Raw genomic sequence first — 71,138 nt, 5'->3', positions numbered from 1 at the left:
CTGTGAGAACTGTAAAAAGCTACTGAAGTTGCTGAAGATGACATGAGCTTTAATTTTCTATTGCTACTATATTAAAGTAGGAAATTATATAAATATATGAAATATATATATAAAAATGCAGTTATCTAAAAATGGGAAACTAGGGCTTGGAGGTCTGTGATAAGCCTTCCTGATGATCTGCAGGAAAGATGCATGAACTTAATTACAATGGAAACCTTTAAACATGTATTAGACTAAGCTGGAGATGTCCATGGGTCCATATGCAATTGGAAAGAATGATGGAGCATGTAGATGCCTGCATTAATGTTCAGGTGAAATGTGCATCTGTCAGTCTTGTTCCTGAAGAAACTACTCCACAAAAATTTCTATACCTTTTTTCTTTCTTTTGTGTCAAAGTATTTCTTTAATTTCCCATGCAAATTTTTGTCCAGCAGTTCCACTTTCAGACAGCTCTTTTCAAACCTACATTTATATTTCAGCAATTTGGCTTTAATTGAACAAAACTTAAAATATTTCTAAACAGACTTTTCAGTTCTGTCTACCCAGAGACATTAGGGACCAGATCTCTTGATTTTACTAGGAATCATGTAACGGTTTTTCCCATCTCTTTGGCTAATACCAGATCTTGCAATAAAATTATAAACTTTTATTCAAGTAAAGAAATGAGCTGAAAATGCTAGAGAAGATGATGCTAGTGTGAATTAAAGGTTCACAGCTTTAATTCCACAAGGAAAATTAGTCCAGATACACATTTAAACCAGAAGGAAAATGAGTCCAGGTAAATAAAACCTTGAAGGACTCTAGAATTGCCTAAACTAATCTTCAGGTTTACCTCTTTGTGAGGTGTGACTTGTAGTTTATGAAACTCCAAGTTTAACCCTCAGCTGCTCAAGCTTTTGTTCCCTCTCCATAGTTCTTAGTTACTGTAAGCACTAGAGTACTGTAATAAAATCCCCTTTTGGTGGTCTGCCTTTGGTGGGTCTTCTGATTTTCTTCTGGTTTGACTCATAAGATCCCAACATGGAAGCTGACACCTGTGATACAGAGAGGGGCTGCTTTATTGCATTGTAGATGGGAAGACAGATTAAGCTGGGGCTTTGGCCATTGCAGGAATCTCAAGCTGCAGCTGGCAGTGTGTAATATCACAACCGTTCACCTTTGGGCAGTGTGGCAACCATGGCTAGTTTGCAGACCACAAAGCTGCTGACTCATTGTGCCTTTCATGGGATGGAAAAGAGGCAGTGACACTTCTTCACTGTGTATCAAGTATGGGTGTAGCTCTGGAGATGAAGAAGTGGAGGTATTTCTTTGACTTTACACACCTTTGGCTTGTAGAACTTGCCAGACATTTGTTGGACCTTTGAACAGTTGCTCTCATGATTCATACAACTATCCCTAATGCAATTAAACCATTCAGTTCATACAGCTGAAGAAATAAGGTCTATTCAGCGAGGCCTGTTGCATTTGTTCCAGGAAACAAAGGTAAAACTTTCAAACTGTAATTGCTAGTTATAATACAATTCTTAATCACCGGAGTCCAGGGCACATTTCACCTTGCCAGGAGGTTAAGTAAAGTACAGCGTTTGATGTTCCCTGGTCTACAGCAGTGCTGCTGGGTTTAATGAGATTTACCCACTTTCATTAAAAGTGCAGCCATTTAATCCTTAAACCCTTTCAGAGCATTAAGTGTCTTCTTGTAGCTATTTATTTTATCAGTTTGTTTCATCAACTGCTCCTTTCATCACTCAGCCTCTGACTTGTCTATCCAGACTTTCCAAAGCTGTCCTTCATGCTGCTCTAGGGCGCTTGCTGATTCAGAAAGTACCTTGTTTATTTTGTTGTTCTTGATCTCTGTAAGAGCTTTGATGTTGCTCTCATCATGCAATGGACCATGCCTTGTTCCTGCACTGTTCTGTGACAGTATCCTCAGCAGCTTTCTAAAAGCCTCGGTACCCTGACTGTTCAAACCACCATGGTCTTGTGATACACTAAGGGGCATCTAAAAAGCAGCCTATTATGAAAGGAAACATTGAGACTGCTTGGCCTTTCCATCCTTTTTCAGGTTGTATCCCCAGGGCTATCTGAGTTCACTGGCAGACATTTCACGGTACAGTGTGTTTGAGACCAGCTCTACTCCTCCCCAGAAGTTCTGTGCCCCTGACAGGATGCCATTCTTTTCTATCTTGCCCTGCTTTGTGTTGCCACATCACCAGCAGGGAATTCAAAGAATCACAGACCAGCTGACTTTGAAAGTGGCTTTGGAGATTGTCCAGCTCAATCCTCCTCAAGCAGCTTCATGTACATCAAGTTGTCCAGGACCTTGTTCAGTTGAGTTTTGAGTATTTCTAGTGATAGAGACTCCACAAACTCTTTGGGCAAACTGTCTCAGTGTTTGCCCACCCTCACAGTAAGGAAGTTTTTTCTTCAGATAGAATTTGATCCCTTTGTCTCTTGTCCTCATGTGCCATCACTAAGAACAGTCTGGCTCCATCTTCTTCCCGTCTTCCACTATTTATACACAGTGATCAGACACCCCAAGCTGGGCTGTCCTTTAACCATCTTCATGGTGTTGGGTTCTACTTTCTTCATTAAGTCTATTCCTCTCTTGTATGGGGGAGCCAGAGCACAGCAGATATGTTTTCACCAGTTCTGCAACAGGAGGTGCTTTTTTCTTTTGTTATCCCATTAAGAAAGGCACTTAGACTTCATAAAGTATAATTTAAAACACTATTTATTAGAGCTATTGCTATAGAGAAATTACAGGTAATCTTAAGTCCCTTCAGATGCTGGGAACCACAAGTTACACAGCATCAAATGGATTTCCATCCATAGAAATGGTTGCCCCATTTTGGTCATTAGAGTTACTATAGGATTTTCTTGAAAGAAGAGAACTCTATTCAGCATTTCCATGATCAAACAAAAGGGATGTTTGCACAAGAATTTCTTGTTGTACTTTCAGATAAAGGAAAGGCCAGGCAGGTGGTGTAATCACCAGTGCCAAGTGGAAGCTGCCTGCAGGCTTCTCTGTTTGCCTGAGCCGGCTGACCTCATCCTGAGGCCAAGGGGTTTGTGGAGCATGACGTGATCAGAAGGGCTGCATGTGGAGCAGAGGGGAGCATAGACCTGTCTTCTCAGGCAAACAGATATGTGGATCACTCACTCCTCCCTGTTCAGAGCTCTCCTGGTCAGGATCCCTACACCAGTGATGAGTAGAGAGGAAGGATGAGCTCCATGCACTCTCATGGTGCTCTCACATAAAAGGCACCTCCTCCTCATGTCCCTGGACTGTCCTTGCTAAAGAGTCTGGGTTCTCCTTTTGCAGCACTTCAGTTGTGTGAGCTATCCCATGTCTCCGTGATATCAATAAGACTATACCCCAGTAACTGTACACAGACTTCTAATTCCTCCTTCTGTGCCTTGTGGTGTGTTCATTGGTATACTGGCATATCAGAGGTACCCTGGCATGCTGGTTTCCCAGAAAAGGTATGGGAGCTTTCTGCATAATGCTGTTCCATAAACATTTCCTTATTTATCTGCGTATGCCTGAAGTGACCCCACTTCAGCCCTGTTTTGTTGGTTACCAGATCCCTTCTGTTCACATCCCAGACTCTTTGCTTGCTAACCCTATCCACCACTTCACTTGATTGCTGGTCACTCTCTCCCTCCTTCATCATTCTTATTTTAAAGCTCTTCTCATCAGGTTGGACAGTCTGTTGGCAAAGATATTTTTCCCCACTTGGTCACGCAGATCTTGTCCTTTCCAAGTTATCATCAGTCTTCAGGAGAGCATCCCCTGGTCATAGAAGTTAGAACCTTGTTGCCAACACCAGCTGTGCAAACAGTTGTTGACCTGCAGGATCCATTTACTCCCCCTCAAGCCCTTCCATCTCACTGGCAGGATCAAGGGAGACAAGACCTGGGCCCAGATGACCTTGATCCTTTCCCTCAGAGCCATGTAGTCACACTTGATAAGCTTCAGGTCTCCCTCAGCATCATCAGATGGCAAGGGGCTTAATAGCCTTGGCAGCCCCTCTATGATAAGCAGGGTTTTAGCTCCTTCTCAGGAACTCCTCTTACTTCTTGAATGTTGTTATTTCTCAGTCCTTTGGGTTATTTAACTTGATGTGCAGAGTAGTCTTTGTGTTCTCTAGTCAATGAAATAATTGTTCAAGTCCACAGAAAACCTGCTTCTGGGAGTAATATCCTGTTATATTTGTGCTGCCTCTCTGATATTCCACACTCAACACACTTGCACAGGTAATATAATATCAATATTATGCTGACCTGGCATGCGTCTAGCTGCAGGTGCTTCTATGTGTTTACACATTCTTGGTCAATTGAGACAGTGGTAGTGTACAAATTTCTTGCTTTTCATGTTCAAAGTACCATACTATGTAGAATGCTAACTAAATGTCACACGCATAATAAATATTTGCTTATTAAGGAGAACTATGCTAATCTACATTTAGATCGAATAATGACTTCACTTGCTTCCTAGTATGTTTTCAGTAAAAATGCAGCAGTTCTGGTAAAGGGCCTGGCTTACCTTTGTTTAGCTCCTTTAATCATCATATCTGTATCCCCAGTATTGCAAGAGGTCTCTTAAATGCTGCAATTGAAGGACCAGACAAGCTCTGTATCAAAAATAGGTCCTTTGACCCGCACTCCTGGAAGTCTGTTCCAGAACTTCATAGCTCTGATTGTTACAAACTTCTCCCAAATTTTTAGCCTACATCCTTCTTTGGGGAGTATAAATAAACAGACCATATGCTCTTCTGCCAATATTGTCTTTTAGCTTAGAAGTTCCTTCTCCTTTGTATTTTCTCTCCTGGGAAAATAAAGAAGCAATCATATTCGATTTTCAACTTCATTTTTTTTTTAGGCTAAATAAATAAAGGAAGAATTTTTTTGAAGTTTCTTTTCATATGATCGCCTTCCTGGATCATCCTACTTGTGTTTGCATCTGTTGCAGTTACAATGTATCCTCCTCAAACACTGGGATTAGATTGATATACACACTGTTGCAAAGGAAGACTCATCAATACCTAGTGGAAAGTAACTTGCATTTTACTCGTTGCTGGAAATACCTTTCTTGATGTATGTTCAGACTTTTGTAACGGCTTTCATAGTCTTGCCTTATTGATATCTTGAAATCATCCTGTAATTAAGCAGTATGTGGGGTCTTTATCTTAATTCTTTTCCTGTCCATGAACACATAGGAGAGAGGACAAATTCTCATTGATCTCTAAATATATGCTGCTATATCTAATTTATTTAATTTCATTTCTATAATTCTAGTCCTCCACACAATTTTTCTATCAATTTCCAAATCTTTCTGAAGAAGCCTGTTTAATGAACTAATGTTGTGGCTCTTTATTATCATAGCCAAACAAGCAGTCCTTCTATAAGTGACAGTTTCTGCTTTCAACTCCAGATTTTTTTTAGCAATGAGAAAAAAAACGCAGCATAAAGCAACCAGATCCCTTTGTCCTCGTCACCTAAAGAAACAAAGTTTTACCCAAGACATTGTCTGTAAAAAAGCTGAAAAGGAACGTTAAGTGCTTAAAGAAGAAAAAGGGCAGGAAAAGGTTTGACTTTGTTTGAAATGGGAATATTGGGCGGTCATCAGCTTTGAAAATAAGTTTATGAGGCAGGAAAGTGAGAGAATGTACAAATCTACCTGTGCCAGTTTTGGAATATAAGGAGACTTTGTTTCCACTAGGTTGAATGAAATGCCTATTGAGTCAACAGGCAAGGACATCACAATTGATTGTTGATAGGCCTGAGAAACTTTAGAAGGAATTATTGATTTCTGCAATATTCATTTTTACCTATGTAAACACTTGAGCCTGCAGCATTCCTGTCAGTCAGTCCTGTGCCAGTGTAGCTAGAGTTTCTTGAGGGATAGAAGGTTGACCTTTGTAGAAGAAATAGCAAGAAAGCTGCCTTATTATTTTCCAAGGAACCATGCTTTCACAGGAAAATATTGGCTTTGAAAATACAGCACCTGATGGCATACTGCTTTCAGAAAACTTCTGCAAAAACACGAGCAGAAGTTGGCCTCAATTCTACCCAGTCCCAAGGCTTGGGGTTCTGTCAGTGCTACAGCCCATGGCTCTAGGGCAAATTTTGCAGCCTATCTTAAAGGAAAAGATGGAGGGTTTGCTCATTACTTACTGGCAACTATCCACAGCTTGACCCCTAGAAGGTTTTGGATCAGTTCTTCATGGTACCAAAAATCTGTGCTGTGTTCGAGGATGTGAGGCACTTCAGAGATGGCTAAAGCTCAGGATTCACTGAAATATTTAATTTAAAAATTAAAAATTCCACACAAAACATCAACATTTCCCAGATGGAGGATTTTGGGTTGTGAAAAACTGCAGTGAAGAAATCTGCTCCCTAGAGACTTCACTTAGCATATCCTTTAAAAAGCTCTCCCTTATTTCTTCCATTATTGACACAACTTCCATTATTGGTGCCACTGCCACCCACTCCTCCTTGCTGCAGAGTCAGCTAACACTGCCACTGGAGGGAAATGGTAAAGATCTGTGTCCTCTCAGATGGATACTGCACAGCTGAGTGACCATCCTTGAGCCAGCTCTCAGTGGTGAAAGATCCCACGGAAAAGAAGGTAAATCCAATCCTTAGCACTAACAGGTACCACAAGTAGGCATAGAGTGACGTGTCAAGTTGCCAAAAGCGACATAAATGTTAGGAGGTCACTGTAAGTTAAAGTGAATGTCAGGCAACAGTTCAGACAGGTTGGCCAAGTGCAGGTGAAGTTAACACAAAGCAAAACACTTAAATATTTGCAAGACTTAAGGAAACATTCAGATAACTAAGGCCTTGATGCTTTGCATCTGTGGCAGTTTTGCATTGCCTGAACTCTTGGGTAACCTGCAGATTTGTCTTTTTCTTCCTTGAATGGTTCCCTTGTGTTCTTGGCAGCTTTAAGGTTGATATTATCAGCTATATAAAACAATGCAAATAAAAACCCTTCAAAAGGCAGTTCTCAGGTTGCACATTCTGTCTATGATCCACAACATCTTTGGCTGATGATGTGTGTTAGCAGAACAACAGAAAATACGTATTTCATTGCATCAAAATATTCTGCAGGCCCATAATCACAACCTGTTTGGTTAGAAGTTCTAGTAGTTCCTAATGAACACAGTTAGCTCACAAGGTTGACACAAGGTTGCCTGAAGTTTTGTAGCTGTGCCCTTACTAGGGAAGGTTGAGCACCTTTTCAGCTGGTGGGAGGGAGAGACATATATGAAAGCCAGGTTTACAGCACAGCCAACAGACAAGCTGCTTCGAAAGATGGCAAGAAGAAGTCATCATCTGAGTTCAGATCAGCTTTAACACTTTCACGTATGGTGATGATGTGCCACAGGGCACTTTCCCTAGCAGGTGATGGAGCAGCTGCTCCTGCCAGGGCAGACGCTTTTACCGAGATGGAGGTTTGGATGGTGAATGCAGCCCTGCAAGTCCTAGGCTGCCGGGAGTGCCTGCAGCTTTTCTGAGACTGGAAGAGATAGCCTTCAGTACTGCAGGAGGTGTTGCTGTTGTTGAAGAGCTGCGTCACCGAGTGGAGGAGGGATAGGAGGAAATCAGCAGGTTGTGAGGCATCAGGAAGGATGACAGAGAGAAAGAGAGATAACAAGGAGCATGGGGGTACGGCATGTCAACAAGTTGCAGGGCTGGAGTCAGCGACAGGGTTTTGTTTGGCCCACGAGACCCTGTTTGAGGATCAACATCTACTCAGAAAAGACAGGATCCACCCCACTAAGTGGGACAAGGGCTGAGTTGGAAAGAAAGTCTTAAATTAGGAATTATGTGGGAGGGATGGTTAACAGCAGCCCTGTGAGAGAGGGATGATGAGCAAAGGGGCTGGGGTGATGCGTGCAAAATGGAATGCAGAATACACAGATCAAAGTTTAAGTGAGGTCACCTCCATCATTTGCATGTAAACAAGGAAGTTTCCACAGGCACTACTGAAGCAGGGAGTAAGGGAAACAGACCATTCTGGGGGAAATGACATGCTGGGGTGCCCCTGTGAAGTGCCTGTGTACCCATAGAATAGACAAGATGGGATAGGGATGTGTGTGCATCAGGAGTCTTTGGTACTTTTACAGGTCAGCAACTAGGATGCAGTGTGCAGATACCTTTCAGTATGCAAGTAAGTCATGGCCTTAGCAGGGATGAAAAGCATCTTTAAAAATCAAGTTTAAAATGAGTAAGGCAGCTACTCTGCAGGTTTATGGGACTAAGACAAATGATATTGATATACATTTTGGTGCTAACAACACACAGAAATGGCTGGTGACTATGCTTAGGCTAGAAGTGTCATAGAATCATAGAATTGTTTTGGTTGGAAAAATACAAGATAGTCGAGTACAGCTGTTAACCTAGCTACCAAGTAGCCAAGTCTACCATGAAGACTACATGACCATTCTCATGTGCTTCCATGGTTTCTAGCACATCAATCGAGCACATCAATCACCCTTGCATGCATCTTTGCTGCTGCATGGGTCTCCATCCCCTCCCTCCACTGAAATGGCAGATCAAGGGGCCTCGCTAGCGCATCATCCCTCAAACATTGGAATCCCTCCCCTAGGCTTATTTCTAGTGAGTTGGTTTTATCCCTTTCTCCCTTCAAGTAATTCAAAGCTCTTTCGATGAGCCTTGCTAACTCCAGTGCAAAGATCCTTTTCCCCCTTTAAGACTCCCTGTTATCAGCAGGCCTGCTGTTGTGTAAACTGATCCATGGTCAACCCCCCTCAAATTCTGCCAGTGACACCAGTGTCAGAGCCAGGTATTGATCTCCTGAATCTTACTGTTTCTTTCCTCATCATTCCCTTCAACTGAAAGGGTAGAGGAGAACACTGCTTGTATTCTGAATCTCAAGGACCTGAAGTCTCTATTGATTGTCCTAAGACTTCTTGTGAGAACTTTATCACTGCCTACCTGAAGAACAAATACTGGGTAATAATCTGAGGGCTGTATCAGGGTAGGAAGATTTTTCTTCACATCTTTAACAATGGGAGGTTGTTAAAGATGTAAACTCCCAGCTAGGAGGCAGAGTTCCTTAAGAAATGCATATCAGGCGTTCTGTTCCCCTCAGAAGAGTCTTCTATGACAATGGCCCATCTTGTTATCTTTACAGAACCACTTTCTATGCAGGGTAAACATAACCTCCTAGCTAGGTGAACCATCTCCTGGTCATTGTTTGGTTCCACTTGCAGAGCTTCATATTTATTGTGCAAGGGCACCTGCGAAGGTGGGGTATTCAGAGAGGAGACACACCTGGTGCTCTGCAGCTTGTCACTCTTCCACCCAATTCACCTTGGCAACTGACCACACACACCAATGTTATTTATTAACATACTATCAGGCAAACTTGACTGTGGGTGGCTTTGTTGCTGTCTTCACATTCAGCTGAAATCACGATACACTTTCCTTTCTGGTCTTGTTAGAAGACATCTATCCTTCTGGTTGTGAAGGCTCAACAAGGAAACGGCTAGTTTTGTGCAGTCTAACTTTACAGTGTAAATACTTACATTCCCCGCTCATAAATGTGCAAAGCCTTTTCTCCTGAGAGTATTGCCAGCATTATATGGAGTTCAAAAAAAAATGTATCAGTTCTGATAATATTTCTCACTGAGGACTATAAAATTACAGTACAAGTAAAACAGCATGTTTACCTTAAGGGCCAAGAACAGCTGATAGGATTTTATTTGGTCTGAATGGGATGTTAAGGGGTAGACAGCAAACTACATGTGGATATTTGCTTTCTCTTTTATGAACAGTGGTCAGGAAATTTTGTCTATTTGGGGGGTTTAATTTTTATTTACAAACCCTAGCATGTTGTCTTCAGGCAGAAGTTTGTGTATTTTAGACATTTGCAGTAGCAGAGGGTCTTAATGTAGATTTGAAACTAGAGAAGATATTACTGATTTTAGATTTCTGTCTAGGTATGCTGCTGGGCGTAGCTCTAGTCTAAATCTTGTTTGAGAAGTAAGAAGTTCTAAGCCTTCAATTTCCCATTTGTAATGATGACCCCTGTATCTTCTCTAATGTGATGTAAGGAAAAACATTTTCACCATAAGTGTGGTTCAATGCTGGCAAAGCTCCGAGAGGCAGCAAAATCTCCATCGTTGGAGAGTTTCAAAACTAAGTAAGTTTTGAGAGAGCTGATCCAAATTTGAAGCTACAGCCTAGGAAACTGGCCTAGGTGGCCTTCAGAAGTCCTTCCTCATCTTAATTCCCACAGTAGTACTAAGCAATTTTATTGTATAACCTTTGCTTCTTGCTTAGGCCTCTCCCTTGACTGTGCTGTGACCTGCCCTGTAAAGTGTGCTCTTACAGGAAGGAAAGGACCTTCAGAAGTCCTTCCTTATCTTAATTCCCACAGAAATACCAAGTGATTTTATTTTATAATCACTGCTTCTTGCTTAGGCCTCTCACTTGACTGTTGTGATCTGCCCTGTAAGGCGTGCTCTTACAGGAAGGAAGGGTACAACCCTGATTACTTGCTTCCTTTGAAAATGCTTAATTTGAATCAAACCACTGTGATGCACTGAGTGATTTTGTGGTTACTGTGACTACCAAGGAGATAAGTACCAGACAATGGAATCTACCTCTGTGTCTGCAGTGGATGGTAGTCACTCAGAGCTGATAACAGTTTAAACAGAGCCTAAAGATACTTCTAGACCACAATTTAGACAGCTTTTGCATGTTTTCAGTGTACAGTTGTGAGGCAGCCTGATGGTTGAACAAGTGAGGGCAGAAGTGGTACAGGCTTTAAACTGGAGTATGGTCTAATACAGCTCTTCACTGATGCTGGAAGAGGAGAGAAAACCGGCTCTGTGAACGCATTTTTTGTCATAGACTTTCCAGTGGAGGCTGCTACCAGATGACAAAGCACCTCTGCCATGTGCAACGCGCTTCTTTAAGAGAGGCAGCACAGCGGAGTTAAAAGTGAAGCGTCTAAAGAACTGAAACGGGGGGAAAAAGATCAAAGCTTCCCGTACCGGCTGTGCCACCCCGAGGCCAGGCCAGGCACTGCGCTCTGCGATCCGCTGCGGGGCTCGCCCGCCCTCCTTTTCATTCTCTTTTCTCCCTAGCTGTCTGTGCTCCTGTTTAATCACTTCAAACCCCTCCTGGGACCGCTCTACCTCGGCTGCTGTTTATCTTCAGGTTTCTGAGGGATCAGCTGTGTATTAGAAGTGCTCCGTGTTGAAGTGCTTTTTTGTCCCTGTGGTTCAGTGAACCTGGCTGAGCATGCAGACAAATCTTAGTTCCAGCACTGTAGGTACCAAAGAGATACACTTACTCCAGAAATTCTAACTGAACTTCACAACTTATTGATGGTAGGGTTGCTTTCATTGTTTTCTTTTTCCATGCAGAAGTGCCTTTTTTTTTCTTTTCTATTTTCCATGAATTTGTGTGTTTGCTTATTTTTGTTTCGGTTTGTTTTTAACTTTTTCAAATCCCACTTGGAGAATTTTAAAATAAAAGTGTTTTTTTTTTTCTTTTATTTATTCCCCCCCCCCCCCCCCCCCCTTAAAGAATCCTTTAGGTGAAAAAATAAGCTGAGTACCACATAAAAATTAAATTATTAAATTGCCCAAGTGTTATCCGTGTGCTTCAGGAATCATTCCTACAGCTTTGAAATCAGTGCCTGTCTGTCTCTGTGTGTAGGGATTTCATCCAGTCTTCCCAAAGCCTTAGGTCTTTTCAGGTTGAGAAATGCAACTCCTGCTCATTCCTTGTAAGTACTTTTTGGAAATGATGCAGGAAATCTATATAATTCATCAGAAAAAAAAAGTTCTGGTTTCCAAATAGTTGAGTTCTATCTCCTTCACCCCTAGTTCTGTCTATATTCACCCACTGAGTAAAGCCAGGGACATGCAGTGAAATAGGCAGGCAGGGATTTAGCCCCATATGTGTCTCTCTGGCTTTCAAAAACATAATCAGAGTAAGCACTTACACAAACTCATAGCAAGCTTAAAATGTGGCCATCCAGCAGGAGAACACTTTGCTGAATTTCTTAAATACAGATCAAAATGCAGGCTCTGTGTGTTGCTTTTCATGCTTGCTGGCCACTAGTCTGATCACTACAAACTCTACATTTTATTAAGGAACACATATGCAAACACCCCACTACACACATCAGGAGCAATATGAGCATTGGGATTGACCAAATCTTACTTCCTATGCCTGCATTCAAGGATTAATTGTATAAGGTTTCTTCTATGTTAATAAATGCTGAGATTTTTCCCTCAGAAGGGAAATTTTTAGGTTTTCTCTCCTGTGTGGAAAATGTGGAAACTTGCTATATCAGAGATTTATGGTGGTGACAGTGATGGCTGCTAGAGAGACAAGGTGAGCCATGTGGTCAGAGAGAAATCAGGTGGTACTTGAATAAACACAGTTCCTGGACATTTTAATCACAGCTCCTGCTCTGAGGCCATGGTTTATGACCTGTTTGTAGACATGCTGACATGAGAGCCACCAGGAAGTGAGCTAATGAGTTTCTAAGGCTGATTTTGTTCAGATGCTTTTCAGCATCTTTTGGAAGCCTCTTGCGTCCTGTGTAGTGGTATCAGCTTATGGGGAGTCATTCTCATCTCACAGATACGAAAAGTTTTTGGAGCTTGGCTGTAAGTGTTTGGTGTCTCTAGATTCTAAATAACGTCATGAATCCTCCTATTAAGTTTGGGAGAGTGGTATAAAAATGTCAATGTAGACAGGCTCAATTATTGTAAAACACAGTTCATGCTGACATAAGGTATGCCAGATTGAAAGTTGAACCTATCTTCTCCTAAAGCTATGCTATTTAGAATAAAGTTGAACCTATCTTCTCCTAAAGCTATGCTATTTAGAATAAACTTTAAGTATCTGTGGCTTCTTGGATCATCTTCACTTCAGTCTTGATGCACAATTTCCAGGATTACCACGTTTCAGTTACCAAATAAATCAGAAGGCCTCTCAGTCGAGTATGTTACTTTGTGTAGAAGGCCATAAACATATCTGTGCATTAAATTATAGTTTTCGAACAACTTTGGAAGCCAACATAAAAACCCTTCACGTTGCATTACCAGATTATTGTCAAAATAGCCAAAAGTTGAGGAACAGGTAATCAGATAACAGATAATATGTCTGAAATGGATTTTTCTTCCATCCCAAGTAAGAAATCGAGCTCCATAACGATAGTGCTTAGACTGAAGCTATGAGTCTGCAAACATGCACTTGTATAGTTCCCTTCTTGTAGGTGGGAAGAGCTCCAGGCTTTTGTGGAGTAAAACTTAGTAATAGAGCTCATATTATAAATCTTTGGCCTTAAGGTTTTCTGCCTTGGTTAGGAAAGATCCTTCAGGGTTGGCAGCTGGCACAAAAAGGTTGATTTGATCTCATGATCAAACTTTTTATTTTTGATATAAATGTTAGGAGCAAAACTTGGCTGGTCGTGCACTTATCAGCAGACAACTTTCAACATCGGAGTATAACAGACCTCAGCTGCATAGGATTTAAATCTGAATGACTGGTTTGTACAGAAACAATATCTGCCACTGTTTGTACAGCAGTGGAGAATAATATAGACTGTATGTTGCTTAGGACAATTGGGCAATGTTTTTACATGGGCTTGATGTACCTACTCACTCTTTTCACAGATGTCATAGAACAGTACACCTAGTCTAACATGTTTAATGATGGTGGGTATGACACTTCATCTAGTTCTTCCTGTATTAAGCCTAGGAATTTACTGAACCATGAATATAATTTAGACTTTCATGAGCTGATAGATTGGTTAAACCACAACCTCGTTAATTTCAACAAAGACAAATGTGAAGCTTAGGATGGAATGTCCCCATGTGCCTGTACAAGCTGTGCACTGACTGCCAAGCAGCTCTGCAGGGAAAAGTCTGTGATTCTTACTGGACACCAAGTTGAATGTGAGTTAGCAGTGCCAGGCCTTCCCATGCAAGAGAGGTATTGACTAACTGTAGTGAGTCCAATGAAGAGCAATTAAAATGGTTGGGGGATGGAGAACATGATGAGATGCTGACGGTGCTGGGCTTGTTCAGCCTGAAGTAGGGAAGGTTTGTGGAAGATCTAGTTGTGGTTCTCTACCAAATGGAAAGGAAGGGACTTACAGAGAAGACAGATCCAGGTTCTGCAGACATACACAGTGAAAGGAAAAGAAGCATTGGGCATAAGCTGCAGTAAAGGAAATTCTTACCAGACAGAAGGACCCTCCTTCTACCTGTCTGTCTTTCCCAGAAGTTGTGCAGCGCTGGAACAGGTACACTGGTACAAGGGATCCCATAGCCCAGAGATGCTGTGGGATCCTCTGCCCTAGCTTTGAAATTGATCCTGCTATTAGTAGTGTGTTGCAATAAAGACTGACTTCTAGAAGTCCTTTCCAACCTAAATCTTTCTAGGACATCTGAGTCTTTAGGAAGTTACTAAGAACTTGGAAGAGGATAGTGTCATTACGGAAACAGCTCAGAGTACTAACACTTGTGGAATCACAGTGTCCCAGCAGAACTCTGGTAGAGGCTGTGACTGCCAGGGCACGAGGAAACAGTTTTTAGGACACTGCCACGCAGCACAATATATTCCCCTTTGAGGTGGCCATAAAAGCTTACCAGTACAAAATAGCTGTGCATTTCCTAACCTCTCTAACGTTACTTGATTTGATCAACCCCATGAAGTCCTATGTACAAAGCAGGTTGCCTTCTACAAGATGGACTGATGGAGCAGATGGAACAGAAAATTGAAGAAAAATATCAAACTATGGATAGAAAAGAACCAAGAACGCCTTTGTAATTAATGGCACATTATTCACATGACTACATGGAAGGGGAAAAGATGTAGGTATGTCCTACGTGAGAGGATGGGACTTTATGGCTCCATTAGCAGTGACCAGTACAATGCATCACGTGAGTCCTGCTTGAACAGTACAAGTCTATTCCCTTCTCTCCTATTCAGTCTGTTCCTGGCAGTGATCTCCAGGACTGTGACAATGTCAGCCAGGCTATCTCCACTTAGATATAATCATCACACTAAAGAACACTGAGAAAGAACAAGTCCATTCATGTGAAGGACAGGATATAAATGCAGATTTTTCTTTTGCAGTGGAACTACTAAATCATGTCTTCCCAGCCTGAACACTCAGTTGTTTGCACAGGAAATTGGAGAGAAGAAGGTATTTACTCTACCTGATCCCTTTGGCTCCCTACTTAAAAAATGAAGAGCTTTGATCTGAAATGAATGAAAGAGACGCATAATCTGTTTTACACAGATGCACCCAGGAGGCTTTTCAAATAGCACTTTTTTTTTACTTGTTTTTTTCTTTTTTCTTTTTTTCTTTTTTTTATTGAAGGCAAGGAAATTTAGGAAAAAGAGGACCTTTTTGCAAGCTGACATGCACAGCAATTTTTCTGACTCTTTAACAGAGACTGAATGAGGAAATATCAGTCCCTTGACTCCAGAATTTATTCTTGTCCACGTGGATTTGGTTCCCCATCTTACTAGCCAACACTAGGGACAGTCATGGTTTTTCCTGTCTGAATCTTCAAGACCTTTGAAGGTGGAGTTTCTGTGACACAGTAGCCCTTGAAAATTATACTCTGTCATTTGTGTTAACTTGTCATCCCACAATAGGTAGCATGAAGTCGCTTTGCAGGAATCCACAACTAAAGAAGAGAATGTGCCTAGAGCTGCAGAAATAAAGATTAATTGGTTCGTGGCTTTTAGAATAAATTAGCATATTATAGTTGAATAGTTTAAGCCAGATCTATATTTGGCACCTATACTTCTAGACAAGATTAAAAGGCTTTTATTCCACTGATCCTTCGGATAATCAGGCCTCAAACTGGAGATCAGGACATGCAGATGGGTTATGGGAGTTAATTGTTTCAGAAACTGAGTGGCCCAGATCTTTTTCCTGTCTTTTGAAAGCCCTAAAACCTGATTAGTTTGCCTGAAAATGTGAATATCCCACTATGGATGCATTGCTTTAAGGAAAAGCCTCATTTTCTTTGCCTCTCATTGTGTCCTTTGTGCTTCCAGGTGATTGTTTTAGGAAGCCTTGGAAGCCAGGGAGCCATATACTGTTCTTTATTAGTTTCCATATATTTGTACAAAACAGAAAACTGTTCATTACAGCACGGGCCTCTAAGCAGCTTCCATTTTATGTCATGATCCAGGGTCATAGCTTAGCCATCACAGAATGATTTGAGTTCGGAAGGATTTCTAGATGTCAGTAGAACAACCTGCTGTTCAAAGCAGGACTATGAAGTCAGACCAGGTTGAGCAGAACCCTAAGCTGGGTCTTGAAAACTTTTAAAGGCATAGACTGCACAATTTCTCTGGGCAACCTGTTGGTATATTTTGTTATATTGCTGTGCATTTTTTCTCCACCCTTACATCTAGTAAGAACCTCTCTTGCTTCAGTTTATGACCATTATCTGTTATTCTCTGTTAAGGGGAACCTAAGACCCTGTCTCCTTATTCTCAGTAACAGCCTGTCACGAATTGGAAGGTGGTTTTAAGGTATCTCCAAAGCTTTATCATTCTCCTTCAGTATAATCAAACTCCATTCCCTCAGTTTCTCCTCACAAGACAAATTCTCTAGCCCCTGGACAGTCTTGCTGCCCCACCACTGAACTCATTCCAGTTTGTCAATATCTATCTTTCTTGTAGGATCCAAACCTGGAAACAAATGAGGTCTCATGAGTATCTGTTAAAGGAAATAATGAGTTTCCTCTATCTACTGACTATGCTTCTATTAATACAGCATAGGCAGTATATCATTATCCTTCCCCATGGTTATGGTGTACTGCTGATTCCTGCTTAGTCTGTTGTTCACTAGGACCTCCAGTGAAGGTCCCAGTGACAGGTCTTGGGATGAAAAGGACAATCAGAAACAGGTAAATCTCATGGGCTGAGATAAGAACAGTTTAATCATTGAAGTAAATACTAATAGTAATAATAATGATAATTGTAATGAAAGGAAAAAGAGGGAGAGAGGAATAAATCCCAATAAATACAAGAGATGCACAATACAATTGCTCACCACCACCGCTGACTGATACCCAGCCTGACCCGAGCACTGATGGGTCACTTCTGGGGAACTACCCCCAGTTTCTATACTGGGCATGACATACTGTGGTATGGGATACCCCTTTGGCTAGTTTGGGTCAGGTGTATTGTCTTCTCCCTCCCAGCTTCCTGTGCCCCTCCTCACTGGCAGAGCATGAGACTGAAAAGTCCTTGATGGGGGTGCTACTTAGCAACAACTAAAACATCAGTGTGTTATCACCATTGTTCTCATACTAAAGCTAAAACACAGCACTGAACCAGCTACTAGGAAGAAAGTAACTCTATCCCAGTTGAAACCAGGACGGTCTAGTCAGAGAATTTTGGAGAGGGCAGCTCCTCACAGAGATGTCCTACCTGTCCTGTTTCCGATTCTGAAGAGCAGCTCAACCTGGGGAGTTTCAGATTGATTACACAGGACAAATCCATGTTGTGGACTTCAGTCTCTTGGTACTGTGAGCCTGGCATAATACCTGTTAGCAAAAATACAGTCTGTGTAGCAGGATGATCCTATCTACGCTGCAGCAGAACAACACATCTTCTGGGCAATTGATAAAAAATACATCCACGGGTACTGTTTCCTGATGAACATTAATCTATTTTTAAAAGATTCCCTGAAATAACTGTTTATGCTTTAGGAGTTCTTTACGTTTCATCTAAAAGGATGGATAATCATGGCTAAAACATTTTGACTGGATTTCCTATAGGCCTATATTGAAATATACGAGCACAGCATCTATTTCACAATTCCTTGACATTCTGTCTGGGTCATCTTTTTATTTTTTGTGTCTCCCCCCATGACACCCAGGAGTCGTATTCTGTTTCCATGGTGAAAACACAGGGGCTTTGCCTTGGCATTCAATAAAGCTCCCCCAAGATATGTTCTTTAAGATTTTGTCCTACTCCTGGTGCTTGTGTTATTAACTAAGCAAAACAGTAACGAAGTGCTGCTTAGAAATGCACATCTGTGTTTTGTCAGGTACAAAAACAACCTGGATATCTCTATATGCGTCTTATCATCATGGTAAGTGTTAAACAAGTCATTTACATTAATAATGCAACTGAATTAGCTTTCCTGTCAATTCAACAGAGCACATTATGTATAAAATCCAAATTTCTCCCACACACACCACTACAAAAGAATGTTCCTTCCCTTCTCAGGCTTGGTCAAGAAAATTACTTCAGGAATAGAAATGAATTATATAAGGCTGCACCCTGGCCATCTGACAATCTTACATCTTCCCAGCAGGCACAGTACTAACTTTATCCCAGCACAGCGCTTGGGCTAATATGAGTCATCTGATAACCTCCTCATTGTGCGTTGACCTCAACCTTGGACCAAAATAAACATAAATTAAATTACAAACCTATACTTGGTGCTCTCACACTCTCTTTAGTGTCTCTGAAGCTCCGAGAAGTGTGGCAGACTTGGAGGCTTCGCTTTCTTTCCATCCGGCTATGGTGAAATGGGAGCCGAATCTCAAAATATATTATTGCCTTTGTCCTCTAAAGAGCCTGTGGGCCTGATCCTGTTTTCAGTGTGTTCAGCACTTATCCTACTCTGATTATTGCAGGTGAATTACTTCTGACTGATGCTGGTATAAATGCGAGTAGGTGTCATCTGTCAGACAAGAAAAACATCTTTCTCTGGCTTGAAGGCAGGACCTTGCTTCTAATAGCTGATTTCTTGCCTTTCCCTCAGCTTGTATTAATGGATGGGAAAGATTTCTTAGTTTTATAGTATTTTATCCTTCTCCCTGCCTGAAAGACACATGCAAATTTGAGATCTCCAGAAAGAGGACAGGACATCTGGGATGGTGGTGAGAGTATCTGGGATAGTCTTTTTGGGATAAGCTCTTCTCTGAAACAAAACCAGTTTGAAGATACAGATCTCTATCCGCCTCCAACCCTCTAGCTAGAGGTCCCTGGGCTGAATGCATCCAAGAATGGCCAGCTGAGATGTGCTTTATGTGACAACACAGTGATGGCACATCGCCACACATGTATATAGGTTTATTAGAGCATTGGACTGAGGCAAAGATAACCTCGGCTCTAGGGCTCACTCTGCCACTGATGAGCTTTGTGTCCTTGGGCCCTCCCTCAGCTTGCTAGGTCTTTCCCCAATCTAAAAAAGGGGCCCATCACTAAGGTCGGCCTGTTCCAAAGCCGTATGCTTTTTAAGGAAACATCTGGGGTTTGGTAGTTTAATTGGAGAAGGTTCCAATGGGGCTAACTTATGGAGAGTGATGAGTTTCCCCGCACCAAAAATACGACTGCTCGTCTTCTAAAGCCTAGAATTAAACCTTTGTGAACTGTTTTCTGTGAGTAAATTATGGAATAAATATACCATTCGCTCCTTATTTCTCTTGAAATAAATACTTGAAACGTTGCAGTGGAAAGCAGATGTGAAGTCATGTTATTCTACAGTTATTTTGAACTGCTTACTTTAAGGTAACCCTTCACTGTTCTTGCTATGGATTGGTCATTTACTCTTCCAATGTTTGAAACCACTAAAGCAGGAAAGTGATCACTTTCCTGAAGAAAGACTGAAGAGTGCACAGTGAATGCAACACTAAGAAAGCAACATGCATTCTTAGATACATTGTGCAAAACCTCCCTAAACTAAACTATAAAAAAAAAACAAAACATTTTCATGCATACATTTACAAGGGTACGTATTTCTACAACCAGTGATTAGCTCTGTAAATGAGCACAGCCCTGCAACCAAACATATGCATGTAAACACAGAATCATAGAATAGTTAGGGTTGGAAAGGACCTTAAGATCATCAAGTTCCAAACCCCTGCCATGGGCAGGAACCTCACACTAAACCATATCACCCAAGGCCTCGTCCAACCTGGTCTTGAACACTGCCAGGGATGGAGCATTCACAGCTTCCGTGGGCAACCCATTCCGGTGCCTCACCACCCTAACAGGAAAGAATTTCCTCCTTATATCCAATCTAAACTTCCCCTGTTTAAGTTTGAACCCGTTACCCCTTGTCCTGTCACTACAGTCTCTAATGAAGGGTCCCTCCCCAGCATCCCTATTGGCCCCCTGCAGATACTGGAAGGCTGCTATGAGGTCTCCACGCAGCCTTCTCTTCTCCAGGCTGAACAGCCCCAACTTTCTCAGCCTGTCTTCATACGGGAGGTGCTCCAGTCCCCCATGCCCACATACACCTAAAGACTGTACAGACCCTACAGTTATTTGACTTTAGTAACTACCTATGTGTCTGGACAGAGCAAAGGTGAATCCAACAGCAATTCTAAAGGTGAGTTAATGAGTTTGTGTGGAAGACATTACTGAAACATGGAATAATTATTTCTGAAAAGTCCCTTTAAAAATAGGGACTTGCTGACAGTTCCAGAAAACTTTCAATAGAGAATCTGACCTGACTGAATATAACAGAGAGAGAGAAGACAGTTATGTTCTGAGAAAGAGCCTACTCACTTAATTTGTACCTGAGTTACCCCAGAATGAAATAATTCTTTCATCCGATGCATTCAGACTCAATGCATCTTTTGTTTTACATGAAGCCTGAGGTATTAACCTCCTGTCACTTTACAGATACAGTGTTTTATCCCCTTTATAACTTGATCAGAAGATTTTTGTGCTTGGCAGAATGTTCCCTTTAATGCCAGTCAGGTTGGGATGATTTGTGCATCTCATTTTTTTTTTTAAGAAAGGACTAATGATTCAGAAATGCATTTATTTTGAATGTCTAATTTCAAGTAACTTGACAAGTGCTAAGAACCTGTCTTGAAAATCAGACTTCCTTTCTTTCGCATGTACCAAGAACACATAAATGCAAGAGTTGCTTGTGGAAATGTACTAATGGGCTCATGCATAAGTTCAGTCTTCTCTGGAAGCAATATTCTTTGTGTCTGGGGTAACGAATTTGGACTTGAGACCAAGTGTAGTGCCTGTGTAATAAGCATAGAAGGAAAAAAGTAAGTGTCTGCTTTAGCTGTTCTTTTTCTCTTCCCCCTTTCCCCTGTGGAGACATCAGTATGCTTCCTAAGAAATCAATAAGATGTTTTGGCAATCTGTGGTGCTCAGAAATCCTTATGGAATTCCCTGGTGTGTTTCTGCTTTTGCAGTTAATGGTGATTGCTTGAGAACAGCAGAGAAAGAAATCCATTTCATGATGATCCCTACTTCTTGTTCCTTATCCATTTATCTGAACTGCGATACTGGTCTGTGCCTCCGATTTTATGTGCAGTACACCTGCCGCTATGATTTTGGTGCACACAAATGCTGACTCTTAGAAGTCTTAAAGTTTTCAGTGACCTTACCTCAAATTCTACAATACCCTTGAAAAGAAGATCTATGATGGCTGGGCTCTAGAAAAAGCCCTCTGCCAGGCTCTAAATAAATACCTAGTTTATATTTCTAATTTAAATCTGAGTCTGATAGAAGGTCCTAGTCCATTCATTTTCACTTCTGATCTAGGGTCAAATACTGCATACGGTTATCATCGAGGGACTGTGTGCAGTCTTCTCCAGTGCTCTGTGGGTCTCTTGGACCTCAGTTACACTAATGTTGACTTGCAGTAATCCTGATGGCTGCAGTCAGATTTCTGCATATTTACCCAGGGATAAATGATAACACTCTGGGCTCAGAAAATGAGCAATTTTTTACTCCTTCACTTGTGTTCCTGTGAGCTAAAAAATGGGGATCAGACATTCTTTCTTTCAAACAATGAAGATGGTAGCCCCTAAACAAGGATTTGGAAATGACATTTTAACAACAGCTGACAGGGAATCTTCTGTGAGAACTATTTTCCAATGGAAAATGCGGGTTATCGGACACCAAGATTTTAGAGGGAGAAAACTTTTATTTTCCCATCTCTCCCCTAGGATGATTGGAGGCAGGGATCCTTGGTTGTCTGCTCATAAGGTTCCAGCTGCAGAGGAACAGGGAAACTCCGGAGCAGTTCTCAAGCGGGGATGCACAGCAACCACCTCCCTGCCTGCCCCACTCAGCGGCACCCCTGTCAGTCAGGCACCAGGAAAGGGAAGAAACAGAAAGGCACAGGACTTGGTCGCTCAGCCTTATAGCTCCTATAAAGAAGTACTCTGAAACTGTCTTTCTCCATAGAAGCATCCAGCGAAAATAGGGGAAAACCTAAGTGTATAGATAAGGCACTGAATGACTTCATTTCATGCATCTAGTAAGTTAGATTTTCCACTAGTGTATTTCTAATGCAGAGAACTAAGAAAAAGTGGAAGACAGGCACAGAGTGTTCCTTCAGGTTATCATCTATTTGGGTGTAAGAGGTCAGGTGAATTCATCTGACATGAGGCAAAATCAGTCCGTGCAGCTTGATACTGCTTTGTTGCTACAGTGTTCTGTCTCAGATGCATCTGCAATTTTCCACATAACTCAGATATGAACAGCAGATGAGACATCTCTTCATAGCAATATATAGCATGGCCACTGGTATCTCTGAATCTGACTGTGTAAGCTGGATAAGCTTACATGTAATTGAAGGAACGCTGGAAGCAAATCTATTTAATAGGTTTTCGGTAGCACTGATGTCTTCCTAATAAAACAGGCAGAGGAATGAATCTCAGGTCACTGTTGTCCATAAAATATGTCAAGGGGACTGGAGGAAGATCAGTTCTGCTTCAGAGCATATACTTGCATTACCTTGCAGACACATCTGCCAAGGAGGCCCACTGGAGTGGAAAGCAATATGATCCTTAGAATATCCACGTGTTGTGGGTACTCCTGCTTGGGAGAGAGCACTGGTAGAGAGCACAAATCTGTGCAACAGCCCTCCTCAGGGCTCTTTTCTTCTTTAACCTTCTTTTTTAACCTTCTTTAACCTTTTCTTCTTTAACCTTTTTTAACCTTTTAACCTTTTTAACCTTTTTAACCTTTTAACCTTTAACTTTTCTAACCTTCTTTAACCTTTTCTTCTTTAGCCTTCTATTTTTCTTCTTTAACCTTCCTTGCACATTGTTTGGGTAGCACACACTGAGCATTTCTACTGGGCTACAATGGTACCTACAGCCTGTGCATCAGGTGTTGCAAACACCTCAGCATTTGCAGAACTACCACAGCAATTGCAGAATTATTGGCCACTTTGGGCTCACAAAAATAGATTGGATCCTTAAGGCTTCATTCCAATAGCTGGCTCTGATGACAGCTCAAAATGAAATACAGTTAGTGCTATTTCTGTCCTGAGCTAATCTAGGGGAGTTTTTTTTATTATTCTTAAATATTAATAGCAACATCTCTATAAACGGTCTAAAGTCCAACATTCCACATTTACTGAGTATTTAATAATAATCAAACCATTCTTCATGTTAATGCTATATATGCTAAAGGAACATTTCTCAACTGGGTAAAAACCTGTAGGACTGGAATCACTATCATTCTGTGAAACGTTTCCCTGGGGAAAAATCTTAGAGAATCTGCTCCTGAGAACCTATTGGATAAGAAAGGGGGTATGTTTGTTTTTAAAAGCCTAGAATACTTCATTTATTTTTAGATGTCTGGCAATGAATCTGGCTGCTTTAGGGATGCTTAAGTTATTATAATCAAGTGACGTTGCTTATTTTTTATCCAACGTCAAGATGTCAATGATAGTTTCAATTACGTAGACCTGTCAGTTTGGTTATGTTTTCATAATCGACAGTGATAGTCTAATGAAGTCTTATTTGCAAATGCTTCTCAGGGTTTGGCTGGCTTATTCCACTGACAGGATACAATGGAAAAGAGTTAGAAGTTCATATTTTTGTAAAGAAAGCTTTCTTCCTAAAAATCAGAAGCTACTCAATCCAGAGTTCTAGAAAGGGTCAGTATACTGTGATGTGCATGAGCAGAAACTGAAACTTCTGTTTTTTCAGGGCTGTGAAACTGAAACATGACAGTAGCTTAACTGTGCAAGTTCAAAACCAGTTTAGATGATGAATTTAAAGCCCCTCTTAATTTCTTAACAAATAATTCAGCGATTTTCCCACAGAGGGTAATTGACTCCAGTGGGAGCAAAATCAGAAATTCCTTTCTGAACTGCAGCGACCACAGTTTGAAACTTTGCTGAAAAGCTATGGGAGAGGCATTATGCATTTTTCATAGAAAGCAATAAAATATTAATTCCTTTTAGTGACTTAGATGAGCACTATAAAAAAAAAAAAAGTATCAGAACTGGAGAAAAAGAACTGCATTATTTAACCACATCCTCTTCATTACAAGTTATTAAAAAGATGTTCAATATTTTGAGAGGAAAAAGACTTTCATAGTTCTGGTTATTAGAGTAAAAAATTATAATCTACTCAGTTCTGGGAGAGAGAACAGAGGCTCCAAGAACATGTTCTACCTCCTTTCTGTCCCCTGCCTTCTAAAGAAGCAAGCATCAACATTATAATTAAGGCATTTTGTCTGACACCTTTATGAGCACAACCCCTGTGCTGGGACAGCATTTTATGACACTGCTCATCAGAAAAACCCTCAGCAAAGTTAAATCCTATCTCCATGAACACTGACATGCTGGGCTTCCTGTGCGTGATCCCAAAGAGGTTAGCAGGGTACCATTAGCTAAGGAAAGTTGCTCTTATGCCTGTGCCTACAGTTGTACCTAAGTTACTATATAAGGCTTCTCACGAGTACAGGATTGTAATATTTGTTTGTGACAATCATAATGCATTGGGTGTTGACATCTTCACAGCAAGCCTTGACCCAGCAAGGATATACAAGGTTAACTGTATCTCTATCTCATTAAACTCTGATGGGTTATTCAGGAAGGTCCCTGTTTTATTTTGCAGGCAGCTTCTGCTGTGTTCAGTGGTTTTTAAAAGAAGAGTGGTGCTGCTATTATTTCTCCTCACAAGAGCTGAGGCTTGGTTTGGCAGTCATTAGAAAACTGTTGGATATAAGTGGATGAGACAGCTCTAATAGCAGAGATGTCATGGAAAGAGTGTGATTCATTGCTTTGAGCTGTGCACAGAGCTCAAATACTTGGTTTAATTTGGTGTGAGGTGCCAAACTACATATCTATAGTTTGACACCAGGACTAGGAGAGATTGCTTTTTTCCTTTGCTCTTGCTGATCCTGAAACTCTTCCTCCCCTTTTGAGGAGCCTTTTCTGAATGTCTCCATTTAATCACATTCCAGTTAGATAAATAGATATCAGTGTTGTAGACATGTTCCGCAAGGAGCAGCTGGAGCTTGGAGAATATACCCTTTCCTTGGAACTCCTTACTCTCCAGGAAGTTTTATAAAAAAGTTATCTGAGATCTGATTCCCAGATGAAGGCTTTAAACTGCATCTAATGCTTAAAGTTGTGATTCTGCCAAGCTCCAAGTATTGAAAAATCCTGAAGTAAGACGACTCATATAGACAGATCTGCAGTATAGGTCTCTATTTCATTGCTGTTTAACACATTTTTCAGGATTCACTAAACTGTAGCAGAGTGGTGGTATATATAGCAAGGAAAGGGTAATGGCTATTGTTTCCTATACCATGTGCATCTTAGGCACAAAGGAATACTGCATTGCTGATAAAACAAGGTGGGCATCATCCACTGCTTTCTCCTCCTACAGTGAACCAGGTTTTTTCATCATAAAAAGAAATAAAGTTGGTAGACATGATTTGCCTTTGATAAATTCATGCTGGTTTCTCCCAGTCACCTTCTCATCCTTCATGTGGCTGGAAATGACTTCAAGCAGGATTTGCTCTGGAACCTTTGCAAGTGAAGCTGCCTGAATCCCCCTTCTTGGAAATGGAGTTTGTATTTGCCTTTCAGAAAACAGGAACCACTCCCAGGTCACCATGACTTTTGAACATAATAGAAACTGGCCTTTGAATGACATTGGCAGGCTCCATCAGCACCATGAAAAGCATCCTGACTGATCCCATGGAATTGTGTATATCCAGTTGGCTTAAGCGCTCCCTAACTTCATCTTCCTCTGCTGTGGATAATGCTTCACTCCTACAGACTCTGCTATTAGGGTCAGTGTCCTCAGAGGCCTGAAGTCCGCCTTCACTGGTAATAACTAATGCAAAAAACCCGAAGCAATGAATACCTCAGTCTTTTTTTTGTCCTTTGCTCCCACCTCCCCTGCCTCACTGAGTGATGGGATCATTTATCTATTAGCCTTCCGTTTTCTGCTTCTTCGCTTGTGGAGCCCATTCCCATTGCCCTGAAATCTGATTCAGACTGAAAGCTTGTGGTACTCTAGTGATGTCCAGAAAGCCCAGAAGTGAACAGAGATGGTTTTGCATGGGTAATTCCTACCAGACATCTCATCCTCTCGTTATCAGTGGTCCTTACAGTTTTGATTCAGTTTCTCTGCAATGCCCCACTGATTTTCAGCAGTTTTCATCCAGGGGAAGAGACAGCTCATCTTACAAGGCTGATGCCTACATCTGTTTCTTATTGTTTCGTATTCAAAGATCATCTTATTGCTCCAGTGGTCAAGAAGAGAAGAATTTATTTCTGTTCTTTATAGCAATTAAGATGGAAGGAGTGTGTGAATGGAATTAGTCTGTGTACTGGTTACTGGTTTTTGCACATCAGGTTCTTCTGCTGGGTTTTAATTGAGTTTTGTGTCTACTTGGTGTATACTTAGTGAAAGCAATCCCAAAATACTGTCACTAAGCACAACGATCATACTACTGCTATTTTAGAAGCATCTGGTAAAGCCCTCTCCACCCCAGCTAGAAGGTTTCTTGTTGATTTTAAGACTGTTCAAATGACATTTTTTCATGTTGGTTATCTACCTCAGGGTAAATTTGCTTGTTTGTTTAGATTTTGAAAGCTGCTGCTAAAACAGAAAAAGGAAAAAAGATACTTGGCTTCCTCTGAAATGAAGTCGGTGGAAAATGTTTTGCTTTGCCTGTCAAAAATTATTACACTCAGTTTGCTGCAAAGCTCTACTACTTTTTGAGCAGAGACAGAAAATTTGGCAGGGAGGCTGTTCTGATGTCATGATGTGCTTTTTGCCATCCTTGAAGAAATTTGCTAAATTCGTTTCTTTAACATATATTTCCTTAGAGGCTTGTCAGAGATTTACTACCAAAATCCTCGAGGATTTCTTCACATCAAGAAGACCAGATGTTTCCATGTTAGTGGGAGGGATTGTACTCAGTAATCAAGACCTTGCTGCTCCTCTCTGTGCAAGGATGGGATAACGGGCAGCAGACATGAGAGCTGCTACTCCAGTGCTTTCCATGCCAGCAGGCAAGACAACGGGAAGTGGGAAAGTGTTTGTGCGTGAGGTATAGATGTGGGTGGAGTGGGATGAAAGGAGAGGCAGCCTGAGCTGAGAGAAGGAATGCAATGCTGCCAGCTTCATGGGTAGTGTCATGACCCCTTTCTGGCCAGATGAGCTCTGGAAGTCTCATCATTTCCATTACAGGGTTGAACAGAAATCCTTGTGAAAAGGCAGTTAGAAGTTACAGAAAGGCCACATTCTTTCCCTCCTCTCTGCAGGTGGGATTTGGATGGACAGGGTGAGCAAGCAGAAAGAGCTGTATGGCTCCAGGGAGCACTGTTCCCTTCTGTTTTCCCTCTTGTGTGCAACTGTCAGGTTTTCCTCAGGTGTGCAACAATCTACTGCCTCCACTCACCCTAACAATGCCTAGCGAGAAAAATGGGAAGACAACCTTTATGCAGACTCTCAATCAAAGACAGGATAGTGAAGATGCCTTACAAGTCAGGGCAGATGTGGGGCTCAGAGACATGGCATTTACATGTACAGAAGGATTATCAGTCAATAGGATGAGGACAGACAGACATGCTACTTGGGGACAAACGGGTTGCATGGAACCATATTTGGGGGGAAGACCTTTGTGCAGAGAGGATTTTCCTTACAGCCCTATGTATGTGTATCTGTGTGTGTGGGATATGGTATGGAGGCATACCTTAGGGATAGTGAGCTCACATCAGAACTATACAAATCTCACTAAAACCTTTCTTTATCATTCTCACTCCTTAGTGACGTACAGTGGTGGCATAAAATAAAGGAGGTGACATTACAATACAGGCAACATCTATTGACCTGTTACAACTTACAAGAAGTAACAAATTCCAACATAACAAGTTGCCACAGGTTTTTTTGGGCGCTGTTTCTGGGTTTTTTTTTGGTTGGCTGTTTTTTTAAAATAATGTTTAAACTGGCAGCATGTACATGTGTCCGTAGAGATGACCTCAGAGGAAGTTCCATTTGCTGACCCCAGGCTTTCAGGGATAGGTGTTAAGGGAACCTATAGAATCACAGAATCATAGAATGGTTTGGGTTGGAAAGGACCATGTATTTCCAATGCCCCTGCCATGGGCAGGGATACCACACACTAGACCATGTTGCACAAAGCTCAGTCCAGCCTGGTCTCGAACACTGCCAGGGAGTTTTTGCCAGGGACCATTTGCCAGGGAGCATTTACCACTTCTTTGGGCAATCCATTCCAGTGCCTCACCGCCCTCACAGTAAAGAACTTCCTTATATCTAACCTGAACTTCCCCTGTTCAAGTTTAAACCAGTTACCTCTTGTCATATCACTACAATCACTGTAAGTGGCCACCATCTACAGCAGCTCAAAGGGGTCCAGCTCAGTGCTTGCCAACAAGCAGACATTCATCTCACAGGAACACCACAATTATGGGACTCCCTCCAAACACCAGCAGGGCCCCTGTGTGCACCTAATCCCCTGCCCAGCCCCAGGGCCTCGTACTCCCTGGCTAGTGCAGCTTGGAGCTGCACATGCTCAGCCTGTGCAGCCCAGGCTAGGGAAGACCCGAGTGCTCTCCCACCACCACCTGGCACACAGGCTGTCACCCCTGGTCCTGCTCCAGATGCTAAGCCTCCTACTCATCACTCATCACTTATCACTCATCTCTTCCTTCCTCTTTTGCCCTGGTCCCCCCAGCAGCCGGACACACAGACATGGGTCCTGACCCAGGCACTGGGCTGAGTTCCTCACCCACCTCAATGCCTAGCACCACATGGGAGTCCTGAACCTCTCCAGCTCCAGAGCTGACTCCACATCCCCTCACAGGGTGCCCCTGGGTGCTGGCAGTTCATCCTTACAGCACTGACACACATGGGGCAGGGAGAGAGTGAAGGAAGGGTTTAATAAGAAGCCAGGACAGACTGCAGTGATCAGTACAGGACTGTGTTAGACAAGGGCTTGCATGCCATCAGCAACTGCTCACACATGATGCACACCTTGCTATACCCTCTCCTCTCTCTTCACCTCCCTTCTCCTGGGTACAATGCTGGAGGTGGATTATTAACTGGACCACTTAGGAGAGTTACAGGATCCCTTACAAGGTCATGTAACCTAGTTCTCTTTTCCAACATACAGCTACATATTCTCACTTTATTAATGTTAGCTCCATAACGAATAACTGACAGTGGTGGTGTTTTATACAATATTGCTGTCTCAAACCAAAATTGCATTATATGCATGCAAGCATAAATCTATTACAAAACTCTCTGTTGCAATCACCACCAGCTAAAAAAGCGTTAGAGGTGCCACTGGCAGCCTGTGCAATCTGATCTTAGCCAGGACTTCTACCAAGGGCTTTCTGTACCTGAGCTAAAATCATTTTACTCACTATGCATTTGGAAGAACTAGAAGGGCTGTAAATGTCACTTGCACAAAAATGCAATTTTGCCAAATGCCACGTCAGGATTTTAAATAATTGTTTGTCATTTTGGAAATAATGCCCCTTTTTGCAAGGGAAGTGAGCTCTGTTGAAATATTTGGGATTTGAGGAACTGAGCAAAACTTAGATAGAAGGATTAGGAGCAGAAGGGACTGGGAAATGAGGAAGGATAGAACAGTGAACTGAAAGGGCTGGGAGAGGGTAGAAGATGGGAAAAGGAGGATGGGACATGGGCAGGAGTCAAGGCACAGGGTGGCAGGATGAACATTGGGTATCAACTGAGGGACTGCAAGACACAAATAAATTAAGGGATGGAAATTGAATGATGGTGTGCAAGAGCAAAACGGGTTGAACAGAACCCAAAGAGGACAAAGTCCAGCTGAAGGGTGGGCAGACATCTCAAAGTTTGATACTGCATAACCTGACATTGGACATAATAGCATTTGTATGCCTCAGTAATTCTAAGGTGCATAGCAAATGGTGTGAAACCCTCCATCTTTTTCTGGTGGTGAGTCTGCATATTGTTATCTTCTGTCCTACTCACTTGTTTGCTCACACAACATAGGATTGTGTTGTGAGCCTAAAAATTGTGACCATCTCTCAGGCCAGCATGTTTTTCATTCTGTGACAGATAGTGTCCTGAAGTCCCTGAAACACTTCTAAGGGGTCTCTCTATGAAAGGCATTCAAGAAAAAACAGCTTTGTGTGTAAAACACTTAAGGGGTTTGGAAATAGAGGTTTAAAAGAAGTTTAAAAGTTACTCATTGATAGGATAAAAGTTTGGGGAATTTATTTTCAGTCTTAGTTTTTTGAAAGTCCAAGACAACCACAGCATTAAAAGCACTTTAGCTTTACAGAGGTAAGTACCTGAAAGCTAGGAAATGCTTGCATGAAAGTTTCTGGTATAACCTGCTTTCCCTTCTCCTTCTCCCTTTATCACAGTATTGTAACACAGTTTTTAGTTACACAGTGGTGTATATTTTGCAAGTACAAGGACCTGCCTTCATTCAGTGCACAGAGAAGATTGTGCTCCAGGAATAGTTCTGGGTGATATAGTGAATGAAACTTTCATCTTCAGCTTATCACAAAAGTGTAATTCTTCCTCCATCAGTTAACAGTAGCACAAGCAACCTATTCAAAGCACAGTGTAGAGACAGCCTGTATAGCATTTTGTAAACGTGTAAGCATTAGAAACTATACACTTCTTGTTATAAAATTATAGCTGTAATCTTAATGCTACAGGGAGGCAGTTCAAGTGTGCATGTGTGAACATGTGTGTGTGCACACATGTGAATTCATTGTGCTATGACTGATGTTATATCTCTATAATAACATCTCCGCTCAAGTCTGCTGGCTTTTCTTGAAATGTGTAACTAACGGGGAAAGGAGGGAACTTCATATGCAAGAATGAAAGCAGACAGCAGAACTGGGATGGATGCTTTCCTATCAGCGAACAGTCAGCATTGCTTCTGTCTGGGGAAAAATGGGAAGTCTTATAACTGCCTGTTGCGGCAATGGTGAAAAATGCAGCTTCGTGGGTACATGGGTGATGTTAGATGCCCAAACCCTACTCACGCTGTTGCTATCTGATGCTTTGAGATTTGCATTTGCATAAATTGAGAATTCTTCATATGTTTTCCTCCCTCTTACAGTTTAATGTGAATACAAAAGCCAACGTTCCATTTCCCATATTCAGCAAAGTCTCTCCTCTTTCCTAGCATGTATCCAGCATTCTACCAGATGAAGAAAGTAACATTTCGGTCCTATGACTTCAGACTAGTGTAAAGAGGCTGAAGGCACCAAAGAATTTGGCCATTAACATTTGATACCAGTTGGCTGCCTTGATGACTGGATGGATGTTAGTGAACACACAGGTTTGTTCCTGGTTTCTGGTTAAGAGAATAAAACAGGAGAACTTCTGTTTTTGAGTGGTGTGGCTCACAGCTTCAGAGCATAAGATAATTCTTCTCTCCTATCCTGTTTAGCACTCTCACGTATAGATTTATGACTCTGAGTAAGAAGGGAGGTATGAAGTTGGCTGTAATTGGTACTATGCATAAATATAAATGACCATTTCCAATGTGGATGCTCTGCCAGCTATTACATTTTTTAAATTTCCCAGTCTATTGCTCTTGTTAAACCACTGGGATTTGTTTTACTTGCATAATATTTTGGCTCCTGGGAGATGAATTCTACCTCAGGGCTTTCAAGCCTGGAGCAGTTTATGTTGTACCTCCTAGGCTGCATGTTAAGGTGCTGATGCATGATTTCAGAGATCCATAGTTCACTAGAGTCACTGCAGGTATGAAGGATTGTTTGATTTTCTTCTGCTCTCTTCATCTGATATGGTATTACAAGAGTTCAACATGTTCTCCTGGTTGCTCAGTCTCCTTTCAGTGAGCCAGGCAGTCAGCCACCACCTTCAGTGCTCAGTCCCACCACCTTCAGTCCCAGTAGGAATTTTGGAAAAGGGATATGAAAAATATACTGACTTTGATACTGGGCTCCACTGGCCTGCAAGAGAGTGAAGAAACTAGTAGGGTCAGCGGGAGGAGATGGTCCATAACTGGGAAAATGTGGGAAGCAAGAGATAGGGGTACTACAGCAGCTATGGAAGAGACAATTGGAAAGTTCAGAAGACAGACTGGAAAATCCAGAAAGGCAGGAAGTGGATAAGAAGTTCTGCATGTTCTAGACAAAAATGTAGATACCCACTTGAGGTATGTTAGTTTTGGAGTGCTTACCTTGAGGGTCTCTGAGCTTGGCTTTCCTAAGAAAATGCTATGTACCCATAATTTTATGGCAGCTGAAGTACTGCGCACATCAACATCATGTTGAGAGAACATCAACATGTTGATATTCCCTTTCTCTGAACATCAACACTAGTTCAGCGAAAGGCAGCTAAATGGAATCCAAAGGGTCACCGCGTTACCCAAAATGCTGACCCACACTTGGGGTGCAGAAGACATCCAAGAAATTCTTTGGCTTGTTGAAGCTGAATTGCCATGTGGCAGATTGACAAGTGTCTATAAGGACCATGCTTGGGGGAGGTAACTTCCCTCCAGCTTCTGGAGTAGGATGAGAGCCTAGAATCAGGTGTCTTGCTATGCTAGAGTCAGCAACAATTTTCCCCATGTATCTATGAAGAGGTTTCTGTGCACATCACATCAGTGACTGATATAGCTTGGGGGAGGATATGGCCATCATAAACTCTTGAACATAGCATACATGAGCTTGGAGATGTGAACACAGCCACTACCTCAAAGAGAAGCTTAGTGCCACCCGAAGGTGCCACCGGTCTTGTGGTGTTGGCTTCAAACTAGCAGCCATATCACTCCACAGAGAGTGTTATGGTACTGCTGTGTGGCTTTCTGGAGTGCTGCTTCAGGTTTGCCCTCTTGCCTCTCTGTGACATCTCTGGATCTCCCTTGTTCTTCTCCAACTTTGCAAATTGTGTACCATTGCAAGATGCTGGCCCAGCAAGATCTGCACGGAGGCTGAATGGTGGCAGCTGGCATCGCCTCTTAATATAGAAGTGAGGGGTGTGGTTGCACAGGCAGTGTGGTGCAGAGAGAGCAGTTTGGGAACAGGCTGTGTGCTAAAAAGAGTGTAGTTGCATGTTGCAAAGGCTCATGGGTTTAATACTGAGGCTGAAGTGCAGCGTAAGTACACAGAGGGAAATACAGTGGCTTCTCCAGGGCTTTCAGGAGCAAGCAGAGGTAATATATGGCAGCCTGCATTTTTACTCTGAGATGGACCACAGTAGGAGTTGAGCAGGACTGAAGCTCACATGGAAACACTTCAGCCGTCTGAAACACTGCTAGCTCAGGTAACGTCAAGACCAGAGCTGTGGCAGCATGAAATGTCTGCGTGGGCTGGAAAACTGTCCTGCAAACCGTTGCAGAGCTTCATGCTGTCTTTGCTATGCTGCTATAAGCCTGCTTGTTTAAACTCAGTGCAGAATGAGCTCAATCACAGCAGTGATTGCAATAGACATGCTTTCTATCCTCTTATAAACTTCAGGAGATTTTCCATCCCTCCCAAAAGCGGTTTTTAAAGGATTTTTCAATAGTTAACCACATGAATGAATAAATCATAATTATGATTCAAATAATTGTCTGAATGAATAATTCATTGTAATAATTGCAAAAGGAATCTCAGCAAGAAGCATTTTACTATTACAAAGGTAAATACTGATTTTTTTTTTCTAAAGAAAAGGTATATTCTACAGCAAAGTATTTTTTCATCTGAATACCATACCCTAATTATGTATAATATGAAAGAAAAATATGCTTCCCTGTGTGACAGCCATCTTCATGTAAATGAAAAAATACGCTTCATTTTGCAACAGCCATCTTCAGTGCTAATGAGTGAGAAAGGAAAAAGAATTAAGAGTATATTCACCTCCTTCCTGAGGACAGAGCCAGACAAGATAGCCATAGTCAGCTAGTCAAAATGTCCAGAGCCTGTAGTAACTGAATATTGCCAGCTAGTTAGGGAGGAACTGGGAGGAGGGGTAATGAGCGGAATGTTTTCTTCTAGATCTGTGCTGCTAAGACATAGTGTAGGCTAAGCATATGGCTCACAGCCAGCAAAGGCATCAGATACTATGATGCTAAAAGCCTGGTTAATAATATTTAGCACCGACAAAGAGCATTCAAGGGAAAGAAAGGCTTTTGTCCTGCAAAGGATGGAAGCCTCACCTGTTAGCCCCATTTTCAGAGGAAGAAAGAACACTGTCTTTAGTCTCTCTCCCTTCTAGATGCCAAGCATGACATGGACGTAGCAAGCCACAGGTTTCTAAAGCCAAAATAGCTGGTAGCCTTATTGCCTGTGAAATGCAGTTTTGGCTCCCAGGGAGACTAAACGCTGTGTGGTGATGAACAAAAAAATGAGCAAGCTCATGGTACCTTGGAGAAGGAGCAAACTCCATCCACCCCAAACGAGAGGAGAGAAGCTGTTTTTACCTGTGTCTTTCCCCAGCTGCACTGTTCACTGTGTGACAGGTTGTCTCCATCTGTGGATGGTCTGATGCCACTGTCGCGGTTACATCATATGGCAATGACATTTATAAAGGGAGGTTCGCGAGCCACCGGCATGGAGTGACTGGCTCAAGGTCAACTACAGCCTCCGGCACGGACAGGAGCAACAGAGACCCACGGCTGAGCCCTGAGCACAGACCGGAGCCAGCGGCGTTTGACAGTCCCCGTCGGGGTTTTGGCTGCAGGGCCGGGGCAGGTTTTCCAGGTGGAAGGAAGGTGGGGGAGAAGGAGGGCGGGTGAGGTGCCACCCTTTGGGCAAGCTGTTGCGAAGCTCCCGTCCGGAGAGCTGCAGCCCGCAGCGGGCTCCCCTCGGGGGTAACCCCCAAAGGCTTGGCGGGAGCTGCCGCGGCGAGGTCCGGGGAAGGGGTACGAGCGCCAGCGTCAGCGCACTTCCACGGGTGGGTGCGTGCATCTCTCTGTATCTGAGCGTGTCCGTGTTGGCGCTGCCTCTATCTGCGTGCCTCTGTCCTTCCGTGTGTGGCTGCGTGTACCTCTCCTCTGCCTCTGTGTAACGTGTGTTACTCGCACACCTCCCTCTCCTCCACATTCTCTCCCCCCCTCTCGTGTGTGTGTGGGGGTGTGTGTGTGTGTGTGTGCACGGCAGGGAGGGCAGAGCCGGGAGCGCCGTGCAGCAGCTCGCCGGGGACGAAGCCGAGACCGCGGCCGGAGGAGGAGCTGAGCCGCGCAGGGAGCCCCACCGAGCCGCCGGGCGAGCGCGGCCACAGCGAGGCGCAACAGGAGGGGTGGCGGCGGGCGATGGCGGCCAGCGGCGAGGCCGCCCGCTGAAAGCGAAGCGGGGCGAGTCGGCGGCGCAGAGCGGGGCAGAGCGGGAGGGATGCGGGCGGAGGAGCCGCTGGCGCTGGCGGCCCCGCGGGCGGGCGGCGGCGAGGCGGAGGCGCCGGGCGAGGAGCGGAGCGGCGGGAGCTGCTGCAGCAGCGAGCGGCTGGTGATCAATATCTCGGGGCTGCGCTTCGAAACGCAGCTGCGGACCCTCTCCATCTTCCCCGACACGCTGCTGGGCGACCCCAGCCGCCGGGTGCGCTACTTCGACCCGCTCCGCAACGAGTACTTTTTCGACCGCAACCGGCCCAGCTTCGACGCCATCCTCTACTACTACCAGTCCGGAGGGCGGCTCCGCCGGCCGGTCCATGTGCCCCTCGACATCTTCCTGGAGGAGATCCGCTTCTACCAACTGGGCCAGGAGGCCATTGAGACTTTCCGGGAGGACGAGGGCTTCATTCAAGAGGAGGAGAAGCCCTTGCCACAGCATCACTTCCAGCGCCAGGTCTGGCTGCTCTTTGAGTACCCCGAGAGCTCAGGGCCAGCCCGGGCCATCGCCATTGTCTCCGTGCTGGTCATCCTCATCTCTATCGTTATCTTCTGCTTGGAGACCCTGCCTGAGTTTCGGCAGGAGCCCAAGGGCCCCCAGCCCGGCTTTGGGGAAGCGGCGCCGCCCGGCGACGAGGCGCTGCTGCTGCTGCCACCGCCGGCGGCGCCGAGCGGGACTCCGCCGCCCCTGCGCACTGCCGCAGGCGCCGGACCCTTCTTCACCGACCCCTTCTTCCTCATCGAGACCCTGTGCATCATCTGGTTCTCCTTTGAGCTCCTCGTCCGCTTCTTCGCCTGCCCCAGCAAGCCCGAGTTCTCCCGCAATATCATGAACATCATCGACATCGTGGCCATCATCCCCTACTTCATCACCCTGGGCACCGAGCTGGCCCAGCAGCAACAACAGAAGCAGCAGCCTGGGAGCAGCAGCAACAATGGGGGCCAGCAGCAAGCCATGTCCCTGGCCATCCTCAGAGTAATCCGCTTGGTCAGAGTGTTCAGGATCTTCAAGCTCTCCAGGCACTCCAAGGGGCTGCAGATCTTGGGGAAGACCCTCCAGGCCAGCATGAGGGAGCTGGGCCTCCTCATCTTTTTCCTGTTCATCGGGGTGATCCTCTTCTCCAGTGCTGTCTACTTTGCAGAGACTGATGACCCTGACTCCCTGTTCACCAGCATCCCTGATGCTTTTTGGTGGGCCGTGGTGTCCATGACCACCGTGGGCTATGGTGACATGTATCCCATGACAATTGGCGGCAAGATTGTGGGCTCTTTGTGTGCCATCGCAGGTGTGCTCACTATTGCCCTCCCTGTCCCTGTCATCGTGTCCAACTTCAACTACTTCTACCACCGAGAGACTGATCATGAAGAGCAGTGCCAGTACACCCATGTCACCTGTGGCCAACAGCAGTCACCCTTCTCTGAGCCCAAGAAGGGGGACAGTAATCAATCTCTGAGCAAATCTGAATTCCTGGAAGCAGAAGACCTGGAGTCCATGAAATATTCCAACTTCATTCCTCCCAACAACCAGGGTTATAAAGAGAAGAAAATGCTGACAGAAGTGTGATCAGTTTTGTTAGCCTGGGTCCAGACATGGAGCTGCAAGCTGCTGCACAGCCGTCTTCTTACTAGCAGCTGGATCTATTCAGCATTTACATGCCAGACTGTGAACTGTGATACTGTAAACAGAATGATTGTGATAATGGGCTCTTCTGTCCTGATTTGCTGTTTCTCATTACCATGTGCAGCCAGAAATGTTCTTGCTTTATTCTGTGGAGTGCTAACTGTCATCCCCCACTCCCTTGTGAATTTCTTTCTGTTTTTGAAGACTGCTTTAATTCACCATTTGCGGTGAAACTTTGCCTGTCTACTCCGCTAGCAGAGAAGCCCTTGACACTACTTCAGCTGAAGGATTTAGAAGGGAGTAAACAGTTAAAGGGGCTACAAACATCTGCCTCGAGCTGTGCCCATGGTTCCTGTGCCAGTGCAGTGCCCTTGGCTGTGGAATAAGTCACGCCTGCCATGCCATTGCCTTTGAATAATGGAAACGCTGTATCCAGCATCACAGTGAGTTCTGCAGCTGTAAGAGAAAGTCAGCAAGTAGATGCCTGCCTTCTTTGCAACACTTGGCATGCTGAAGATCCTCTTGGTTTGTGTTTCAAAAAAGATGCATAGAACTAAAAGCTCTTTGCTACTTGTGACCATGTACGATTTATCAAAAACAGGCTTATAGAAATCAACAGGCTTGGTAAAGATTCTCTGTGTTTTTCAGCTTATTTCAGCCATATTTTTGTCAGTGCCCTGATGTTAATTGGCTTTTATTGTACCAACTTAATCTTCATAGTGGTAAGTGCCTTCTGAAGCAAGGCACATTTGAGTAAGTTCATTTGTTATCTCCACACACTATTGTTTAATGAAATGTGCTTTGTGCTTCAGATACTCAGTTCTGTAGTCAGGCATGTGAGAGCAATTGACTTCACTGTGTTTTTATTGAAGCATTTGTATAGGTTAGGGAAGTTTACCTGTTGGTATTTTGTTGACATGGCTAAAATCCTGGACCACAGACAGCTGCACCTCTGCTGTCTGAAGCCTGCACTGATTTAGAGGGTCACAAGCGTAAAATGCCCCAGGGTAAAGTGTGTCAGCATTTGAGACTGAAATTGGCACAGATACAAACTTCCCTAAGCCATCTGCACAAACCCAACAGCATACCCCAGACCTTTCAAATGAGGGGAGAAACAGCTAGCCTAGGAGACATGCTTTTGCTGCATTACTCATCTAGCCAGTTCTTGGTATTTCATGGACAGAAGGCACAGGAATGTCTTTTGCATGAACTAGGTTTTATGAGAGCCATCTATGCTAGCAATGCAAAATGCGTAACTTGCCCTGCAGTGCTGGGTTTGCCAAGGGACCAAGGGGTTGCATCTTAAAATGCACATTTTGCTTCCCAGATCATTTTAGGTTTTTTTAATCAGCTCTGCCTTACCCCAAACCTTAGAGTGTTTCAAAAGCTGCCAGTGGGTGAGAAGGAGAAATGGATGTTTTCAGATTCTATTGGCAAATTTGCCTGCAAGGGAAAGTCTTTGTTGTTTTAAATCTAAGTGTATACTCTGCATTCACATGTATGCATGTGTATGAAAGCAAAGGCAGCCATTAATGCCTTGCATCATACTGTGTGATATGCGTATTAGAATGTACTACATATTGCATGTGACTCATGTAATACATAAACCAGACATACTATCAAGATGCAAAATCTATAGAATACACTTTATATTATGCTTTTCAACTGTAAGACTAAGAATGCTAAAGGACTATACTGTAATATAGTCAGAATAGGCTATAGAACTGTTTGTGAGATTCAGTCTGTTTTCATCTTTGTTATCCTGCTTGGTTTTTGTTGTCTTGAGATCTGGCCCCATGCCTAGAGTGCTTTTATTATGTCTTCTCCTCATCTGGGCCCTGATCATATGGTAGAAGTTGTTTGTGTAAATCTTAACTGCTGTATTTCTCCAGAGTCCCGTTGTCTTCTCAGAGGTTTTTAGTGTTCAGGGATCTCCCCTGGGGTCAATGCACAACCTTTATATTAAAATATCTGTTCTCTCTCTCTGAAATCAGTAGCAAAATGTCACTTGTCTCAGTTACTGCAGGTCAGTCTGGGAGACATATATGATGTGATGAGGAGTTTGCCTGAATGTGTAGGTGCCTAATTCCTCTTTCATTGGGACTGAGGCAAATGCCTGAAGGTCTGGGCTTTGGGAGCCATTCTGCATCCCTTGAAGCATGTAACCAGCTGGTGGTTAAGTAATCCTGGTGAGTAAGTGGGACTGAGAAAGGATCAGCACGGTGGTGTATGTCTATTGATTTTATGTAAAAAGTTGTCTTGGTCGCTGAGTTTACTTAGTAAAAGGCTGTTGTTCTTAGCTGTATTTCAGGATCACTATAAAGAAATCTTTTCTGTGAGTGCATGGGAATGACTTCATTTCATGTTTTGTGTTGCTCAAGCAGATGTTCTAGAAACTAGCAAAAGAACCTGCTATTTAAGAGGGATGTTTCAAGGCTCCTGCTGTCTCCTAGCAGAATGCCCATGTTTGGGGTTATTTTATGCCTGAGTGTGTCAGCTGATAAAAGTTTCCCCAAAGTAAGATATAAAAAACTCAGGTTAAGCACAAGATCAGGAGGAGCCTACGTCAGAAAATTCCTGTGCTCATTTCTTCCCTTGGGCCTGACCCTGTTGCCCCTGCCAGGCAGGAGCCCTCCCTGCTCATAACAGGTTGTTCTTTCAGCCAGCATGACAGACGCCTGGGCACAGAGGCTCTGGCAAAAGGAAAGATTAGAGATAACATTACTGGTAGCATAATCCCAGCATGTCTAAGAAAAATGCTCTTGGAAAGAAATTTCTTGCTCTCAGGTGAAATTCAGCAGTGAGTTTGTAGCTGAAGTGTTGTAGTTTCTGAAAATGTCCATACAAATGCATGCATGCGTGCAGATGCACACCCAAAGCACTGATGCAAAGGAGCTCTGTTGCAACCAGGCAGCTTTGTGTACTTTTTTGCCATCCACATTTTTCAGTTCTGAAAAGAAAGTGTAAATGAAAATGTGAAAACAGGAATGGTGTTTGCTCCCTGGGTTTTCTGTGTTAGAGCCAAGAGAAATACAAAAAGCCAACAGAAGCTTGGAAACTAACCCTGAGACTTCCATTTAGCCATGCAAATCCTTCTCTAAGCACCTTCTGAAAATCAAGGCAGTGAAATCCCAGAGTCGTCAATAACACTCTGTGCTATAGAAGTTCTGGAATTCAACATTTTCATTAAGGAGCCTTTGGATTTTGTTTTCAAGTGATTGATGGGACTTAGTGGCACCTCTGCCACTGGCTTCACAGAGGACTCATGTCGTCAAATCACAGTGTCACTTTCAAAAATCTTACCTCAAGTTCTCAGCCCTTAGCACTCACTCCCGGATGTCCAGAATCCAAATCTGTCTAGCTGTTTCCTTCTGAAGGCAGAGCACATCCTCATGAAGCAAAGTAGGCACCTCCAGGGACTTGTTTCCATAACAACCTCCCAGACTGTTTCTCTTTACCCTGCGACTGTGGCTACAAGCAAAAGCACTCATTGCATATTTTCAGGTTTTAGATATTAGCACTTTGTCTTTACAGCTGTTTCTTTGCTTACTGAAAATGATCCCACCACCTTATGTCATGTACAACTGTCCTGTCCAACTTCAGACAGACAGTTTTCAGCATGTGAAAGCAGAGAGTGCAAACCAGGAGATGAGAGGGGATTATATTTGTATATTCTTGCACACAGAGAGGTGGGAGCGTGTGAAGGACAGTCTGAGCACTCGCAGTCAAGGAGCTGAGGGGCACCTGGCCTGTGAATGTAGAGTCAACTGGGTGCCTGGTGGCAAGGAATACAAGCTAAAGCATCAGTTTAAAAAACCCAGATACTTCCTTTTCAACGATCTTGTTAGGAAGTAGTTTTGCTGTGGAAGAGGCTGTTGCTTGTTCCTGAACCCTAGGCTGTTTTGCAACAATCAGTTCCCCCGATGATTTTCCCATGGGGTGTTTTACACCAAAGCAAGACGGGGCAGAAGGCATCTCATTGGAGGTGGGAAAGGAAGGAAAGGGAAGAATTTTACTGAGAACACTGTTTTTTTTTCCGTCTGTAACTCATTGACCACATCAAAGACAGTAAGTGTGAAAGGCATGAAGAGCTGTTATGTGATATTTCAAAGCCTGTATTATTGGTGTATCTCTGCACTTACCTCCAAGATGAAATTCCTGTTTTGCTCTTGCTTGGAAAAAGTCATAGTTCAGGACTGCTGGTTTGGCCCTGTTCCTTCTGATCCAGCTTTCATGAGTAAAAAGTCACTGCTACAGCAGCTATGGAAGTGAAGGTGATCGGACTTGGTGTTCTGTCCTAGCCCCCCTCGTTCAGTGTACAGAGGTCCTATGGAGATGAAGAAGAATGAGTACAAAGGAAATTCAGGGCAGCAAAAGACAGGGTAAGGACTGAAGTGTCTTCCATAGTGCGATTGAAAGAACAGCACCAATCCTAAAAGCAAAGGAACAAACAGCTCCAGCATCTGCTGCTTTAGCAGAAGTAGGTAAGGTTTCTTTTTCTTCTGTGAAATTAATGACTGAGAATTTCTTGGGATTAATGAGGCAGGATTTCCTAATTAAGATTTGCAGCCTAAAGAGAGAATGTGGTTCTAGGTGAAAAAAGAGAAGATAATAATGAAATACATCAATGTAGTATGAGCCAGATTCTCACCATCTGCTGATTCAAGTTGGCAAAACTCCATTTAGTACAACTACCTTGGTTTATACTGGGCTTCAACTTCAATCTTTTACCTCAAGTCAAAACATATGTACTGTTTCTTAAAATGCTTATTTTTATTTGTTCTTTTCTTGAGGTCCTGTCTATATCAGGGAAAGATCTGCAGATTACAGCAGGAGTTAACCACAGCTTTCCCAAAAGCTCTCATGTGACTTGAGTCCAAGTAAGTCTACCAAACTTAGCAAAGTTAAGCTTCTCATTATGGTTATATTGACAAAAATAAGAGCAGCAGGATTTTATTTATTTATTTTCTCAGTGGTGGAGATGTGCATACAAATTTATAGAGAAGTTTTAAGACTAAACAAGATTCTGCCCTCTGCTGCAGCCCTGTAAGCACAAGATAACTCTATTCACATTGCTGTAACTATTCACAGTCTGAGCTCTTCATCTTTGCTTTTCGGTGCTCACACTCTAGACAAATCCTATTCTGAAGACAATTGTATCCATGTTATCAGCAGGCTCACAGTCAAATCCCTGATTTGCAGTCATCTGCTTTGCACATAAAGTTAAGGAGAGGAGCAGGTGCTTGCAGGATGAAAAGACTTAATCCTCTGATAAAAGGAACCTGTGAATGTTGAGTGTCTTTAGCTGCCACCAGAGACGATGATGAAATTGCATACCAATTACAAGATGGAGTTCTTCTTCTGCAGGGTCACATCCTAAATAAGGCAAGACCTTAGTGAGGGAAATAAACCCAGAAGAGTGTTTTGGGGGAAAAGCAGACAGGAACTGCAGTAACAGTCATTTTTTCAGTGTTGCTTATGCTGTTAGTACATATTAATTCTATATGCCTTTCCTAAGTGGCTGGATTTTACTTGCTCAAGGGAAGTCTGGGGCTTGTTGGCTGGTGCAGAGGTTGAATATCATAGCATAGTTTTACACTTTGGGAAACCATAACTGTGATCTGTGTGGGGTTTATGCTGATGCTTTATGTTTAAAGCATAAACATTCATTCATAAACACTACAGGAAATATCCATGTTTTCTGTAGTGCAAGCTAAGAGGGGCTGGAGCAATAGATTGAACTTCCCCGTGTAAAACTTTTTCTTAGTGAAAGAAAGGAAATGTTTTATAGGAGGAAAAGTGCTCATCAGCTTCCTGGTCACCCTAAAATACTGAAGCCATGTTGCCTATTCATTAGAGACAAGACTCGTGGGAAACTTTTGTTGTTTTACAAAATATAATTGAACGTTCAGTAAGTCCTTCTTTAGCTTCACTTCCACTAAATGAATATAAAAACACTTAGTTGTGTGTAAAGTTTTGGAAGACCTTTAGTCAAAAAATGCTATAAATCACAAATTTCTCAATTTAGTTGCCAAGTGTAGTCACTAAATAACCAAATTTAAATGGTATTGTAGCCACTGCTTGTTTAAAGAAAACAGCAGTCCCAATTCTGCTCTCTGCCCAAGGCTAGATAAACATATCCTTAAGGACATGAAGGTGCGATTCCTGATTTAGGTAACTGAGAGAGAAGAATGAGTGCCAAAAAGGAGGGCTGTAAATGCAGGTGTGTAGAGTAGATCTCTTTAGGTGTTGTAGATAAACGTTGGTGCATTCACCTAAAAGGCTGTATGAATTTTACACCAACAGAAGATTTCACTTTTAGAGTACATATTGGTTTATTCTCTTACATTCTCTGGAGAGAAATTAAATGGTATTTTACAAGAAAACGGGAACATTACTGTCTCCTCTTGCTGTTTGTTGATGCATCTGTTGTTTTCAATTAGCTTGATGGCATCCATTTTCAGAAAGCAGATGCTGCCCTCTTTTACACTGGTGCAATTCTGGAATAACTGCACTGACGTCAGTGAAGTGACTCCAAATTTATCCCTGGTGAAAGCAGAACTGGACCACAGTCTTTTTGTTTGCTTATCCACTCTGGCGTTTTCAGGAAGGTGCACCATTACCGTACCATAAGGGGAAGGTGAGTGTCTGTCTGCTGTGCCATGGTCAGCTATTTTGTGTCCTTGACATTGCACTCGCATGCCTGACTGGAGCAGAATTCAGGTCTGCCGTGGGGTGTACACGGTCATCAGATTGTCCATGTTGAATGGAGCAATTGCTGCCCCTAGATTCCTGACCTGTTTCCTATTCCAGTTTCCATCAACTGCCTCATGCTTGGATATGTTTTCCAAGGAGTGAGAGTTTTTTAAGCTTAATAAATGTAATTGCAAGTCTTAAGTAATATAATAATAGAAGGGGAGCAGAGGTAGGTATGGAGACAAACTCTAACCCTCCTGCAGTTTTTTGCTACTATGGCTATGTAAAAATTGTTGCAGTCCTGGCAGATTTGCTACACATCTGCTGGTTTCAGAGTCTCCGTTTTCAGGGAACACTAACTTCAAACAAACTTGGCTACTTCCTTCCTGCTCTATCTTTGCTGATCTTAATCATACCTTCCCTGAAACTGGACAATGAACTTCAGATAAAGGCCACTAGCATGCTGTATGGTGAAAAACACCACTTCAGACAGGGAAGATTAGGGTGAACGGAAGGAATACAGTAAGTAAAGAACAGAGTAAATACACTGTGTGAGACAGGAGGGAGCTACTTAAAGGAGTTCCTCAAGGGTTAGTTCTGGGATTGTTTAAAGCATTATCTGTAGAGCTGAGACTATGAAATTTAGTAATGAAGCAACTTCAGTGTCATCATCAAGATTGTATATTAGGGCACAGAGCTAGAGTACTGAATCTAGTAATTGACTTAAAGAAATACATTAAACAGCACAGAAATTAATGTTGTGATAGGGATTTTTGTGGCAAGCTTATCAGCTGGGGAAGTCAGACAACAAAAAAGACTGGGGATGCTTTCAGATCAGCCAGAGTGCCAGTGTCACTTACTGAACCACCAGAGTAATGCAGCCATAAAAGCTGCAGGTGGAAGTCTTTGAAAGTCTCAGAAGGAGCACATTCAGTACCACCTGGGAAATATTCATTCCGTAAGGCCTCATCTGGAATGCTGGGTGCATTTTTGGTGACCTAAATTTGATCAGGAGGGATGTGCAGAAGAACAGCAAGAATGATCAGGCAAATGGAAACTGCTCTGCAAGAGGCAGCTGGAAGAGCCTGATTTTCTAGGCCAGCAAAAGATTGACAAGACCTGCAGTTACAAAAATACTGGGGGCAGAGTTGCCAAAAAGAGGTAGGATCTATGTAAGCTAAAAGGCAATGGTGGATTTGACCAGTAGAGCACAAATTGGCTATGATTAAATTTATCCTGGAAAGAAGATGATGATTTCTAATATAACAGGCAAAGAAGGAGAAATGAAAGCTCATTCCAGGTTGGATAGTAGAAATGAAGACAAAAGACAGGTTCAGTTGGTTTTTTTTTCCAGATGGACTTTGTTAAATTTATGAAAGGGATAATATGGAAGTAGTTACATGCAATGGAAACAGTCTAAGTTCAGTGACTTTGTCTACTGGAATCACTCTCCTACACCTGGGATGTATTTAAGATGCTGAATAAATGAGAAATTTTAAGATCTTCCCTCATTCCTTGTTACCTCCAGCTCATTTGCCATACTGCACCCATTTAGCTGTGTACCACCAGATCCTCGTGATGTTATTATTTAATACTGGGGGGAAGGGGGGGGGGGGGGGGGGCTGTAGGAGGGGGAACTGGGGAAGAACTGTAAGTCTTGAGAGATGTTTTTTCTCTATGAGACTGGGGGAAGCAAAAGAAATCCTAGGAGTGGGTAGGTTGGGGCTGAGGGTACCAAGTCACGCTAGGAACTAGTCTGGAGGCAGAGAGTAAAATTCACACCATTTAAAAAAACACCGGTCTCTGTTCACTGCTCTTCCCCCTAACCTGGAACCTCTGCTGATCTTGTCTGATCTTTTCTCCCTATCCAGACCTCTCTGTGATGACCTTCCTTCTTCCTGGGGTCTCTGGTAAGTCCTTGTTACCATGAGCTCCCTGGAATCATTAGAACAGTGCGTTTTGAGAAAAGCCTTAAGCCAGCTCTGCTACAGCTCAGCCAGGTTATCTGATTTGGATGCAGAAATCAACAGAGATGTATGATCTTCAACAACTTTTGTTGAATGGAAGGTCAGAGCAGTTGGTAACAATGGCCACTCTGGTCTCAAGAGGGTAGCAGAATAATTTCCTATTCTAGGCACTGTTGTGGCAGAGACAGAATAAAGCTTCACTTTTCCTTGCTTAACTCTTTCATTTCATTTCATGCTGTGGAAAAGTCACAAAATACCCTGTTAAGCTCAGCAGATAGAATAGACATTTACCGAGGTGTGAGCTTCACCCATCCATCCAATTCCATGTCAGAAAAGCACCAAGAAAAGCCTGTCCTTATACTTTGTTCTTGAGCCTTCTAGCTTGTTGCTGCTCTTTGTTCACTTTTATGAGGAAACCATTCTCTTGTGGTTTGTATCTATATTTTGGCTTGCTTATTCTACTCTTTAAGAGAAGAAATAGCTCTGCTCTTTCTTCTTTGAGTAAAAAAAAAAGGAAAAAGAGAAGCACAGGAGATTTTACAAATAACCATGCAGATTATGAAAGCATATGAATATGGACACCATTTGAGCTTTATCAATTACATTAGCAGGATAGTGCACACAAATCCAGTTGTCTGTAAATTGTCTTAAGGGCTTGTCCCCAGTGCTTGGCATAATTTCTTGAGTTATGGCAGTGGGCCAAATCAGAAAGGAATCAGAAAAATACAGAATGAGGCAATGAGTTTCATCTGAACCATGAACGCAGTGTCGCATCTGTTTCTGAGATCAGTTCGCTTTGAAATTCATGAAAGAAACCACCATCAGCATATGTTTATGTGCTTCTTAATTTATTGTTGTTATATCATGTGCAATGCTGTTATGTATACAGTGTTGGCTGAGGCTTGTAACACATTAATGGTGAAGATCCTACTGCAGCAATCACCACACAAACACAGAGCAAAAAGCTGGTGAGAGGGCTTGTATGATTAAAATGGTGTATACCTCTTTGGAACTTCAAGATCTTTCCAATAGTGAGAGAGCATTTTGATTTTATAATAGGAGCAGAATAAGGTACAGTTAGCTTTTGAGAGTGGTGCAAAAGCAAGCATCTAAATGAGCAGAATCTGTAACTCCTTTAACACTACAGAACAAATCTTCATATTCTTTGCCCTCGTAACCTTGTCTTTTAGCGAGGAGATATCAACTTTGACAGGGAGTACAGTTAAAGAGCACAGGAGCAAATCCTACAAGTAAATTTATGTTGATTTATGAGGATGTGTAAGAAGCATGGGAGATGCATTTATTGTGAATTTTCAAGCCACTCTGATTTATTTATGCATAAATATTATTTACATATATTCTCTTTTCATGGCTTTGCATTGCAAAGTAAACAGCTCAAGAACACTCTATCCAGTGTGTGAAGCATTAACATGCTCTTAACTTGTGACCAACTTCTGACCCTATTTGCCCTCTCCATGCTTCAGTTTTAAATCTTCCTCAGTCAGGACCTTTGTTCTCATAATGGGTTGTCCTGGGTTCAGCAGTAGCAGTCATGTTTCTCCTTCGTGGTAGCTGGTGCAGTGCTGTGTTTTGACTTCCAGCCTGGGAACAGTGCTGGTGATGCCGATGTTTTTGGTTGTTGCTAAGTGATGTTTACCCTGACCAAGGACTTTGTGAGGCTCATGCTCTGCCAGGGAGGAGGGGAAGCTGTGAGGAAGCAGAGATGGGGCACCTGACCTGGGCTAGCCAGGGAGGTATTCCATACCGCAGCACGTCATGCCCGGGGTGGGGGGGTTACTGGGAGTTACCCGGAAGGACACAGGCTTCCAGGTGGGACTGGTTTCTTGGCCGGTGGTATCATATTCTCTTCCCTTGTTATTTTCTCTTATCACTGTTGTTGTTGGTGGTAGCGGTGGTGATTTGTGTTGTACATTGGTTGCTGGACTGTTCTTGTCTCAACCCGTAGGAGTTGCACTCTTTCGATCCTCCTCCCCGTTCCTCCGGGAGTGGGGAAGGGGAGAGCCCCGGGGGGGGCCCTCAATTGCTTTCACTCACTAGGAGTGAGTGAACAAGCTGTCTGGCTAGAGTTTAAACCACGACATGGGTTTATATTTTTAAGGGTAGGCCTGTCATTAAACAGTCAGGAGCTCTGTGTACAAGCTCCTTTGTCAGTGGTGGAGGAACAGCCCTGCTTTGTGTTTGAATCCCACTTTGGAACTAGATGATCTTAAGGTCCTTTCTGACCCTAACTATTCTATGATTCGTCATCAGTGCGTAAAACAAAAGGGTACAGAATATCTGTTTTTCTACTGGTCCTGTTTGGTGTCAGATGGCCAAACTTTGAACATCTACTTTATTGCTGTAATTTTATTTTTTTTTAGATAAATGCCACAGATATATTGTATATTTCTCAAGCTTTCAACTGCGCTTATATTTTAATGTGTCCAAATAGTACTGTCAAGTACATTCCTTTTAGTACTGTAGACTATAGTCTTTCATGCTTACGAAATAATGCCCACAAAGCAATTGATCTTTGTAGTCTGTCCTTGCAGATGGCACAAGGACATTCAGAAAGATTTTTGGGAGTATTCACAACTGCTTATCCATTAGTCTGTTATTAGATGATCTATTACAGTTTTCTGTTGGTGGATTACAAACATTTCTGTAGGACACATTTCCATCAAAAGATGCCTCTTCCTCAAAATCGCAATATTTGTGAGAAGAGTTCCATTTCAGCTCTTTTTTTTTAGAAAATGCATGTTTGGAAAATTTTGTAATGTGCGTGATCATTTTCTTAATGTTCTGAATGTTTGGGTTTTTTTTTGCTTTTTAAAATTATCTTTTTAAAGGAAATATATATAAGAAGGTAAAATATGAATTTTTTCCAAGCAATGCAATGGTAGCCATTGATTGTTCCTGATTACAAGCAGTGTGGATCTGGTATCAGCTCTGATACTTTCTTGAATCAGTGAGGTGATATTCAGATGCTCCTAAAAAGATGAAACAACAGACCAAATGGTATGGGTACCTCAGCATGTATTAGTAGTGACAGAAGGGACGTTCTAGTGCTTTGGCTATTGCTGAGGTAAGCCACTTGTTCTTTTCTGCAACTAGAAAACCCTGTGCAGGTAAAAAAATTGTTTAATGAGTCCAGACTGCTTTTACAATGCAGTCTGACTTGCTGGAATGTGTCTTTATGAACTGTGATCTCCCCCTGTTTCTGAACTCCTCCTGCTTCCACTCAGCAGGTAACCTTTTGGGATCTTTCTACTCCTAGAATATGTAATACGGAAAATAAAGAGAAAAAAAAAGAAAAAAAATGATTACAGATAATTTCCTGGGTGTACTGGGAAGAATGGAAGTAGAAGATGCTATCTGCAGTGTGCTGTAGCTCACCCCCTTACTTACCTTTTTCTGTTGGCTCTTTAAAAACCAACTGTGGGGATTTGTGAACTGCCATTAGCTAAGTAGATTTCAGAAAAGATGACTAGTGAGCTCTTCTTTGCATAGTAACCGTTAATCACCATTTCAATAGAAGATGTCTGAATACATATTGATCAAGCCAGCTGCAGCTGTGATATAACTGTGATGGGTTTTGGAGACTGTTGCAGCTTTCCTCTCCATTTTTCATCTCCCAATCACGTAACCTACTCAGCAGAAAAAACACCCGCTGGTACTTCTTGCCCTGGCATTTCTGCTTATTACTGATTTGCAACAATCAAAAGGTTATGTAAGGTTTTTCATTAATTAAAAGACCACTTAATAAGGAAGGTCTTGTAATTAAATATTGGACTTGGAGTCAAGGGGGCAGTCCCCAGTACTGTCACATGGGCTTTGGATGTCCTACATATCTCAGTGCCTCAGCAGTAAAATCATAGAATTACAGAGTGGTTTGGGTTGGAAAGGACCTTAAGATCATCTAGTTCCAACCCCCCTGCCATGGGCAGGGATGGACATGGACACACTAGACCATGTCACTCAAGGCTCTGTCCAACCTGGCCTTGAACACTGCCAGGGATAGAGGATTTACCACTTCTTTGGGCAACCTGTTCCAGTGCCTCACCACCCTTACAGTAAAGAACTTCTTCCTTATACCTAATGGGACAGTATTATGTCATTTAGATGATCCTTTTCCCTAAACCATTTAGACAGGAAGATCTTTTTTTGAATATGCCTATCTCTTAACTAATACCTATATAACGTCAGGCACACATGGGGACTCCTGCTCCCTGAGACAGTGTGGTATTACTGTCATAACAGTAGTAACTGACATATGGATGGGGAGGATCAAACCAACTCAGAAAAACATTTGGCCCTGTACATGATACTAATGATATATCCAAATGCTAGGAAATCCTGCTGTTACCTAGCTCTGTATTGGCTTTGGGCCAGTGCTTTAGCCATGCTGATTTGATTTCTGTTTTTTCAGGCCCAGACCCAAAATATTCAGTGCAACCCCCTTATTTGTGACTCTCTGATCCCTTACAGGCTGCCTTATAATTAAAGGCATGCAAAATATTTCTGTCTGACAAAGCCCAGAGCTTAGCTTACTGCAAAGTAAATTGAAAGCCCGTTGAATGTGCCATGGAGATAAGAAGCTGACATCAACTTCTCTAGTCCAAACGAAGTAAATTTATGCAGGTTTTTCTTTTTTCACCCCTTGAATTGCTATCAGGGAAGATAAAAAAATGCTGAAGATGGGAGGAGTTTACCATCTCTCTCATATATTTGTATTAGCTCTCCAAGCACGGAGGTGATTTGGATGCCAGCAGCTCACTGGTACTGAGCAGTCTAATCTGCACTTTGAATCTGGCAAGATCACTTTTTTTTACAGATTTTCACTGATATTGCTAGGAACTAATCCTCTTAAAAGCTTTGCTAGTTGTTGTTCCTTTATGGCTTTTCAGAGAAATGCAAGGATACATAGAATAGCAATCATGGCTCTTCGTGGTTTATATTTAGTCATATATTGGTGATTCAGAAACAAGCATATGTGAAAAGGCCCAGATGAATCCTCTTTCAAATTCCTTCTTGTCCTATAATGTATTTAGGTGCCTGAGTCACATTTTTGGAGAGGGCCTGTTGTCATGTCTTTGTGCCCACCATGGTGCATGAAGAGTTTTCTTGATGGCGGAAATATTTAAACACCTCACTGATGCAGAGACTCGGTTTCAGCCAAGTGGAGCCAAATTCTCAGCTGGTATTCATGCATCAGCACAGTTTCTTCTGATGCCAAGTAGGCAGGGTGGTAGAGGGTGTTTTAGAAGTCTATTTTTTGAGCTGGTCAGATTTTCATATGGTTAGGAAATGAGACCTGTTACGAAAATTCAGTGTTTTGAAGCATAACAGAAGTTCCTATTTGAGTGCTTTTGAGTTTCAGCTGTTGGATCTGCCACAGCACCACACCAGTCTGGAGACAGACTGGTACTCACAGGCACATTCCGGCTCTGGATCTGACATTTCATTTTTCCCTATGCCTCAATTTCCACAACTGTAGAAGCGAAAGAAAGTCTTTTTCTCCTCAGCATGCAGTTGGGTGTTTATCAGTGATAAGGATCTATAGGAACAATCAGTGTGGTGTTGGTAAACTCATTTTTCTCCAGATAATGCAAATCACCCTTTTTCCTACAGGGAATCACAAGCAGAAGATGTGAGGCAGGGCTGGTTTTCAGCTGGGGCACCTGATTACTGTGGGACCTTCAGTCAGCTTCTCTATAAGCCTCTTTCTGGTTTCACGTGGTTGTAACTTCCATAAAGGGTATCATTATTTTCACAGCTGGAAATAGGATAAATGAGATGTTGACCCTCTTTACTTACTCAATGACATTGTCTCTGATAGTATTTCCCTGTGCCCATACACTTCTTTCCACCAATAATTGTAAATCTGACTAGTAGGTCTTCAGGTGATTACAATGGGAATATACATACTTAACTAACAAGTCAGACACTCATAAGATACTATAAATATCTCCCAGAAGTTTGATAGAAGGTAGCATTTTAAAAATGCCTGTTAAAGCTTAAACACACCATGGCTGTTGGGAATTTTTTCTAGTGATCGTGAAACAGAGCTGGACCAATAGCAAGTACGTTTGAAAATCCTACCTCTTGCTCTAAACTAGATTAGTACTTGACAGTGAAAGAGTGACAGGAGCAAAGGATCCTTTGAACCCAAATTACCCACTTCTTAGGGATTAGTGAGCTGTAAATTTAACTTTCTGCATGTATTTACATTGCTGGTTTTGATCACACTCCTTGTGTCCAGGTGATGGTTGCTCTGGTGATCCCTTGAGTATATGACCTGCACCACACCACCTCCATTCACACTTCCACGCATGGAGTCCACCAGAACAATACCTCCCCTCACAGAGCTTTCCTTTAACTCCATGACTTCATCAAAGCCTGGCAACTTTCCTATAGATTGATATGGTTGCTTTCAGTTTATTAATGTTTTATGCCAGCCTGATGTCTCAGCTGTGAAGGCAAAATCAAGTATTGGTGCATATGTAGGGCCAGAGTTAAACCTTGGGGAGGAACAGAGAGAGAGAAAGATCTGAAACAGAGGGGCCATGGGGACCCTTGAGAGGAGGGAAGAGGTAAAGAGCAGAGGTGTCTATTACCATGGCCACAGCCAAGGCAGCAGTTTCCTCATCCCAACCCCCTTTCCACACTTAGCAGCAGCAGCTGCAATCCTGCTTCCCAGGGCTCTGGTATAAGCAGAGCAGAGGGCAGGACCATGGCTGTTTTGCTGTCCCTGTCAGCCTGTTGTCCTTGGCAACTTTTCTCTTTGCCTCTGCTGTAGACCCAGCTCTAGTATTTTGTTGTGATTTTGTATGCTGCCTCCCTGGGTATATCCATACTACAAAAGAAGCATTTAAACCAGCAGTGAAGATGAAACACATAAAGCTTTAACAAGGGCAAGCAGATGAAGTTAAAGCTGATGCAGAAGTTTAGGCTCAACTTGAGTAAAACTCAAGTTACTTCATCAGCTCAGATACTTTAGGCTGAAATAAATGACCTTTGTGACCCCTTTCAAAATTCGTAATAAAGACAAGCGTATCTTGTTGAATTTTAATTTAGAGTAAGTGACTCTGCAGTTCTCCCAGAATATTTTTCTTGACGGGAAGCTTTGTGAGTCTAAGGAAAAATCTAAACCCTGTGTCACAGGATCTTCAAACACTGATGAGAAGGCTTTGAAATCTGATCCACAGTCCAAATTTTAATGTCTGTGGTTTGTCTCCGTCTTTGACCTATAAATGGGAGAGGACTGTGAAACTCTGTGGATGCTGTATCAGTTGAGCTGCAGCATATGTGCCAAGTGTGTCCATGCATGTGTGTGTAAAGGCTTGAGCACCCTCCAGTCCATGATAGATAGCTCTAGGCCACGCAAATTTCAAGATTTTACAGTGATCTTAAGTAGAATTATGTGATAATTAGCAAGATTGTTAACTGAATTTGTTTTGTACAGTACTTTGAATATAGAATCACAGAATCATAGAATAGTTAGGGTCAGAAGAAACCTTAAGATCATCAAGTTCCAACCCCCCTGCCATGAGCAGGGACGCCTCACACTAGACCATGTCACTCAAGGCTCTGTCCAACCTGGCCTTGAGCACTGCCAGGGGTGGAGCATTCACAACCTCCCTGGGCAATCCATTCCAATGCCTTGCCACCCTCACAGTAAAGAACTTCCTCCTTATATCTAACCTGAACTTCCCCTGTTTACATTTGAACCCGTTACCCCTTGTCCTGTCACTACAGTCTCTAATGAAGAGTTCCTCCCCAGCATCCCTATAGGCCCCCTTCAGATACTGGAAGGCTGCTATGAGGTCTCCACGCAGCCTTCTCTTCTCCAGGATGAACAGCCCCAACTTTCTCAGCCTGTCTTCATATGGGCGGTGCTCCAGTCCCCTGATCATCCTCATGGCCCTCCCTCTGGACTTGTTCCAACAGTTCCATGTCCTTTTCATGTTGAGGACACCAGAACTGCACACAATACTCCAGGTGAGGTCTCACGAGAGCAGAGTAGAGGGGCAGGATCACCTCCTTCGACCTGCTGGTCACACTCCTTTTGATGCAGCCCAGGATACACTGTTATTAATTAGTTTCAGGCTTATCAAATACAGTTTGTCGGCGGCAAAAAAGAAGCAGTCGTTCTGGAGGTTGCTGTGTAGCTACCAGGGTAAACCTTTTCAGGGGTTAGCTTACTGTTGTTTATTGAAGCAAAATGCCCACAGAAAGCAGATGGTGATCTTTCTGAGCAAAGACACACAAGGTCAGCTGTTGTGCCGGCATGGGAGAATCTGTGGAATTATGCTGAATTCTGGAAAGCCTGAAAATTCAGAGGAAAAAAACTGTGGTGTGAAAAAGCCTGCCTTATACCGACTGCTGCTGTCAGGAAAAGCCACCAAAAGCCTGTAGCGAGTTTGCGGGGTGGCACAGTGCCATCCTGTGGGCCATGTAGGCATTTGACAAGATAACACTCGGATGTACGACCTGCGCTGCAATAGGGTGTTGGCGGCTTATGACAGACTTGAGTTATTAAGGAAATATATTTTACAATATCTAAACATTTGCTGGATTATTAATGTACACTATGGTTAAAAGGCGATCCTAGATATCAAATATAGAATATGTAGACTCTTTTCTTCTATTTTATTTTTTTTTCCAGGGGAACACCTTTACTGACTTTGGGGAAGATCCACATCAAATACATCAGTATTAAACTAAAAGTAGAATCAGACCAACAAACCCCACTGTGATTTGTCATAGGTTCAATTAATGCAGCTGTTGCAGACATCTGTCTGTGCCTTTGTTTGATGGGGTCTTTGACTTATCAAACTCCAAGCAATCTCTAGTAACCATTGTTGCTCTGAAATTTTTAAAACTATGAGCTAGCTTTTGTATGTGTACCAGCTTGTTCAGTCTTCGTAATTCTTGGATTGGAAACTCCCCTCTTCAGCACAAATATATGCAGGGAAAAGCTTACATTAAAGAAACTTCAGTGAGGGAATATTGCTTTGAAGATCAGCACAGATTTAGCCTGCAAATCAGATTTCTCACAGCTTTGGTGAACTCAAAGCAAGCAGGCCGTACATTTTGTTGGCAGAGCTGTCTTATTCTTAGAAAACTTTATGAAAAGCGAATGCATTTTACAAATTTTGTCATACTTTACACATCTCTAGGTATCTACAGTCTGCTTAAATATGTAGCTTCTGTGTGACTGCGAATGTGTTTATATAGATGTAAGCATGCATATTTATATATTTTATGTACCACTGGCATTTTCTCCTTTCTGAATCTAGACAGAGCTCTTGACAAACCTTGTTCACTTTGTAGGCTTCTCCAGTCTCTGATGTTTCTCCCGCTTATTTCGTTCTCCTCCTGTGGGGATTGGCAATGTTGCAACCAACCTTCTGGCTTAGGCCTTTCTCACTGGTACACTCTTTTTATAGCCAGTTCTTGCTCTTTTTTTTCTCCTGGATACTTGAGTCATTGTCAAGCAGTAGCAGGAATTACGGGAGCAGAAGGACTAGAAAGAGTATGGTCTTCATATTGCATTAGGCTGCTTTCACACTCTGTAGTGAGTGGGAAATGGAACTGTCTTGGTAGAAAATACTGTGTAAAACTATAAATGGTGTAAACTCCTTGCAGTGCAAGGCTTGAGCTATTCATGACATTTAGGCAGGCACATGTTTAACTTCTTTAAGCTCGTGATGAGCCCTCTCAAGTACTCACACAATTAAATTAAGTCTGGACCTCAGAATTTTGTTTAGGACTCAGGAATCCTAAAATGATTAATTTAATATCACATCCTAAGCATGTATCTGTGGTGAGTTGTCCCTGGCTGGACAGCAGGTGCCCACCAAAGCTGCTCCATCACTCCCCTCCTCAGCTGGACAGGGGAGAACAAAAATATAATTAAAGGCTCCTGAGTTGAGATAAGGACAGGGAGAGATCACTCACCAATTACCATCATGGGCAAAACAGACTCAAATTGGAAAATGAGTTTAATTTACTGCCAATCAAATCTGAGTAGGATAATAAGAAATAAAAACATCTCACATGTTCTCACTGCTCTCTCCTAGTTGCAGTTGTGCAATTTTTTGTTTTGTTTTGGGTTTGTGTTTTTTTTTCACGCCTTCTTAAACACATTATCTCAGAGGTGTTACCAACATCATTGATGGCCTCAGCCTTGCCCAGTGGTGGGTCCATCTTCGAGCTGGCTGGAACTGGCTCTGTCAGACATGGGGGAAGCTTCTAGCAGCTTATCACAGAAACCACCTCTGTAGCACCTCTGCTACAAAAACCTTGCAAATCAAAGCCTACTTAGGGTAACCGTAGGAACACATATGTGCCATCCTATGTAAAGAAAAATGCAACAGGTAACTCTTAGGGGCATGTTAGGCTAGGAGAATTGAGGGTTTGCACTGTTGACATAAAGAGGGAAAAGGAAAGTAAGTATTGCTTAAGTTATGGGGAACTCTTGTATGACGTTTCAGATTGCAACACTTTTATAGGAAGGTTCAAGTGCCACATTTATTCCAGTCACTTTTGCCTTCCCTTTCCCTCTCTTTTGTCATGGAGGACTGCAGATATTTTTAGTAACTTATGAATAGCCCTTTAGGTTTCATGTGTCACCAGCACAGATGGACCTGGATGCAGCTGGAATGGACAGCATCGAAGTGTGACAATGAAGAAGTGTCTAAATGAAGAAAAGTCCTTGCAGACCCAACATAGTTTCCATTCGTTGTCTCAATAAATTATTTTAGATCTGATTAAAAAAAAAATTATTAAAAAAAAAGCCACTCTTGCTCTGATGGGCTTTCCTGATCTTCTCATGGGGGAAAAGACTTCTAAGCCAAATTGTTAATGTAGATCTGCCTTAAAAGGACTTAAAATTAGACACAAAGAAAATGGCTTCAGGAATTAATAAAGTGTCTGTTATAGTAAGGATCAGACCTTGGGTCTCTATTCTTGGAGCAGTACAGCACTGTAATGCATCTTAACAAACTTTGTAACCTTCTAATATGCATATTTCATCTCCTGCAATAAGAGATGCGTATAATTCCTGTCAGCCAGAAGGAAAAATCCCCCATAAATCAAATTCCACTAGGTGTCAAGGTAAGGAAAAAATTGTGGCACTTTCCATTGTAGCCAGCAGTAGTTATATTGATAAGATATATCAAATTTGGTCTCTTCAGTCATTCTTATTAAGAAATTAACACTTAGGTTGATGTTTCTTAACTGTGATCCGTGCAAAATAATACATTTGTCTTGGGCATTTTTTTAACATGTAACACTTTTTTTTTTCCCTTGCTAGGCTGGATTCCGGATGCTGCAAGGCTGTCAGGATGCTGCAAAAGACATTGCTGCATCTTCTTACTGCAGAGTTGGAGAAGTTTCTCTGTGTGCAGGGAATACAACATTTATGGACAGGAAAGTGGTTGCCTTGATTTACGGTTTTCTTGTTGCTGGTCTTTGTTAAAGGGGTTAACACTCTTAGTTCCAGGAAACCGAAACTAGATGTGAATGGGGATGGAGGGAGGAGGCAGGGAGAATCCCATATAAGATTCAAATTTGTCTGATTTCTGGGAAAACTAAATAAAGCTGGATTCAATTGCCAGTGGCTAAATAACAGCAATTTATGAGCTGTTCATCAAAAGCCTCAGTCAAGCACTGAGTGCTGTGGGAAGCTGGAAATTGACACTGGGCACCTCCAAAAGACTCCATTGTTGAAACTTACTTTAAATGTTTTTTCAAGTGGAGCATTTAGTCCTGGCGAATGCATAAGGTCAGCCCTTATAAGAGCAAATAGCTTTCACTAGAGGATCTAACAAGTGGCCAAAGTCTGCCCATTTGTCTGCCTGTCTTTTGGCCTTGGATTACTGTGCTATTTAAAACTGTGTTTTCATAACTCAAATAAATGGTAGATGTTTCACATAGCTCTACAAGTAGTAATCATCATGTTCGTGCCTAATATCTGATATCTAAGGGATGGGCCCAAACCAGAGGTATTTCTCATTTACCTAGGAAGTGTCTTGCTTTAGCGTATGTACAGTCAGTTCTTGTGGTGAACATGTGAGTACATTGCTCCTCCAAAGGAGGCAGTGATTTAGTTTCAGTGGCTGTAGAGTTTCACTGAAGTAGCACTGTTTGTAGTCTTTCATGTGATTTAGGAGGCACAATAGCCAGACAGTTCTAAAAACGCGATATAATTGTTTGCAGATTTCTAAGAAAATACTCCGAATTCTTCTCCTATTGCACCATTGTGATAAAGAACTGTTGCTTTTCAAGCTCCACAAGTCCATGCTGTGTAGTGCTGAAAGTGATAGAAAACCCTTCACTGAAAAGTGAAGCGCAGAGTGGGATACTGTGGCCTGGGATCCCCTCCCTTTAGCAGCAGGAAAGGTCAGTTATGCAGCCAAATGCCTATAACCAAAGATGGATCCATCCTGTGTGTGTTGCCAGCTCTGCGTAGGAGAGTGGGAGGATTGCTAGGAAGAATGGATTCTGGGAAGGGAGAGGCTGAGAGGAAGTGTGGAGTGGAAGATACCCTGAGCATGACAACTGGGATTTTCGGAAGGTACTCTGAGGAATGCTGGACATCCAACTTCCCTAGGACTCTCTATCAATACACATAAATGACTTTTAGCATGTTTGCCAGTCCTCACAGTCAGTGTGTGAGGGAGAAAGGATGGAAGGCAGCTCAACCTAATTTGGCAGCTTTTGGCACCTGGAACAGTTTAGGCTGTAATATCTCCTCGTGGCTGCTGGCTGAGGGTCTGATCCTCTGATGAGCTGTGACTTCCTGACTACCAGTGACTCAAAACAGGCTTAAAGAAACCCTGAGGTGCCAGATTCAAACTCCTCAGTAGTCCTGAGTGTGGATGTGAGCACACAGTTCTTTGGAGGCAACATTCACTCCACACTGATACTGTTTGGGACTCTTCAGAGTCAACCTAAGTGTAGGCTGCATTTAATAAAGTATGGATATACTGCAGAAGTCTGTGGATACCCTTCAGATACACGGCAAGCAGGTCAGAGACTTTAGTCTGGACTGTGTGCCAGCCCAGCACAGACAGCAGGGATGTTAGTTACAGGATAGCTTTACTTTTGCTGTGAAACCTTGCTCCGATGCATTATCTCAAAGAAGACAGTTGGGATTTGCAGGCCAGATCATGTGGTGAGATAAAAAGTTGCAGCTCTGTTATTGAAGCTAGTCTGATTTATACAGGTGTGGTCCAACATTTCTGAGAAATTGTGGATGGTAGGGGGTTTTGTTTGCTTCTTGTACTGAAAACCTGAAGCCGTTCAAATAAAGTATATGAGGTAAACAGATGGAGCATGTGCTGTAGGCTGTTTGTTGGATTCAGACTTTGAGAATACAAGTTCTTCGTAGACAATCCCACACACAGTATTAGAAGAGGTTATTGGGCTTGGAAGTTGACCAAGGAGACAGGACTCAACTGAGCTTTGAACAGCAATCATTTTCTGTATTGGTGATGATATAATATGTGCTTGCCTCAAACCCGATGTTGCACAGTCCAGAACCTGATGAAAACATGTAACTAGATATTTGTGATTGTTCCTACCGGTGTGATCCACTGTTAAATAGGCTAGATATATAAATAAAATCAATATTTTGTAAAGTGTGGTGTGGTTTTTATGTCAAAAAGACTGCTTGCACTCTTGGACTTTATTATGTTCCTATGAAATATTTGGTGTGGAATTAATACAACTGTGAAGCTCGCCTGGGACTGTTTACAGCCACTTGCAGAAGAGCACCTTTTCTTCCTCAGAGGCGATCACTGCACTCTGGCTGCTACTAACTCTGTCCCTCCCCTTCTTGTCTCATGGCCCTACAGATACCAAAGGATGGATGCTTTTTAAAGAACTGTCCTTTTCTACACAATGCGTGGCTTCATTTCAGTCCTTGCTCAAGAAAGGTACCTCAAGAAAGGTTTTTGAAGGTACCTCTGAGATGCTTCTGCATCTCCCAGATTCTGGATCTTGTTGAAAACCTAGGCAAAATCAATCTGTTGCCATCTCCGAGGAGACCTAGTTTGCTCTATCAAACTCACCACATCTGGGAATGTTCAATGATAATGCCCAAATAAATTCTCAGATCTTTTGCTTGCTCTTTGACTTGGCAGCCACAAAAGTAAGTCCATGCATGTGGAATTTATCCACTGGGGAGCTATTCTTCTCCTTTACAATCACACTGAAAGAGGGTGATAAAATCATAGTCAAGGAAAATGCCAGATTCTGTTTCCCTCACTAGGTGCTGTATCTTTCTAAATTAAGCAAGGGCAACAGTTCACACGCGGCATTTGTTTTAGCTTGACATTGTGACAACACTATTACTATTGAGTATATGTGTTTGTCTGCTCCCTGTCACTCATCCATGACTGTCCCTAATCACAACCTCATACACCATTATATAAGGTCCTTGGCTGTCTTTGTAATTCCTTGAGCCCTGGACAATCTCACTTTCAAATTTGACTTCACACTCATCTTTTGTTTGTCTTACAAAGCCGTTTTTCTCTCAGCTACCTTATTTCAGACCACAGTCTCAGCCTGACTCCACTTACCTACTTCATATCTTTCCCTTCTTCTTTCAGTTGAGATAATTCTTGACTCCTTTTTAGGAGGAAAAAGGAAAGCTGCTGTTCCCAAACACTCTGCATTAAAGTGAATGACACATATGCCATTGAGGAATCAAAATGTCTCTTGGTTCCCATCATTATGGACACTATCACTGCAAGCCTTGCATCAGCAGTGGTCAAAACCTGCAGCAACATGTCGAAACTAGACTGTTCATAACTGCCGAAGCATTTTACAGGTAGATGCATTGTGTCTGGCTATGTTATAGGCAATACTATCAGATAAATCATCTGTTCAGCAAAAAAAATATCAGTTATAACCAGGTTCAGGTTATAGTTCAGATCTAGCCATGTCCAGTGATGCAAATCCCCTTACATCCCCATCATCACCACCTCTATCATTTTTTTTATTAAGTAAAGCTCAAAATGCTTCTAAAAAAGAAGAAAAAAAGGAAAAAATTTTTTTCCTATGAAAATGTGCATTTTATCCAGCAGAAAACAAAGATCTGAAGTACTGCCAAGGTAGGATTGATCATCTTGTCTTTCTCAGGCTGCATCTAGGTGGTCACTCATCAGAAGTCTAAGTGGATGATGAAGGTAAAAGCATTTATAGTCATTCTGTAAGCTTAGCCCTGATCTCCGCTCCTGTAAATAATTACAGAATAAAAATGCCACTTCAGAATAACACATGGGTAATATAGGTATAAAAGAAACAGCAGGAAGAAGGAGTAGCAGTGAGGAGTATAGACATATTAACTTTGAGTACAGCATTTATATGTGCTATCATAATTGGCCCATTACAATAATTTTCTTAGAAGTGAATTAGTGATCCCAACAGAGGATACAATTTACAGAGTCATTGAATTAGAAGAAAATGAAATCAAAGACAGACTAACATCTCTCCTCTTAAATAACTGGCAGATATCTTGTTGCAGAAATACAGACTGAATGCTAACAAATCACCAGAATTGAATGATATTCACTCATGAGTTTCAAAAGAAACAGTGGAATTACTTATGGCACTATATAATTCACTTAAACTTCCATTGGTTCCTGAAGTCTGCAGAGTTGCAAGCATGGTGCCATTCTTTAAAACGGTTGCCAAAAGGGTATCTAAGGAACTGTGGTCTAGCGAATTTGACATTTGTGCTAGGCAAATTAATAGACAATATAACAAAGAATTGAATCAGTGAATGCCTGATAAAAGCAAAAAGTTTCCTTGGGAAAAAGTCAACATGGTTTCTGCTATGAAAGATTTTTCCTTAGACAATTTCTTTGAAGGGGCAAGCAATGATAATGGTGAGTGTACTTGGTTAGGTTAGATTTCCAAAAGGCTTTAGAGGGAACTGCACAGCCACAGCATAAAAGGGAAGATCCTGGCATGCTTACAAATGGGAAACAGTGGGCAGAGTGTCTGGACAGCTGATGAATGGAGAGAAGTCACTGTTGGATGGGGTCTGTCCTGAAACGTGTGGTTCCACACTTTCATAAATGACCTGGCAGAGGAGCTGAGCAATAAGGTGATCAACTTTGCTGATGATACAAAGCTCTTCAGAGCAGTAAGGAAAATGACTTACTGTAAAGAGTTGCAGAAGGACTGACAAGGCTAAGTGAAAGCACAGTGAAAAGGCAGATAAAATTCTTTGCATCTCAGCGCTCAGCAGCAATCTAAATAGCAAATAAAATGTAAGTCTGCCAAGAGCTTGAGTACCACCTGTAGTCCTGGTACCCCATTTTCAGACTCTTAACTGGACAATGTTTGGAGAAGGTAAGGAGGATCATCAATGTAAGCAACAGCCCTGAGGAGTGACTGAGTGGGCTGCACTCTCCCACCTGGAAAAGGCACCGTGAATGGTGGGAAAATCATGAGAGAGGTCTAATTATGAATGGCAGGGAGAGCTTGAGTAGGGTTTAAGAGTTACCTGCTTCTTCTGGGGTAACTAGACTTGGAGTAATCAAATGAGGCCATTGGGATTCAGGTTTAAAATACAAAGAAAGAGATGGTACTCATGCAGACAAGAACAGAACTGTGGAGCTCTCTGAGAAAGAATGGTGAGGAAGCAAGATATTTACATGGAAATAAGAAGAGAATTGATAAACACTAGTAAAAGAGATTGATTGCAGATTATTAATAAACAAAAATTTCCAGTTCAGTAGACTCTGAGAACTAGAAAGAGTTAAAAGATGGGGGAGTGTCATATACATTTTTTTCTGGTCTTACTTTTATTGAGATATTTACTTGAGGTCATTCTTTGGACTTGCTAATATTCAGAAATTGGCAGGAATTGAAAGCCTATATCTAGACTAAAATCAGATCGATTTCAATAGTAATTGATATTGAATGGGGTTATATATAGCTTTGACCCTTTGACAGGACCTAGCTCTTACCTTTCCCAAGCTCTGATGGAGCTAGATTACAGTTTTCCAATCTTTTTTGATTTGCACATCTACTAAATACTATTGGTCGATATGAGAATATCAGTACAGTAAATACCAGATTACTGACAAATAGATAATTTTTCTTAGTGACCCCTATGGAATCCTTAAAACTTGTCCAATAGTAGTACCGTAAATACCAGATTACTGACAAATAGATAGTTTTTCTTAGTGACCCCTATGGACTTCTTAAAATTTGTCCACAGACCCTTAAAGAGTCATGAACAACAGTTTGATAGATACTACCTATACTGTGTAGAGTTCATCCTTACTTTTCAAATTTACTGTAGGCAGTAGACACCCACTACTGGGAAACTGGCAATTCAGTAGACACAACAGCAGGAGTCTGAAGTTGATGGAGAAGGGTGATGAGAACTGCCCACAAGAGAGAGATGAGAGCTCTAGATCCCTCTGACTTTGTGACTTGGCCAAATTTGTCTTCACTAAATACCATGCCCAAAGTATTGAACTGAAGTGATAATGTTCTTGGTGATACCATCAGGTAACACAAGAGCTGTACAGCACACTCTTGCTCTTTCAGAAGGGAGGAGAAGTCATATTCCATCCCCAGACCAAGCTGAGCCAGTGTGACTGGTGTGTTTGCCTCTAAATGGAGCAGGCAATCTGCTGGTGTATTGATTTTGTGCACATTAATAGCTCCTAATAGCCCAGGCCATTTCCTGAGTAGCAATTCGCACACTTGTAGAGGAATAATTTTCTTATTTATTAAGAGAAAAAAATCACCCTTTAGGTGAACTTACAATGTGTTTTGCTGCTGCCAAGAGAATAATCATTTGTAGTAAGCCTTCTGCTCGAGTTTTTAGTAAATTTGCAATCCTGAACCCCCCTCCTGCTTACCTGCTCCACTGTAGTATCTGAATTTTGCAGCCTACTCACTTAACTGCTGTGGATTGAGCTAAGAGAACCCCAAATCCGTTTGTCAGTCCCTTCCCCTCAAGGCACCATGTAGGGAACAAGCTCACCCACATCAGCTGTTGCACAGTGCTTCATTTTTAACTCATGTATTACCTTTACATTACATTACATCCCTCGAGCTTCCTCCCTTCTAAATGGCCCAGCCTTTTCCCTGGTCTTTCCCGTTGCACACCTCTTGCAAACGTTGCAGGCTTTCCCTCCGGCCTGGCTCGGTTGAGATAAACACAGTGATCCAGGAGAGGGCGCAGGATGCATTCTGAGATGAGATGGAGACAGTTGGAATGCCTGATTTTAATTCCCCCCCCCCCCCCCCTTTTTTTTTTATTCTTTTATCCTTTTCCTCTGCAGCGCTATTTCAGACGTGTAAATACTTGTCCCTACAGGCTCTGCCTCTAGGACACTCTAGAGTTTTCTTTCTCCCTTTTTTAGCACAGTCTAAGTAGCTGTCTGCTTTCTTACTTCTTTTTCCCAGCTGTTCATGAATTAGACAGTGCCTATGGAGCTGCCCATGTATCTGTCCTTATGGGGCACAGCTGTTTTAAAACTCCTGAAGTGAGAAAAGGAAGTTGACATGACTGTGTCTGTGAGTTTAGGTTTGATCTATATTTGTGTCTCCTTTAGTAACTACAGTTCAGTGGTAAAAGGTGGGTGCTTTGCCTCACTGGTTGGGGTGTCAAGCCATCGCTGATGGAAGTGTAAGGTGTCTGCCTGCTGAGGTTGTTCTTTTATAGTAACTTGTGGATTTATAGGACAGGAAAGGTGCAAGGGTGTCAGTTGTAGAAGAGCTAGTTGCATTACAGGGCTGCTTTGCCAGTAGGTTGAGCTTCCACTGTTTCCTTCCTATTCTAATTACATTACATTACATGATCATGGCAATCCTTTCCGGCTTTAAAACTGATGGCAGATGTATTCCCTAGATAATGAGTCTCATAAAAAATTGTATGAAATCTCCCATTGAATTTGATAGCAGGGGTACTGTTCCAATTTAAAGGTTATAGAATGAAGCAAAAAAAGCTAAAGAAAGGTTATTCTTTTCCACTCACCCTCTGGAACTTGGGTAATTATAGAACTGACCTTGCCAACACTAAAGCGTATGTTTTTGGATGACTGAAAGGAAGCTCTCTATGGATAAGGAAATGCAGGAACTTTCCTTATAGACAGATTTGCAGCCTAGAGATTTTGCAGCAGGTGCTGTTCTGCTTCTTTGACACTGAAGTCTTTACTCCTCTTAGCTGTGGATGATGACTGCATGGACGAAAGCCCTGATCTGACACCAGCTACTGTGGTGGACCTGCAACAGTGGCAACAGATACCTTTGTTATGATATTTGACAAGTCTTTGCCCCACAGTCACATAGGTGTTTGAATACAAATATTATTCCTAAAAGCCACTAACACAAGTATGACCCAGGCTCACACTCAGCAAGAAAGTACAAAACAACCAGACCCTTGGTGTCCTAACACATCTAGTGTTTAGATAGACTCTTTCTTTTCTGCTGCTCCAAATGAACTTAGTCAGAATTTGGTACTGTGGCCCATGACTGGGGATGCTAGGGACCACAGCAAAGCGGATAATGAATAATCAGGGAAGGATGTGTGCTGATATGGGAAAGGTGTGAGCTGTTACAGACATCCAGGTTTTAATGAGTGAAATTCTATTTAGTGCCACTAGGGGATACCCAATCCGTTTCTCAGCGTGTGAGAGGCGGCTCCATCACCTCGGCTTCGCTGGAAATCAATTGTTAGGAGAAGGAAATGTGTTCGGAGGGAATAGAAGTAATAGATATTTAGGCACATCTAAAATCTTTTCTTCAGGTTACAGTGGGAGTTAAGTGAATAGAATCACGTGTATACAAATTGAATCAATGACTGACAGCAAACTGGGCTGATGAGCTCCTTGTGTTTAAAAGCTTTCTTAGTGTCAGAAAGTGACTGATTCCTGTGGAATAGAACCGATGTCTCACTGAAGGAGCAGCCGCGTCCTATTGTGAGAGCCTGGAAAAGCTAAGGTGGTGTGGGAGAGACAAGGACATATCCAGAGGCTGAGAGAAGGGGCTGGTGGGACATTCTAGATTTTTCTGCTCTAGATAGCTGATACAAACCAGGTAAGTGGACCCGATTCTAGTTAACATTGCTTGTATAGCAAGAGAGAGCAGAACAAATCCACCAAACTCAGACAGAGCTCACTTCTGAGGTGTGCTAGGGATAATATAGTAATCATGGCCTCATGTAGTGATCCAGGGATTGTTTTACTCCAGAAAATACAAACTGTTTCAGACAGGGAAGAATCTAAAGGTGTGAAGAAGTTCTCAAGGAGCTAACAAGAAATAGCTAGTGTTTTACTTCATAAGTCATGCCAAGTAGGGATCAAAGCTTTTTCTTACCTTGGCTAAAGTAGGCTACACCAAATGCATCAGCAGCACTGCTGCTGAATTTGACAGTGTCACCACCAACACTTGTGTGGGGGTCAATGCAGGAAACTGATTCCTCTCTGACCTCTAGTAACATGCCTTGTGTAGGGTCTCAGTTATACCAATAAGACTGCATCAAAGTTTGTTATCTTGTCATTGTCTGAACCATCTTTTAGGGATAGTTAAGCTGACAAAAGCTGATAATTAGAGCAACACAAAGTTCTTTGCTACTAGCCAAAGAATTTTTTTTAAGGGCACACGAAACATGTCCTCTTAAGACCCATGGCAGAGCTTTGTCTCTGTCAAGTTACTCTCCAGTGGTCTCATCCAACACATGTGGGACTTATGCCCGGGATTCATTCTAGAGCTGTCTTTTTTAGTCCTTGCCTTCCCTTTAAAGGCTGCAGTGGCATGAATGGGATATGCACCAGGAGAAAGGTTTCTAAACAATTTCCTCTAGAGACTAGAGGTAACTTCTTTCACAGGTGCTGGCCACGGATGCAGCTAGAGGAGTCCATGCTGAAAGGCTGTGCATTGGGATGGCTTTCCTCCACAGCCAAGGTGTTGCTTTTCAGATGTCATTTCCTGAGTGATTGCTTATCTGTTGTACCCGCCCACCTGAACATCATCTGTATGCTGCTGGCATAAGGACTTGTTTCTGCTCTTCTGAGGGCTGTATATCAGTGCTGAATAATGCGGCCGGAAGTCTCTAGAGCTCATGTACTGCAAGTCATTAAACTGGATTGACTTTGTCTCTATGCATGGTGAACAAGCTGTTCTTTTTGAAATAGTGATTGATTGTCTTAGACTGTAGTAAATAGTACCTTATAGAATAAGAATAACTCCAGTTTGCAGTGAGACAGTTTGTTTTAAGGTCTTTGAAAACACTTTAATTGCTTTCTTGGTTAAATTATGTTAATTTATCCTCACTGCCTTTTTGATCTCAAAGCAGGATATAATACATCTGAACATTTTCTATCCTAGCCATTTGTGGTGTTTTTTCACACCAGGAAGTTTCTCCAGCTATGCGTTTGTAATATTCAAAATTTCTTCCATCTTTCCCTATTCTTCCCCACCTGGTTCATCTCTTTTTGTCTTAAAAACTGTCCCAAATGCTTCCTTGAATTCTTCCAAGCGCAGGCTCCCTTTTCATTGTGCTGATTGCTTGTGGCAAAGGCAAAGATCATTTTTTCATCTTGATCAAGGGCCTCCGTGGCAGAGGAAGCAAAGAATGGATAGATGAGTCTTCTTACCAACCTTCTTGTGGTTTGGGATTTCACTTGCAAAGAGCTGTACCAGGCTTCCTAACTCTGCACAACTGTATAGGTTTTTCCATTATCTTCCATTGTTTTCCCCTTGGTTACATGCAATATTTAAGTATAGTGAGGTTTCTCAGAAACAATTCAGCTCATGTGTCTTATGTTTGGTTTTTGCATCTATGCAGTAAGCTTGATTTTATGAGAGAAGGCCTTAATGTGGGCTGAAAGGTTAACCTCTGGTGCCCAACAGTGCCAGTCCACTGCGCTTGCTGGGAATATCATCCTTTTGGGCAGAAGTTCTGTAGAATAGAGCTCTTGGCACCTATTAGTGGGCAGGGAAAGGGTGGGCTGGAGCTTTGTGTGGAACCAGTTGTGCCTGTGGACCGCTGGAGAAGGGTGACTGCTGCAAGGTGAAACAAGTGACTAGTGAATTGCTTAAATGTTTTTCAGCTTCAAGAGTTTAGGATATTTTTGTTGAAATGAAGTTACATTGGATGCAATAAGCCTCAAGCAGAGACACAAGTAAATGGCTTTCAAATGTGCGCAAGGAGGTGAAGTCACCCTGTCCTCTGCACGATTGGGTAGCACAGATGAAGATGAAGAACTGTTTTTTCCCTTGGGAGAGCTTGCTCCAGGCTTGGTGAAGCTTCCTGTTCCTCTGTAGTGTTTCTCCCAGGAGCAGTGAGAGCTGGAGCATGGTTGAGGTTTCCGTAGGCCTGCAGACTAGCAGCCTGTGAAGGAGGACACTGCCATGACATTCTTTAGCTGGAGAACCCCAGAGATGCCTGGATCTGCTGCTCAGAGTCCCCACACTGTGAGGAGCGCAGCAGCAATCACGGGAGGTTGGGAGGCTGCATGTCACTTAACTTCCATGGCTCCAGGGGTAACTCGATTTTCTTATGGATCTGGGGGAAAAAATAAAACTAGGGCAATCAAAGTTCAAGGAAGGAGACCATAGGCAAGAAAACCTTTCTTTTGCATTAGACAGCATCTGGTCACAGAAACAAGGTGATACCATAAACAAACGGCTGTCACACTGTCCTGGGCTCTGCTTAGACCATGACACACACCTTCAGGAGCCACCATTAGGAGACCCTGTGACCCAGAGTGGCTCCCACACGAGGCCCAACTTTTGTGGAGTCCACTCCTTGGTAAATATCACACTGTGTTGGGGAAAAGACAAGTACATTTAGTAAGTGCTCAAGTAAACAACAGATCTGCAGTGAGCAGTTGTTTGTAAAGCAGCTGCCACAAGCACAGGGAAAACCTCATTTGGCTGAATTTTGTGGCTTTTGTAAAGGGAGGTAACTCCCTGAAGGCTCATAACTATTCTCAGAAAAGGTGACAAAGTGTCTTTTCTGGGGGTGTACAACCTGCCCTGTACCAGCTTGCCTTTCTGTTGCAGTCTTAACGAGAAGTCAGGCTAGGTTTTGTCCCCTCTGCAAGTCTCTTGAGAGATGGATCAGATTATCCCTAACAAGTGACCATGGCCATTTTAAATGGCTCACCTTTTCCACTGGTGTCTTCTCAATTAGAAACGGGAATGAAATTTGACCAGGGGTAACCTGTGGGTGAATCTCAGACTTGATAGATGTGCCAGGATTTTAACCCCTATGAGTCCGAAGTCCACACATCTGTCTGTACTTCCTGCTCCCTGCCCCAGTACATCCCACCGACTTGAGCTGTCAAGACCTTTCCATGCTGTTTGTTGTGCCAAAGTAAAGTAGGTCAGCTAACCTGGAGATCATCTCCAGTTAGCCTCCAGCAAGGTTACTGGTGCAGTCTTGGCCACCGGAGGGCTCCAGTTTATTTCACAAACATGACAGAATGATACTAAAAATTACCATTGCTGTGGGTCAACGGGGGGGGGGGGGGGGGGTGTCTAAAATCCTGCAGAAGCCTCACGCCTTATCCTAATGCTTGACATGTAAATTGAAAAAGGGGTGTCCAGCTTCCTGCATCACGAACAATCAAGAATCTGGGACACTTGCTTAAAATTATTTGGGTTATTGCAATGATTTTTTCAGCCTCCTGAGGTCTGTCTCTGTGCCAGTGCAGCAAGGATATGCTCATAAAATCTTTTTTGTGTGAAGAAGCATTAGCAGGGGCTGGGGTGTGTGTGGAGGGAGAGGACCACGGGAGAAGCAAAGATAGATTCATGCCACTCTCAGATGCTTGGCAAGCACAGCAAAGGAGGGAATCCCCAGGTTGCATCTGCTGAAATCTGTTAAAATCCTGCCTTTTTCTCCCTTTTCCCCTCATTGAGGGACCAGTGCAGCACAGGAGAGAATCAGAGAGGAACCTTTTATTCATTACATAGCACTGCAGTGGATTCATTGTGTCCTTGAAGGAACCCAGGTTTTGTAGCTGACCCTGAGCTTTACCATCAGGAAAAAAGTGTTGTTTTTTTTTTTTTTATTTTCCTTCCCTCATCTCCATTCCTATTTTTAGAGCTTGACGTTTTCTCAGGGGTTTCACAGCCTATTTTTAAAAGGCTACGCTGGCTGCCAAACCATTGTTATTTTCTCTAGGGTGGTGTCAACACAGTGCCTACAGTAAACGAGCCGATCATTTGCAATAGGTAATGTTTTAAAGCAGAAAAACATTACTGTTGAACATGAAAAATGTTTTTGCAAGTACGTCCCCACTGTGAAGTGTTTTATTTGCACAGAGCAGCCTTTTGCTTGCCTCATGACTTTCCCCTTTTCTGAAACAGCATTGGTCTGACCGTCAGATTGCTCATTGCTGCATGAACCTGATCTGTGCATTATTAGATCATCTAGAGTGACTGTAAATCAGGTTTGGTCCAAGCCTTGCAGCACATTTAATGTTTTCATAAAGCTATTTTTCTTGCCTTTTATATTGGGAATGAGTTAAACAGCCCAGCTCTGAAAGCAATATAAAGAAGAATTTGAAGGACTTAAAATATGAACAGTAGCAAATATTTAGTAGTAATCATCGTGATATCATCAATTTCAGTGTCATTTCTCAAATGAATCCAGCAAAATCACAGCTTCTTTTCACCTGTGTGGAGAAAAAAGAAAAAAAAAAAGAAAAAAAAAAGAAAAGGAAAAAGTCAGGAACAGTTATGTAAAGATGTGGGAGCAGATGTACTTCTGGTGTAAGCTGGCACTGCTCCACTGATGTCAGTCAAACTAGTTGATGTGGGGGAACATTTGTCTGCAAGGGAAGACAGTCTCAGATTTGCCAGCGAGCTATGGTGGCTTCATAAGCTACCACACAGCAGCTTAACACATATTTGCCCATATCATGCTCAGATACCCTCACAAATATGACAGACAATGTATTGAAGCTCTTTCATTGATGCTTAACCCAGTGTCTCTTCTATACTGCCTCCTGAAGGCAACACTGCCCAAGAGAACAATTCTTCCTCTTCAACCTATGTGCAATGGTTCCTTGAGCTGTAATAGCTCATCTGTACCTTTGAGAACCAAGTCTATAGGCCAAAGACATGTGCAGAGCACCTCCTCAATCAGCTTCTTGTGTGAATGTCATGGGAAGACATGGTAAGCCACCCTTCCCCAGAATTGCAAGGGCATTTAGAAACCTAAACTGCGTTGTTTCAGTAGAATTTGAGCTCATAAATACTTC

The 71,138-nt window shown here is 42.5% G+C and overlaps 1 protein-coding gene and 1 long non-coding RNA gene across 5 annotated transcripts; both read left to right on the top strand.

Annotated features, from left to right (window-relative positions):
* Window positions 1–35,354: 35,354 nt before the first annotated feature.
* LOC133281122 (potassium voltage-gated channel subfamily A member 6-like) lies at window positions 35,355–38,958 on the top strand. The gene has a single exon (XM_061476340.1). It carries the CDS (start codon window positions 35,606–35,608, stop codon window positions 37,160–37,162), a length of 1,557 nt encoding a protein of 518 aa, XP_061332324.1. The 5' UTR covers window positions 35,355–35,605; the 3' UTR covers window positions 37,163–38,958.
* Window positions 38,959–39,452: 494 nt separating this feature from the next.
* LOC133281125 (uncharacterized) lies at window positions 39,453–58,426 on the top strand. 4 transcript variants are annotated; one of them, XR_009747387.1, is made up of 4 exons: window positions 39,453–41,703; window positions 42,013–42,099; window positions 43,684–43,859; window positions 57,203–58,426. It is a non-coding gene; the product is annotated as an uncharacterized LOC133281125 (long non-coding RNA). The 4 variants fall into 4 exon arrangements; XR_009747388.1 differs by having other exon boundaries at window positions 43,663–43,859; XR_009747389.1 differs by lacking the exon at window positions 57,203–58,426 and adding an exon at window positions 45,270–45,483.
* Window positions 58,427–71,138: the final 12,712 nt, after the last annotated feature.

Source organism: Pezoporus flaviventris, unplaced genomic scaffold (genome assembly GCF_033815535.1).
Source record: "Pezoporus flaviventris isolate CSIRO_AGI_PZ_B2104156 unplaced genomic scaffold, CSIRO_AGI_Pfla_v1 ptg000096l, whole genome shotgun sequence".
NCBI classification, from domain to species: Eukaryota; Metazoa; Chordata; class Aves; order Psittaciformes; family Psittacidae; genus Pezoporus; species Pezoporus flaviventris.
Note: the sequence above shows the minus strand (reverse complement) of the source record. Positions and strands in the feature narration are given on the sequence as shown.

Bases quoted from the DNA above. Each gene is read 5' to 3' on its own strand.
- LOC133281122 (XM_061476340.1), top strand. From the start codon at position 35,606: ATGCGGGCGGAGGAGCCGCTGGCGCTGGCGGCCCCGCGGGCGGGCGGC.